The following is a 50,815-nucleotide window of genomic DNA, read 5'->3' as shown; positions in this document are numbered from 1 at the left end:
TGAGAATTTATACATAACTTCCAAGCACCAGACCCTAAGAGAAATGGTACTGGATAGAAAATTTGGAAAAATTAGCAAGAAATTTATATACACACACACACAAACATATATGTATTTTTGTATATATTATGGGGCGGTTAGTTTTTTATTTTTATATACACACTGCTTTATCTCTTTATTTATTTATGGCTGCACTGGGTCTTCCTTGCTGCACACAGGCTTTCTCTGGTTGCAGAGAACAGGGGCTACTCTATAGTTGTGGTGTGCGGGCTTCTCATTGCTATGGCTTCTCTAGTTGTAGAGCACAAGCTCTAGGCTGCAGGCTTTGAACTTGTGGCTATCATGCTCTAGAGGGTGTGAGATTCAGTTGCTCCTTGGCATATGGAATGTTCCCTGACCAGGGATTGAACCTGTGTCCCCTGCCTTGGCAGATGGTTCCTATCCACTGCACCACCAGGGAAGTCTCCAAGAAATCGATACATTTATCTGAAAGGGGATATGGGTGGTTAGGGACAGGGTAAAGAAACTTCACATTTGTAACCTTTGCATTTTCCTTTTTAATTTTGAACCATGTATTACTGCATTGCTATTCAAAGAAGAAATAGACTTTAAGCTTTATAAAAATATTATATAGAAATATAGCATTTCTATATGTTATTAACATAGAATAACCGCAGTACTTTTCACCGCCTTTTTTTCAATTACTAAATTATGAAAATGAAGCCACTTCATTTTCAACACGATTATATCTTTTTAACAGAATTTGTGGCCCCAGGGCAAGTTTGTTGTTGTTGAGAATTAAACAGTCTTACCATTATTTTGAAGTGCTTCCCTGATGGTTCAGAGGTAAAGAATCTGCTTGCATGGCAGAAGATGGGGGGGGGGTGCGGGGAGGGGGAGATTCTGGTTTTATCCCTGGGAGGTAAGATTCCATGGAGAAGGGAAAGGCAACTAGTTCCAGTATTCTTGCTGGGACAATCCCAGGGACAGAGGACCCTGGCGGGCTATATAGTCCATAGGGTCGCAAAGTGGGAGACGCGACTGAGAAGGCACGCACCATTATTTTGAAAGACTAATTTCCTCGATGGTAGATTAAATTGAGTGGAATGAGTTATTTTCTAAGAATAAGACTAAATGCAGGTAGGACAGCCGTTTTATTCATGAATTCATAGAGAAATGGAGAGAAAAGTGAACGAGGAGTTAGCGGTTAACTCTGACCTTGCTATGGGGTACCAATAGTAGTGCACCGCTATGGCTCCTGTGAGCTTTGGTGGTCTTCCAAAGTGCGTGTACTAGATAGGGTCCTGAATTTTTCCTGATCTGCTGCCATGAGCAGTCCAGGGTAGAATTAGGACCTTCCTAGGTCCCCAAACACTGGAACGATGACAGTGTCCTTCTCCCTTCATGCAGTTAAAAACAGAAATTCACTTAAGAAATTAAAAGTTAAATTAGGGTGAATGCAAGGCCTTCCTTCTAGACTTTCTGAAATGAAAGTGCAGAATAAATTCATCAAAGCTGAACTTCTTTCCTGCATTTTTCTTCCTTTCTAACATGTTAACCTTAATCAGAAGTCTGTTCCACCATCCAGAACTCGCAGGCTCTAAAGGCGGAACCACGCGGCTCCCCTAAGTGGCCAGCTCTAACCCACCAGCAATCTCCTTCGCCCCACCCATCTGGCCCTTAGACCCGCCCACTTCACGTGTCGCCGTGACGTCAGCACGCCGTCGCAGAAGCCTGGCATCAAATAAGCGCAGGTGGCTGCGGTCCTTCGTCGGGCTCTCGAATGCGCAGGCGCTGTCGTTCCGGGAGCTCTGAAGACCTGGCGGAGCCCGGCGCGGATGGAGGCCTCAGGGCGGCGGGGGCGGAGCGCGCCGCGAGCGGGGGGCATGTCCGTGGCGGGCGCCGTCTAGAGGAAGGCCGGGCAGCCACCACCACGCTTTCAGTCGCGGCGAGACGCAAGCGAACCAGGCTGAGGGCCGCGGCGGCGATGCAGCGACGGCGGCGCCCACCGCCGCCCGCCTCTCAGCTGCCGGAGGGCTGCGGGGGAGGCGGCGGCGGCGGCCGCGGGGGAGGCGGCGGGAGCGAGGAGGTGGAAGTGCAGTTCTCCGCCGGGCGTTTGGGCTCCGCCGCGGCAGTTTCGGCGGCGGCGGCCGCGCGCAGCACGGAGGAAGAGGAGGAGAGGCTCGAGCGCGAGCACTTCTGGAAGATCATAAATGCCTTCCGCTACTACGGGTAAGGAGCCCGTGGCGGACCCCGGCTCAGCCCGTCGGGGCGCCAGCGGCTTGCGGCGGACCCGCCGGACGCCACGCCTCCGGGGCGTCGGAACCGGGCCGCCTGAGCTGACCTCCAGGCCCCCGAGTCATCTCGCACCACCTTAGCCCCTCCCGGCCCAGCACACCCGCGTGTCTGCCGCGCCGTCTGCTGCTCAGCCTCTTGTCTTCTGACCTCAGGATCAGATTAGCCCTCTTGCCTTCCATCCCTCGTTAAAGGTTTGGCTTTGAGGCCAGTGGGGATGATCGGAAAAGTGCTGTAAGAATTTCAGATAGAAGATGTTGATGGTAAAATCGTCCAGTGTTGGGCATGATTTGTTTGTGTTGTCGATGTCCTCCAAACTGAACAGACGGAGAGCCCAAGTTCACCTACACGTGGGATGCTGTAGGACATTTTTTCCCAAACTGTTGCCAGTTCTTGTTGAGGGCAGCATTAAGATCCCCTAGCCCCCCCGCCCGCCGCCCCCCGGCGCTGTGAAAGCACAGGCACTTTTGTGGTCCCCTACCCCCACCCCCCATTTGGCGCGGTGAACGCACAGGCACTTTTGTGGTGAGCGACTGAATGATGCCACTCAGTGTCTTTAACTGGTGTGTGAAATTAAGGTCGCAGATAGTCCGGATGTTCTAAAATTTGCCAATTTTTAGGGAGGGAAATGAGAGAAAACACGGTAGGAGCCGCCTTTATGATCTCTTCTGCAAGTATGTATCGAATTCTCACTGGACTGGGCATCGTGGTAGGACTTTTCAACTTCCTAACTTGCACTTTCTTATAAATAAATCTTAAAGTAGCTTAGTCACAAACTTGCAATTACAAGATCTGAAAGGGACTTAAAACAACTGGGTTTTCAGGTAAAGAAAGCACTTTTATTCGTGTGAGGGATGAGTCCACCGACTACTGTGTTCTGAGTCTGCATTTGGAATCCGATAGATGTGACCTCCTACTCAAGTAAAACTGTTCCCTTAGATGGGCTCCTGCTGTGCTTTATGCAAATTTTTTAATATTGCTTGACTGACCTCCTCAAGGGCAGGGACTGAGCCTTATTTATTTTTATGTCACCAGTGCCTGGCGTTTTGTTGGAACTATTTTTAACAGGACGAGTAGTAGCAAAGAAGTACATTTGTCATTCCCAGATAGTTGGTCAGTTTGTAACTGATGCTTAGTTTGTTACTATTCTGAATTTCAAAACTTGCTTAATAAAAGCTTATTTAGACTCCGATTACATTTGTGACATGAATTTTTGAGGTTGAAATATCTTGATGAAATAATTTACTAATTAAACCCAGACATATGAACCATGGACCACATTACTTATGGAACTCTGAATAGAATTAGTAGTATGGGGATTTTATTAGTATCAACAGAGGGAGAAAGGCAGACAACCAGAGAATTGAATTTGTTGCAGGTATTATGTCTGGAAGAACCATACAGGGAGAGGAAGGAGCTGACATTAGATATCTCAAAGTGGTAGGTTCAGAAAAGTCTGGTATATATTTTACCGTTGAAAAATGTAGAAAGAATATTGGGAAATCTCCTGGGACTGTAGTAGACACAGTTAATATGTGTGTTTGTATATTAGGCGTAGTATGTATTAGGACTACTTTAGAATTGATATTTTTGATTAAGTATCAGCTGGGCCTTTTTGTGGGCGAGGGCAAGGGATTTTGACCTGAAACTGGACCCAAGTGTGGTAATATAGAAAGGGGCACTGTGTGTGTGTTCAGGTGGTTGTGATACTGTTTCCTATACTCTTCTCCCTCTTCCGTAGCAGTTCAGTGTGAGATCGAGGAAAATTTCATTTTTTACAACAATCCTTTTTGTTTGTATGTACTCAAAGAAAAAATTGAAATTCCTTATACTAAAAATGTTTAGAACTACGGAAAGGATTGTGTAGCAGAAAACACTGGATTATTACCTTCCAACATTTTATAATCTTATAGAGCTATACTGCCCAATAGAATAGCCACTAATCACATCTGGCTGAATTTAAGCTTAAATTAACTAAAATGTAGTAAGATTTACAGTTCATCTTTTCAATCTCAGTAGCCACATTTCAGGTGCTCAGTAGCCACATGTGGCTATTGTCTGCTGTCTTGGATGTAAGCTTTTCCATCATCGTAGTAAGTTCTTATGGACAGTCCTATTCTAGACCGTTAGCAGGTACATCCAAATATTGGAAAACTGGGTTTTACTGCTCACTTTCTTTTCGTCAGGATATAGGAGATTTAGATAAAGGTCGTGAGGCAAGAAATGTTTCTGATTAATATTTTCTCTTTCCAGTGGCTTTCAATTTTGTACTTCCTACACATTTTGCTTAGATGACATAGTCTCACTAAGGTAAAATGATTATAGCATTGTACTGAATAGCAAAAAATGTTAGCCTTAAATTATCACTTTTGGTATAAATGGAGATACCTACTCATATAAGTTATGCTACATTTGAAATATCAAAGGTCTTGTCAGAAATGTCCTACTTTTAGAAATAGCAGTTAGGTGGGATCTTAAAAACTGAGATGTAGAGCTCATTTTTACAGGTGAGGGGATAGGCATGTAAAGAAGTAAGCAACTTGTCCAACCAAGTTGTGGTAGAGTCTGGCCTGAAATCTAAAAGCATTAACTAAAAATTTACCCTGTATTAGTAAGCATTGATGCTAGTAAGACAATTTCAACTTTGGGTATTTAATAAATATTTAAAATGGGTTGAGACACTCTGCGGAATAGATATGTTTCCCTGTTTGGTACTCTAGAATAGTTCAACAGGAGCAGAGCAATGGGTCTGTGACTCTTGGCTAGATCTATCATTGGACCCACTCTTATAAAAGGTGACTGAGTCAGAGTTGGGGTCACTGCCTTGTAGAGGGAGCTTGAGGTAGGGATACACTTGAGGAAATACAGCCACTGACCCTACTTTCTCCTCTTAGGTACCCAAGGATGTGGCCTCTTAATGCTGACTCAGTTCAGAACCAAGGAGAGTCTGAAGGTTGTAAAATATTCCTTTAAAACAGAGTTGGCAAACTTTTCATGAATATTTTAAACTCTGAGAGCTAGGTGGTCTTTGTTAAAACTGTAGGCCTGTGCGCTTGTGTGAAAGCAACCACAGGCAGAATGTGAAGGAATGAGCATAGCTGTGTTCCAGTAGAACTCCTTACGAAAACAGGCAAGTAGCCAGGAGGTCATAACTTGTCCGTCGCTGTCTTAAGCACATTGGTGATGTAAGCATTTATAGAAGAGTGAAATTAGCCCCAGTTAAAAAATCCCACAGACAGAGGAGCCTGGCAGGCTACAGTCTATGGGGTCACAAAAAGTCAGGCACGACTAAGTGACTGAACATGCTCACACGCACAAAAGGATTCTGGTCTTCTTGTTCGTGTGAGCTATGAGAAGAGGCATTTTAGGATGAGTCATTAATTTCTGACTTGGTGGATGTATGGTGTACCATTGATCAACAGCAGCCATTTAGGAAGAAGTACAAATTTATTTGGTGGGACATGTGCTAAGTTCAGGTTGGAAATGTTGAGTTTTTAGGTGTGCTCAGAGGGAGGTTGTAGGGCATCCAGTGCCGAGGAATTCAAGGAAAGAATTACTATGAGACTGTTTAACCTGTTGACAGTAAATTATAAACTGTTGCAGCTCTGCTGTTTGCTGACTTTAAGTAGTTCCTCAGTGTCATACTCTACTGATAGGAATGTCAATTGATACAGTTTTTCTGAAAATCAGTTTGTGTCAAGAACTTTACAAATTCTTACCTTTTCTGATGTGGTAGTCCTTTTGGGAATTTGTGGTAATTTTTTTTCCTCTAAAATCTAGATAGATTTTGAACACAGAAAGTACATTGTGTAGACAGGTGAAAGTATCTAGATGCCCAATGTTTGGGAAATAGCTAAGTAAATTTTGGTTGTGTAAGATGGGATGATGAGCAGTCTGTTATTTTGATCAGGATGAAGAATTTCAAGTGTTTCTAAAACTTTAATATTCATGTGAGTTTTTTGATGATCTTGTTAAAAGGCAGATTACATTTCAGTAGGTCTCGCATGAGACCTGTGATTCTCCACTTCTAACCACTTTCAAGTGACCTGCTGCATTTTTGACTAGAAAGGTATGAGATTACTTTGTCTTAAACAACAGCAATAAAGCAGAAATATGCCAAAAAGTTAGAAGTGCTTACCTCTAGAAGAGGAATTATTAGGAGCTTACCCCCCCCTGAGTACTTTACTGCTCTGTATTTTTCATATTTTTACTATGTATACATTAGTTTCATAAATTAGATACACCTCCTATATTTGAGCTCTAATTATGTTTTAGGCACTGGGCTAAGTGTGTAGTGTGCATTATTTTGTTACAGTTTCAGTGAAATGTATTAGGTAGGCAGAGGGGTATACTGGTCTTTACCTCATGGAGTTTTATGTGTATTTTTCAGAATAATTCATTTTAAGTGACTTGGTTTAGTGCCTGACACTTACTAAATCTCAATAAATCATAGCTTCTATCATTATCATCATTGTTATATATTCCTTGTTTATGTATATGAGGCAGTTGAGGCACAGAGAAAGGAAGTAACTTGCCAAGAGTCATGTAGCAAATAACCTGGATTTCAGTCCAGATCTGTTGGACTCCAGAGGTCACTATTAGACTGTCTCCAGGGGTTAAAAAAAAAAAAAGCAACAATTTGTGCAGCCACTGCCAACTCTAGTTTACATTATCCCTAACCACCCTCAGAATACCAACCACCACATACAATCTTCTAAAAATGTGACCAGGTTTTTGCGTAAGTTTTGTCAAGGGTTTCTTCAGAATCTCCTTAGATGTGACTGTTCAGAAATTAGACACTGATTTGACATAAGAAGATAAAAATGAGAGAGTTATCTGGATGACTAGAGGGATTCATGCAACCAAATGAAAAAGAATATTTTTCATTTCCATTTAGTACTGAGTAAATGCCAAAGAACATTTAAAAGAAACACATCATGCATTTATGTATTTGTTTATTTGTATATGTAAAATGTAAAGACTGATGTAGTGAACATCTACCACCCAGTTTAAAAAAGAACATTATCTTATCCTTTTCCCCTCAAAGGACATCATTTTTCTGAATTTTCATTTCCTTGCTTTCCTTGTAGTTTTTCTACATATGTTCAGTCCCTACAATATATTGCTTATTTTTATATAAGATGAAATTTGTACATTATGTATTTTTCTGCAACTTGCTTTTTTCCAACAAATATTTTGTTTCTGAGTTTTATCCATTTTATTGTGTGTAGCTGTATTTATTGATTGTATTCCATTGTACAACTATACTGTATTTTCTTTGTTCAGTCTATTGGAGATGGACTTTCTGGGTTGTTTCCAGATTTTTTGCTTGTTACTTCTTACAGTGCTGTGATGAGACTTATTCATGTGTCATGTGCCCATTTGCAAGAGTTTATTGATTTTGTGTCTAAGGTGTATGATTGTTAGGTCATAGGGAGTGTGCATATTAAGTTTTTACTAGGTAATGCTAAATTTTCTGAAGTGGTTGTACTAATTTATGCACCCACCATCAATCAGAATATAAATATTCTAAATCTTCCACATTTTTACCAATATTTCGTATAGTCAGGTGTTTAAATTTTTCCCATCTATCTGACTGATGTAAAATGATATTTCATTGTGAGTGTAATATTTAACTTCTAAAAATGATGTTCTTTTTAGGTTTTATAAATTGGTTGTCCTCAAAGTGACCTTTAGAGTTATCTGGAAACTGTTGTGAATGTTGTTGTGTAAAAAGCTATAGAATTTCAGTTTTTCATTTGTTTACTACTTTTGTGGCATGTAAGATCATTTACAATATTTAAAAAAAATTCAACTTGGTTGACTCAATAATTTAAAAACACATTTTGTGTATATTCTGATTTTAGAGCAGCATTCTGCTACTTGATGGATAAATCTAAAGCATTCAGCTGTTTTGCTGAAAACCTTTATTGGAAATTGAAATCATAAAAATAAACTTATTGTGCATTAATCTCTTTATGTTTGCTTTTTTTCCTCCCTTCTAATTGATGCAGATGTTTTAAACTATTGGTCTTTTGTTTAGTTGCTTAGAGAGTTTGTAATACAATGAAAATATAGAAAACTTCGTAAGTCAATATCCTTTAAAAAACTGAAAGGTTGTAAATGGCTGGACAGTATACATTTTAAGAAAATAATTTGTACAGGAAGACAACCTTAAAATATTTTAAGATTGGCCTCTGGTGAGAATTCTTTTGCCAATTAAAAAAACACCTTTTATGTTTTAGCACCAGTATGCATGAGCGAGTACACCGAACAGAAAGACAGTTTCGATCACTCCCAGCTAATCAACAGAAACTACTTCCTCAGTTTCTTCTTCACTTGGACAAGATCCGGAAATGTGTTGATCATAATCAAGAAATACTACTGACCATTGTGAATGATTGCATACATATGTTTGAAAATAAAGAATATGGAGAAGATGTATGTGAAATTTTGTTCTCTTTGTTTTTATTTTAGGATTTAATCTCTATATTTTGAGATCTTTCTGGATTTCATTTCTGTAATTTTGCACGGCTCATTTGCTCTATTTGGAGAATATTTTCACTTGTTATGTTCAATCCCTTTTATTAGGCTTGATAGCACAGTATACTGGAAACTGGATTTTTGGCAGAATTTTTTTTTCCCCCCTAAACATACTAAGATAATTGTTGGCATTTTGATACACCTTTCACATAGTGTTCTGACTATTACAGCATCTGGAGTTAGTGACTTATATTTTTTATAAACAATTTTACTAGCTATGTAAAATTAATTTACCTTGATATTTTCAGAATATTATATCTATTGATATTCATCTTTTACTTTAAAAAAAATTATTTTTACTTATAAGTCTCAAGGGAATGGCAGAAATAGGAGCTCAAGTCCTTTTTGTAGCCACAGGGTAGATAGAGTTGGGCCGCTTGAGCCTGTCCATGCTGTCCCATGAGTGACCGGAAGGAACTTTCTTCCCTCTCTTAGAGTTTGGTCTCCGTAGCAGTCCAGTTCCAATCCTCTCCTGAGTACAGATTGCTTAGTTAGATGGTGGCTTTGTGATTAATGGGCCATAATTTATTGAGGGTAGAAGTGAGACCACCAAACTCTTTTTCATTTAGGATCTCAAGCTGTACTTGAACCCAGATTGAGGTGAGAGGCTAATGATTTACCCTCTAAACCATCTATAAAGCCTCTTTATAGCGTGATTATTTAACTATAACCATATGCAAGAGTGATTACTTTCTGAAAAACTAATTGATTTCTGTTTTTTAAACAGGGGAATGGAAAGATTATGCCAGCATCTACGTTTGACATGGATAAGTTAAAATCCACATTGAAACAGTTTGTGAGAGACTGGAGTGAAACTGGGAAAGCAGAAAGGGATGCCTGCTACCAACCAATCATTAAAGAAATTTTAAAAAATTTTCCAAAAGAGAAATGGTAAATAGTATCTTGTTTTTAACCAATTTCTTTAAGCTATGTAAGCACTGAGTTTCTCTTAAGAGAAACTTCATAGTCTTGATTCATTTTTACAGTTGTGTGCCTGTATTTTTTCATGTGTTGGTGTGTGCTGTTATATGTGCTGTTCTTGGGTGCTTCATCTGTGTGAGATTGCAGTTAATGTTTTGAATAATTATTGCTCTAGCACTATGGGAAATTATCTAGAAATTAAATAATGGTTAGATTGAATGTCCGTTATCAATGATGTCTATCCTTTTATAATTTGCTTTATGGCAGAGCAAAAAGCTCTAAACTATTTTAATTTTCCTCTTTATGGCATATTTGTATGCAAATGAACAGGGAGGCCTGGCATGCTGTGATTCATGGGGTCACAAAGAGTCGGACACTACTGAGCGACTGAACTGAACTGAACTGAGCAATCTATAGCTCAGAGAAGAGATTCTTAACTTGTTTATGCCATGAAAACTTTGAACAGTCTGAAGCCCATATTTTCTTTTTCAGTAAAACATTTCTAAATGAATAAAGTGACATACATAGGATTGCAAAGAAACCAGTTATTTTGAAATATGGTTATCAAAATGCTTAAGCAAGCTTGTGATATAATCTGCTTTTTTATCCTGTATCACATTAAATAAAAGTCTTAAAAGGAGGTTTTAACAGATTTTGAAAATACCTGAATACTATATATTATTTTGAGAATCTGAGCAGCTAAAATGAAGTGAAAATATATATAATTTCTGTTGGTGATAAAGTCATGGGTACTTTTAAAGCTACTGTTGTTTGTTGGCTGCATTCACAGTTGATAGAAACGTATCAGTTAAAGCTAATGAAATTAAAATGTAATTTTTTTTTCACCCCGTTGTAGATACAGTGAATTCTTTCCATAGACCTCTTTGGTCCATGGATCCCAGGTTAGGAACCTGACTCAGAGGTTATCTGTTTAAAGAGAACCAATGGATGGAGTTCAGTCTATTGTTTAAAGGATCTTTGAGGAAAGAAAGCCTCCTTTTCCTCATCTTCCCCTCTTCATTGATTGACATCTTTAAGTTTAGATGTATCTACCCAGAAATTTCAATACATATGTGTATGTCCCTTCTCTTTTTTGAAAACATTTTATTTTGAAATAAGTTCAAAGTTACCCAAGAAGTTGTATGAATTGTGTAGAGAGCTCCCGTGTATTTTTCACCTAAATTCACCAATTCTTAGCATTTTACATTTGCTTTTTTGTTTCCTTTTCCTAGTTCCCTTCTTTCTTCCCGCCTTTATGTGTTTATCCACGGCAGTACGTATACACAATTATTTAAACTATTTGAGAGATCAGTTTGTATTATATCATGTTTTTTACTGCTTATTATTTGAGTTTTTTTCTTAAGAGCAATGATCTTCTCTTACATAAACCCAGTGCAGTTACCAGATTGAGGAAATTTAAACTTGAATACTGTCTTCTTATCTATGGTCTATGTTTAAATTTCACAAATTATCCTGATAATGTCCTTTGTAACACTTATTTTTCTGTTCAGTCTAGATCCAGTCCAGGATGTTATGTTTAATTCTGATGTCTTAATCTTTAATCTGAAAGAGTTCCTTGGCCTTGATTTTTTTTAACTTTCATGACATTGACATTTTTGCAGAAAATGAGGAAGTAATTTTATAGAATATTCTTCGGTTTGACATTGTCTTAGGCTTCTTCATGGTTAGGTCTAGATTATGTGTCCTCTCTCAAAATAATACAGAGTTGATGTTGTATCCTTTTCAGGATATCACCTTCAGAGATATGCAATGTCTGTTAGCCCCTCATTGATTTTAATCAAGATGTTATTTGGTTCTTCCCACTATTTAGTTACTGTTTCTCTTCTTGTGACTAATAAGCAGTTGTTGAGATACTTTGAGACCATGCAGTTAGTATCCTGCTCCTTTGCAAATCCTCTCCCCCCTAAAATTGTCATCCATTGAATCTTGCATGAACTAACCTTGTTATGATGTTTGTGGAATGGTGATTTTCTAACTCTACAGTTACCAGCATTCTGTTAATATTCTTATCTATCTATTACAGGGATGACTCATGGTTCCTATTTATTCAGTAGGTTATAATCCATTACCATTGTTTTTTAAATTTTCTTCTCTAAATTTCCTCAGATTTGGCCAGTAGGATTCCAGTTGGTTGGTGCCTATGTCCTTTTGCTTCAGTTAGTTTGTGGAGCACTTCCTTACTTTCTGGAATAATAAAGACATTTCAGTTCAATCTTGTATCTTCCCCACTTAAGTTCTGGAGTGGGTATTTTCCCAAGGACCTGGTTCCTTTTAATGTAGAATGGAGGGTAGCGACCAAGATCTGGCACCAGGCATGTTTGTTGTTCCTAAGATGTCATTGCTTATGGGTCTTTCAGCAGACAGAACTTAAACACAACACCCCAATCACAAGAGATAATGAGTTCATATTGGTACTTTCAATTCTAATCCAACCCTGTTGGATTCCTCCCTTAGCTTCTCCCATTCTCTCTGTCTGTCTGCCTTTTCCACAGTGAAAAACCTGGCTTCTGACATCAGTATATTTGCTTACTTACTCAGTCCTACATTACTCGGGCTTCCCTGGTAACTCAGATGGTAAAGAATCTGCCTGTACTGTGGAAGACCTGGGTTCGATCCCTGGGTTGGGAAGATCCCTTGGAGAAAGGACTGGCTACTCACTCCAGTATTCTTGCCTGGAGAACTCCATGGACGGAGGAGCCTGGTGAGCTACAATCCATGGGGTCGCAAAGAGTTGGACACTACTGAGCAACTAACACTTTCTTTTTCTACAATACACACAAAAGTTTCAGAATTGTTAACCTCCATATTATAGGAAAAACAAAACTACCAAAAGGAGTTCAGGATTTTCCAGGAAGTATTTTCCCCCCAAACTAAGGGTTTTTAATAGGAAAATTCTTCACTGTTTACTCAAATTAGCTCCCTTTCAGCCTCACCCTAGGTGTGGTTATATTTTTTATGTGAAATCCAGTATATTTAGGTTTATTTATTTTTGTTTGCTTTTAGTTTTAGGGTTGCATGTCCCTGCCTCCTCCCCCATTCCTGTGGGTTTTTAAATTTTTTTGATTTGTGGACTATCATCTTGACAAAACTATATAAAAAAAAGTGATATTCAGAAAAAATGTCATTCATTCCTCTGTCTTTTCTTTACCCTACTCTACCACGTAGGTAATCAGTATTATTGATTTTTCATTTATCCTTCTTGTTTTTGTTTTTGTCTTTTTTATGGAAGTAAGTAGGTAAGTATTTTTTTCCCCCCTCTCTAGGTATCCCCTTTTGTCATACACAAACTGCAGCATAATATATATTTTATTCTGCACTTTGATTTTTTTTCACTTAATGATACATCCTAAATTAGCTGTATATCAGTTCATGGAGATCCTAATCAATCCTTTTTTTTTTTTTTTAACAGTTTCAGACTACTTCTATCTCCTATACTTGGTTATTTAAGTAAAGCAGTTGGCAGTATCTTGCAATTATAATGCTGTAATAACCTTGTGCATGTTTATTTTTGGATTGCTGGAGATGTATCTTTAGTGTAAATTCTTAGATGTGAGATTGCTGCATCTGAAAGGTAGATGTATATTGGTGCAACAAACTGCCATAAATTTAACTGCTTAAAACAGCACACATTTATACTTCATAGTTTCTGTGTGGTAGGGATCTGGGCATGGTTTCACTCTGTAGGATCTACAAGGCTATAAACAAGATACCTGCTGGACTTTGTTCTCATCTAGAGACTTGACTGTAGAAGCATAGACTTCCAAGCTCATGCAGATTGTTGGCAGAATTTGTTTCATTGTGGTTGTAGGCCCTGGCTTCTTGCTGACAGAGGGCTAGAAGCCTATCTCAGCTCCTGAAGGCCCCTCATGCTCCCTTGTGGGCTTTCACAAGTGGCTACTTAGACTTTGTCAAGCTAGCAAAGAAAGTCTCTAGAGTAAGCAGGCTCTGTTACATTATAAGACTTCATTGAGTGTTTTATAATGTAACACAATCACAGGAGTGATATGTATTGGCATTGCTCAGTCGGTAAAGAATCTGCCTGCAGTGCAGGAGACCCAGGTTCAATTCCTGGTTTGGGAAGATCCCCTAGAGAAGAAAATGGCAACCCACTCCAGTATTCTTGCCTGGAGAATTCCATGGACAGAGGAACCTGGCAGGCCACCATCTCTAGGGTTGCAGAGAGTCACAAAGAGTCAAGACAGGACTGAGCAACAACACTTTCACTTTTTTCATATGTAAGTATTTATTTCTGGACTCTGTTCTAATCCCTTGGTCTCTATGTCTTTGCTTATGCCAGTACCATACTTATTTTAATTTCTATAACTGCAAGTTTTGAAGTCAGGAAGTGTGATTTGTACATTTTATTCTTTTTCAAGATTATTTTAGTTCTTTGGGGGTCTTTGCAATTTTATATGAATTTCAGAATCAGTTTCTCCCTTTCTCTGAAAGAGGTTGTTGGAATATTGCTAGGGATTGTGTTGAATATTGGAGAAGGCAATGGCACCCCACTCCAGTACTCTTGCCTGGAAAATCACATGGACGGAGGAGCGGGGGAGGCTGCAGTTCATGGGGTCGCTACGAGTCAGACACGACTGAGCGACTTCACTTTCACTTTTCACTTTTGTGCATTGGAGAAGGAAATGTCAACCCACTCCAGTGTTCTTGCCTGGAGAATCCCAGGGACGGTGGAGCCTGGTGGGCTGCCGTCTATGGGGTCGCACGACTGAAGTGACTTAGCAGCAGCAGCAGTGTTGAATATGTAGATTGTTTCTGGTGGTATTGTTATCTAAATAATGAATAATGTTTCCCAGGTGGTGCTAGTGGTAAAGAACCCACCTGCCAATGCAGGAGACGTAAAAGGTGTAGGTTTGATCCCTGGGTGGGAAGACCCCCGGAGAAGGGCATGGCAACCCACTCCATGGACAGAGGAGCCTGGTGGGTTATAGTCCATAGGGTTGCAAAGAGTTGGACACACCTGAAGCAATTTAGCGCTAGCACTAATTCATGAATATAGGATGTCTTTCCATTTATTTAGGTATTCTTTAATATCTTTCAGCTTTTTTTTTTTTTTTAATAAATTTATTTATTTTAGTTGGGGGCTAATTACTTTACAATATTGTAATAGTTTTTGCCATACATTGACATGAATCAGCCATGAGTTTACATGTGTTCCCCTTCCTGGACCCCCCACCCACCTCCCTCCCCATCCCATCCCTCTGGGTCATCCCATTGCCCCGGCCCTGAGCCTTTGTCTCATGCATTGAACCTGGAATGGTGTTCTGTTTCACATATGATAATATACATGTTTCAATGCTATTCTCCCAGAACGTCCCACCCTCACCTTCTCCCTCAGAGTCCATAAAATTGTTCTATGCATCTGTGTCTCTTATTCTGTCTCGCATATAGGGTTATCGTTACCATCTTTCAAATTCCATATATATGCATTAGTATACTGTATTGTTGTTTTTCTTTCTGGCTTACTTCACTCTGTATAATGGGCTCCAGTTTCATCCATCTCAGTAGAACCGATTCAAATGTATTTTTTTAATGGCTGAGTAATATTACATTGTGTATATGTACCACAGCTTCCTTATCCATTCGTCTGCTGATGGACATCTAGGTTGCTTCCATGTCCTGGCTATTGTAAACAGTGCTGCGATGAACATTGGGGTACACGCGTCTCTTTCAATTCTGGTTTCTTCGGTGTATATGCCCAGCAGTGGGATTGCTGGATCATATGGCAGTTCTATTCCCAGTTTTTTAAGGAATCTCCACACTGTTCTCCATAGTGGCTGTACTAGTTTGCATTCCCACCAACAGTGTAAGAGGGTTCCCTTTTCTCCACACCCTCTCCAGCATTTATTGCTTGTAGACTTTTGGATAGCAGCCATTCTGACTGGTGTGAAATGATACCTCATTGTGGTTTTGATTTGCATTTCTCTAATAATGAGCGATGTTGAGCATCTTTTCATGTGTTTGTTAGCCATCTGTATGTCTTCTTTGGAGAAATGTCTGTTTAGTTCTTTGGCCCATTTTTTGATTGGGTCGTTTATTTTTCTGGAATTCAGCTGCAGAAGTTGCTTGTATATTTTGAGATTAATTGTTTGTCTGTTGCTTCGTTTGCTATTATTTTCTCCCATTCTGAAGGCTGTCTTTTCACCTTGCTTATAGTTTCCTTTGTTGTGCAAAAGCTTTTAATTTTAATTAGGTCCCATTTGTTTATTTTTGCTTTTATTTCCAATATTCTGGGAGGTGGGTCATGGAAGATCCTGCTGTGATTTATGTCGGAGAGTGTTTTGCCTATGTTTTCCTCTAGGAGTTTTATAGTTTCTGGTCTTACATTTAGATCTTTAATCCATTTTGAGTTTATTTTTGTGTATGGTGTTAGGAAGTGTTCTAGTTTCATTCTTTTACAAGTGGTTGACCAGTTTTCCCAGCACCACTTACTAAAGAGATTGTCTTTTCTCCATTGTATATTCTTGCCTCCTTTGTCGAAGATAAGGTGTCCATAGGTGCGTGGGTTTATCTCTGGGCTTTCTATTTTGTTCCATTGATCTATATTTCTATCTTTGTGCCAGTACCATACTGTCTTGATGACTGTGGCTTTGTAGTAGAGCCTGAAGTCAGGCAGGTTGATTCCTCCAGTTCCATTCTTCTTCCTCAAGATTGCTTTGGCTATTCGAGGTTTCTTATATTTCCATACAAATTGTGAGATGATTTGTTCTAGTTCTGTGAAAAATACCATTGGTAGCTTGATAGGGATTGCATTGAATCTATAGATTGTTTTGGGTAGTATACTCATTTTCACTATATTAATTCTTCCAATCCATGAACACGGTATATTTCTCCATCTGTTTGTGTCCTCTTTGATTTCTTTCATCAGTGTTTTATAGTTTTCTATATATAAGTCTTTTGTTTCTTTAGGTAGATATATTCCTAAGTATTTTATTCTTTTTGTTGCAATGGTGAATGGTATTGTTTCCTTAATTTCTCTTTCTGTTTTCTCATTCTTGGAGTATAGGAATGCAAGGGATTTCTGTGTGTTAATTTTATATCCTGCAACTTGACTATATTCATTGATCAACTCTAGTAATTTTCTAGTAGAGTCTTTAGGGTTTTCTATGTAGAGGATCATGTCATCTGCAAACAGTGAGAGTTTTACTTCTTCTTTTCCTATCTGTATTCCTTTTATTTCTTTTTCAGCTCTGATTGCTGTGGCCAAAACTTCCAAAACTATGTTGAATAGTAGTGGTGAAAGTGGGCATCCTTGCCTTGTTCCTGACTTTAGGGGAAATGCTTTCAATTTTTCACCATTGAGGATAATGTTTGCTGTGGGTTTGTCATATATAGCTTTTATTATGTTGAGGTATGTTCCTTCTATTCCTGCTTTCTGGAGGGTTTTTATCATAAATGGATGCTGAATTTTGTCAAAGGCTTTTTCTGCATCTATTGAGATAGCCATATGGTTTTTTTCTTTCAATTTGTTAATGTGGTGTATTACATTGATTGATTTGCGGATGTTAAAAAAACCTTGCATTCCTGGGATAAAGCCCACTTGGTCATGATGTGTGATCTTTTTAATATGATGTTGAATTCTGTTTGCTAGAATTTTATTAAGGATTTTTGCATCTATGTTCATCAGTGATATTGGCCTGTAGTTTTCCTTTTTTGTGACATCTTTGTCTGGTTTTGGAATTAGGGTAATGGTGGCCTCATAGAATGAGTTTGGGAGTTTACCATCTTCTGCAATTTTCTGGAAGAGTTTGAGTAGGATAGGTGTTAGCTCTTCTCTAAATTTTTGGTAGAATTCCGCTGTGAAGCCGTCTGGTCCTGGGCTTTTGTTTGCTAGAAGATTTCTGATTACAGTTTTGATTTCCGTGCTTGTGATGGGTCTGTTAAGATCTTCTATTTCTTCCTGGTTCAGTTTTGGAAAGTTATACTTTTCTAAGAATTTGTCGATTTCTTCCAAGTTGTCCATTTTATTGGCATATAGCTGTTGGTAGTAGTCTCTTATGATCCTTTGTATTTCTGTGGAGTCTGTTGTGATGTCTCCATTTTCATTTCTAATTTTGTTGATCTGATTCTTCTCCCTTTGTTTCTTGATGAGTCTGGCTAATGGCTTGTCAATTTTGTTTATCTTCTCGAAAAACCAGCTTTTAGTTTTGTTGATTTTTGCTATGGTCTCTTTTGTTTCTTTTGCATTTATTTCTGCCCTAATTTTTAAGATTTCTTTCCTTCTACTGACCCTGGGGTTCTTCATTTCTTTCTTCTCTAGTTGCTTTAGGTGTAGAGTTAGTTGATTTATTTGATTTTTTTCTTGTTTCTTGAGGTACGCCTGTATTGCTATGAACCTTCCCCTTAGTATTGCTTTTACAGTGTCCCATAGGTTTTGGGTTGTCGTGTTTTCATTTTCATTCGTTTCTATGCATAATTTGATTTCTTTTTTGATTTCTTCTGTGATTTGTTGGTTATTCAGAAGCGTGTTGTTTAGCCTCCATATGTTGGAATTTTTAATAGTTTTTTTCCTGTAATTGAGGTCTAATCTTACTGCATTGTGGTCAGAGAAGATGGCTGGGATGATTTCAATTTTTTTGAATTTACCAAGGCTAGATTTATGGCCCAGGATGTGATCTATCCTGGAGAAAGTTCCATGTGCACTTGAGAAAAAGGTAAAATTGATTGTTTTGGGGTGGAAAGTCCTGTAAATATCAATTAAATCTAATTTGTCTATTGTATCATTTAAAGTTTGTGTTTCCTTGTTAATTTTCTGTTTAGTTGATCTATCCATATGCGTGAGTGGAGTATTAAAGTCTCCCACTATTATTGTGTTATTGTTAATTTCCCCTTTCATACTTGTTAGTATTTGCCTTATATATCGTGGTGCTCCTACGTTGGGTGCATATATATTTATGATTGTTACGTCTTCTTCTTGGATTGATCCTTTGATCTTTATGTAGTGTCCTTCTTTGTCCCTTTTCACATCCTTTATTTTAAAGTCTATTTTATCTGAAATGAGTATTGCAACTCCTGCTTTCTTTTGGTCTCCGTTTGCATGAAATATGTTTTTCCATCCCTTCACTTTCAGCCTGTGTGTGTCCCTAGTTTTGAGGTGGGTCTCTTGTAGACAGCATATATAGGGGTCTTGTTTTTGTATCCATTCAGCCAGCCTTTGTCTTTTGGTTGGGGCATTCAACCCATTTACATTTAAGGTAATTATTGATAAGTATGATCCCGTTGCCATTTACTTTGTTGTTTTGAGTTCGTGTTGAAACATCCTTTCTGTGTTTCCTGTTTAGAGAAGATCCTTTAGCATTTGTTGGAGAGCTTGTTTGGTGGTGCTGAATTCCCTCAGCTCTTGCTTGTCTGTAAAGCTTTTGAATTCTCCTTCATATCTGAATGAGATCCTTGCTGGGTACAGTAATCTGGGTTGTAGATTATTCTCTTTCATTACTTTAAGTATGTCCTGCCATTCCCTTCTAGCCTGAAGGGTTTCTATTGAAAGATCAGCTGTTATCCTTATGGGGATCCCCTTGTGTGTTATTTGTTGTTTTTCCCTTGCTGCTTTTAATATTTGTTCTTTGTGTTTGATCTTTGTTAATTTGATTAATATGTGTCTTGGGGTGTTTCGCCTTGGGTTTATCCTGTTTGGAACTCTCTGGGTTTCTTGGACTTCTGTGACTATTTCTTTCCTCATTTTAGGGAAATTTTCAACTATTATCTCCTCGAGTATTTTTTCATGGCCTTTCCTTTTATCTTCTTCTTCTGGGACTCCTATGATTCGAATGTTGGGGCGTTTCATATTGTCCCAGAGGTCCCTGAGGTTTTCCTCATTTCTTTTGATTCTTTTTTCTTTTTTCCTCTCTGCTTCGTTTATTTCCATCATTCTATCTTCTACCTCACTTATCCTATCTTCTGCCTCCGTTATTCTACTGTTGGTTCCCTCCAGAGTGTCTTTTATCTCCTTTATTTCATTATTCATTCTATATTGACTCCTTTTTATTTCTTCTAAGTCCTTGATAAACATTTCTTGCATCTTCTCAATCCTTGTCTCCAGGCTATTTATCTGTAACTCCATTTTGCTTTCAAGATTTTGGATCATTTTTATTATCATTATTCTAAATTCTTTTTCAGATATATTCCCTATCTCCTCCTCTTTTGTTTGGTTTTGTGGGCATTTCTCATTTTCCTTTACTTGCTGAGTATTTCTCTGCCTTTTCATCTTGTTTAGATTGCTGTGTTAGGCGTGGCCCTTCTGTATCCTGGTAGTATGAAGTTCCTCTTTATTGTGGAGGTTCCTCACTGTGGGTGGGGTTGAACAGGTGGCTTGTCAAGGCTTCCTGGTTGGGGGAGCTTGTGTCGGTGTTCTGGTGGGTGGAGCTGGATTTCTGCTCTCTGGAGTGCAATGGAGTGACCAGTATTAATTTTTGAGATGTCTATGGATTTGGTGTGCCTCTGGGCAGCCTGTATATTGATGCTCAGGGCTATGTTCCTGCGTTGCTGAAGAATTTGCGTGGTATGTCTTGCTCTGGAAGTTATTGGCTCTTGGGTGGAGCTTGGTTTCAGTGTATATGTGGAGGCTATTGGATGGTCTCTTATTATTTAATGTTTCCCCTGGCTTTCAGTCTTATTCTTGCAGTAGCCTCAAGACTTCTCCATCCATACAGCATCAATAATAAAACTTTTAGGTTAATGGTGAAAAGATTCTCCACAGTGAGGGATACCCAGAAAGTTTCGCTGAGTTACATGGAGAGATGAGGTGAGGGGCGGGGTTGAGGTGACCAGGAGGGGAAGAGGGAAATTCAAATGAGGAGAGAGCTATCTAGCCAGTAAGCACTTCCCTCTGTGCTTTCCACAGTCTGGAACCCTCAGAGTGGTTCACAGAGATACATAGAGAGGAGGGAGGAAGGTAATAGAGGTGAGCATGAGTAGAAAGGGAGGAATCAAGAGGGGAGAGAGAGATCTGGGCAGTATCCTCTTCCTGAAGTGTTCTCCGGTACCCAGAACACCCTCAGAGATTCACAGAATTGGGTTGAGAAGAGAAGGAGGAGGGTGGGAGATAGAGGTTCCCTGAGGGAGAAGAAAGAGCATCAATAGGGGGGAGAGAGTAATCAGGCCAGTGATCACACTCCTGAGTAAAAATGGGTCCTAAAGATTGGGTTCTTAAATGTACAAAACTGATATCAAATATGTAAAACAAAGATTAAAAATCAAGGGTAGAGGTTAGACTCTTATAAAACTTACAATATATAAAAAAGAAGAAAAAAGGAAACAGTGTAAAAAGAAAAAAAACAGTAAAACAGTAGAAAAAGAAACAGTAAAAAAAGTAAAACAGGAAAAAAACAGTAAAAAAAGAAAACACAAAAGGTATAAGATATATGTATGCAGTTTGCTTCAAAAATAGGGGTTTTTTTTTTTTGCAAGTTAATAGTGGGTTATGAAAATGAAAGTTAAAGGTGTAATAGAGGACTTGAAGAAAAAGGAAAGAAGAGAAAAATAAATTTTTTTTTAATTAAAAAAAAATTAAAAAAAAAATGTAGTAAAAAAATATATATCCCAGACTTTCTCTGGCGCTATTGTGAGCAGTGTGGGGACTGCTCAGTTTCAGATAGATCCTTGTTCTTGCTTATACTTTTCAAGATCTATAGGTCCCTTTCAATGCAGTCGGTATTAACTACAGGGATTTTAATCTGTTGGCCTGTCACTTCCAAGACGCTTCCCTCTATTTGGCTTCTGTTTGGAGGTCTCTTCAGTATCTCATTTCCGCCCTGCAACAAAGGGGTGGAGGTGGTCTCTTTAGGTTCGCTTGTTCAATCGTGCTGTGCGGAGGGAGGAACACTGCAAACCTGGCGTGTGTGTGGTGAGCTCGCAGTGTCTCAGCCGCACTGGGTTCGCCCCCGCTCACGGCGTGTGTGCTTTCCCCGTCTACCCTGCTCAGGCTTCAGGTTACTCGGCCGGGGAGCGCGCCCTGAGCTGCGTGCACTTCCCAGGTCTAAGCCGCTCAGGTTCAGGCTCCCGGTTACTCCACAAAGGCGCAGACTCGGTTTCGCCCGCGGCTTGTGCCGTTCCCGGTCGGAGCTGCTCGGGTGGCCAGGAGTTTGGCGAACGCGCTCTCCCCTGTTGGGCGGTGCGGCTTATCACCTCCCTGGACCCCGCCTTGGTTTACGGGCGCGCCCGGCTCCGGTGTGCTTTGTGTCGGTTCTGGGGAGCTGATCTCTGGCTGCGACCCTCCTGGCGGCTGTCGACCCTCCGGGATCTCAGGCAGTCTTTGCTTAGAAACTGGGAGCCTGTTTGCAGATTGGTAGGCGGTGCCCTCTCTGGGGCCGAGTTTGCCCCTTTCCGGCTCTGGCGGGCCCTGCCTGCCTCCTGTGTCCGGCGAGGGATGGGGCGGTCCGCAGCCGGCTAACTCTCCTCTGGTATCGCTCAGTCCTTTGTTCTGTGAGCAGGCCGGCAGTGCCTTAGAGTTGGGCTTTTCGAGGGATAGTTCTCTCTCTCTGGCTGTCCCACAGTTTAGGTTACTATCTCACGTTAGCTCCCTCAGATTGCCCTCGGGGCACTCGGGCCCGGTCTTTACCCTAGGCAGTGCCGCCCGCTCCTCTCCGTTCAGCCCCCACTTGCTGGTGGCAGATGATGCGAACGTCTGGGGTTCTTTGCTGGGAGTTGCTTTAGGCACGTAATCTGTGGGTTTTATTTATTTTTTCTCCCAGTTACGTTGCCCTCCGAGATAAGAAATCTTCCCCCACACCCGCCGATGAGAGGGTTTCCTGGTGCTTGGAAATTTCTCCTCTTTTACGACTCCCTCCCCGGGACGGGTCTCCGTCCCTAACTCTTTTGTCTCTTTATCTTTTATAATTTCTCCTACCTCTTTTGAAGATAATGCGCTCTTTGTGGATGCCTGACGTCCTCTGCCAGCCTTCAGAAGTAGTTTTGTGAAGTTTGCTCAGCATTCAGATGTTCTTTCGCTAAATTTGTGGAGGAGAGAGTGGTCTCCCCGACCTATTCCTCCGCCATCTTAGCCCCGCCTCCTCTCAGCCTTGTTTTTTAAGTTTCAGTATTAAAGTTTTCAGGTAGCATCTCCTTGGTTAGATTTATTCCTAAGTTTTTCATTCATTTTCATGTTATTATAAATGGAATTGTTTTCTTAATTTCCTCTTCTGATTGTTCTTTGCTGTTGAATAGAAACAGAACTGATTTTTTTATGTGTTGATTTTTTTATGTATTTATGTTTATTTTCATGTGTTGCAACTTTGCTTAATTTGTTTACTGGCTCTAATAGCTTTCTTGTTGATTCTTTGGGATTTCTACATAAAAGATCATCTTGTTTGTGAATAAAGGTAGTTTTTGCCTCTTCCTTTCCCATTTAAATAGCTCTGAAAGTACATCCTTATCTAGTTTCTGGTTGTAGAGGAAAAGCTTTCAGTCTTTCACCTCTGAGTGTAATTTTAGCTCTAGGTTTTTTATAAATGCTCTTTTTTGATATTGAGAAATTTTCCCTCTCGTCCTATTTCCTGAGAGTTTTCGTCATGAAAGGATGTTGCATTTGTCAAATGCCTTTTCTATGTCAAATGAAATGATCATTTTTTTTTTCCTATTATTAATAATTTTCTTTTATTCTTTAAGGCTACCTTTGTTTACTTTAATAAGTGCTGCAAGTTATTTTGTTAATTTTTATCAGTGGCCCTACATTAAATATTCTACAACTGTTAGAATCATAATCTAGTCTCATATTTCCTTATTTTTCATACTTTTTATAAATAAATGTTTTCAGTTTAGGGAACTTTTATAAATATTGCTGCTTTCAAAAATCTTAAAGATTCTAGTTGGTATACTCAATGTATGTACTATCTATAAAATAATAGATCATATATTTTACTAGCTTTTGTAAACATAAAGTCCAAGTACTTCTCAATATTCAAAATATCTTTGTTTCTGAAAAGTAGGTTGTGAGATAAGACTCTACAGTTGGAATATACCAAAGTTTGGGTATTTTTGGAAGGCTGAATGCCAAATGCATATGTCAGCATAATTTCTAGCACTTTAAATATGATTTCATTCATACTTAGTGATCACTGAATCATGTATATTACCATAGTATCCTGTCAGCATAACAATGTTAGCCATAGTAAAAGGGGATCTCATGGTTAAAGGCACTTAATGAACTAGCACAAGTATTATTTTACTGTTATTTACCTGTTATTATTAGTAGTAGTATTTTTATTACTGTTGACAGATAAAATGTAGACTGGTGAGAAAAAGATGAATTAACTTTAATGTTTCTAACAGGTTATTTTAATATAAAAGAATAATTAAAAAATATTTTAAATAGGTATTTTACAGGATTCAAAATTTTAAAGGTTTTAAAGGATGTAACATCTCCTCCCCAGTTACTCATTTCCCTTCTCTGATAGTAATCAATGTTATAAAAGTAGGCAGGGATGTATGAATTTTAAATCAAGTACATCAAAATATCAAACTTTCTTTTTTGTTATTCTGGTACCCAGTGGAAAATTTACATATTTCTTCCTCTGTCATTTGTTTTGCTTGTTTAATTTAGATTGGTTTCCTTAGAGCAGATAAGTTTTTCAAAAAACCTTTAAAAATAAGCCTAACAAAACATAGCAAAGTCTTTATCCACATTAAAGTCATAACTTTGCCACAAAAGGTAAACTCTAAGTCCTGAAAAAGGGACATGATTGTAGCGTTTCAGAATTCAGGTAAATTCTGTTCAAGTTTGGGTCTCAGATAAAATTTTTAGGATTCTGTTTGTGCCACAGCAAACACCTGTGAATTTGATATTGTTATACTCAGGCTGAATTTCGGTAATGTTTATGTCAGCTAGACTTTTGATTGTGTTCTTTTCTTTTTGAAATTTCAATAAAGGCCTTTTCTAATAGATCTGTTTGCAAAACATAATATGCTTAAATATACATAAATTAACTATTCTTGTGGTCATTAAAATACTTTTTTCCTATGTAAACATATTTGTCTTACCAGTTTGTCCAATTTGTTCCTGTTGAAAATTTTTAAATGTCTAAGTTTACAAGTATAAGCAGCTTTGAAGCTGACAGATGACATGTGTATTGGGGCCTGTTTGTAAATTAATGAAATGCTGTTGTGTGCTGAACGCCAGATACCTCAGTTATTATTAGCTCAGAAATTTAGTGCTATGAGTTTATAGTTGCTAAGGAAAGAGAGATTCTTAGGTTCAAGTCCTATTTGAAATGGAAAATCACAACCATGTAGAATCATATTCTTTTATGAATCCTGAAAACTACTGGATTGTAGTTTTTTAGATCTTAGCTTCATTAACCCAGTCTATTTTAGAAGAATTTAAAGTGTTATTTTGTTTGTAGGTGGTAAATCTATTATGTCTTTGCCTCTCAGAATATGTCTAACCCTTCAAGAAGACTTTTAAAATCCTTTAAAGATGGCTTTCTCTACTTAGATTAAACTAACAAATGTAAGTTATAAAAGAATTATTTTCAGCTAAAAGAAATCATTTTGTAAGAGCAAATGAAGATTGCCAAATAGTGCAAAGGTAGTTGAGAGGCTGAAAATAGTCTCTCTAATATTTTAAGAGATGTTAAGATAAAATAAATAAGATATTTAATAATATATCTTTAATCCAGAAAGCTCTCTTAAACCAGAGAGACAAATAAATAGTTAAGATTTCTTTCTCATCAAGATCCCAAGTGCTTACATTCCAGGATTTCAACTACTTAAAAATCTTGACAAATTTTTTTCAAGTATTAAAAAAAAAAGTGGAAAAACAATTTAAGACGATAACCTAGTAGAAAAATAGTGTAAGTAGTAAACAGAAAAAGAAAATGCAAATATAAAAACCATACTAAGATGCCATTTTAATCTACTGCAAGAATTTGAAAGTTATACAACTTACTGAAGGTATGAGGAAACGTGTTGCTGGTGGAAGAATAAATTAGTAAAATTTAATGGAGGGAAACTTGGTGACATTGAACAAAATTCAGTTTTGATCCTTGCAATTCAGTTTGGGAAAGCTTTCTACAGATAAACTCCAGCATATGGAAACTATGTATGCCAAAGATATTACCTTTAATGTTGTATAACAAGACATTGGAAGCAATCTAAATGTCCTTAATTAGCATTATTATTTTGATCCATTATTTTATAGTATTAAGTGGATTCAGTTCAGTTCAGTCGCTCAGTTGTGTCTGACTCTTTGCGACCCCGTGAATCGCAGCATGCCAGGCCTCCCTGTCCATCACCAACTCCCAGAGTTTACCCAAACCCATGTCCATCGAGTCGGTGATGCCATCCAACCATCTCATCCTCTGTCGTCCCCTTCTCCTCCTGCCCCCAATCGTTCCCAGCATTAGGGTCTTTTCCAATGAGTCGACCCTTCGCATGAGGTGGCCAAAGTATTGGAGTTTCAGCTTCAACATCAGTCCTTCCAACGAACACCCAGGACTGATCTCCTTTAGGATGGACTGGTTGGATCTCCTTGCAGTCCAAGGGACTCTCAAGAGTCTTCTCCAATACCACAGTTCAAAAGCATCAATTCTTCTGCGCTCAGCTTTCTTCACCGTCCAACTCTCACATCCATACATGACCACTGGAAAAACCATAGCCTTGACTAGACGGACCTTTGTTGGCAAAGTAATGTCTCTGCTTTTCAATATGCTATCTAGGTTGGTCATAACCTTCCTTCCAAGGAGTAAGCGTCTTTTAATTTCATGGCTGCAATCACCATCAGCAGTGATTTTGGAGCCCAAAAAAATAAAGTCTGACACTGTTTGCACTGTTTCCCCATCTATTTCCCATGACGTGATGGGACCAGATGCCATGATCTTAGTTTTCTGAACATTGAACTTTAAGCCAACTTTTTCACTCTCCTCTTTCACTTTCATCAAGAGGCTCTTGGTTCTTCTTCACTTTTTGCCATAAGGGTGGTGTCATCTGCATATCTGAGGTTATTAATATTTCTCCCGGCAACCTTGATTCCAGCTTGTCTTTCTTCCAGCCCAGCATTTCTCATGATGTACACTGCATGTAAGTTAAATAAGCAGGGTGACAATATACAGCCTTGACGGACTCCTTTTCCTATTTGGAACCAGTCTGTTGTTCCATGTCCAGTTCTAACTGTTGCTTCCTGACCTGCATACAGGTTTCTCAAGAGACAGGTCAGATGGTCTGGTATTCCCATCTCTTTCAGAATTTTCCACAGTTTATTGTGATCCACACAGTCAAAGGCTTTGGCATAGTCAATAAAGCAGAAATAGATGTTTTTCTGGAACTCTCTTGCTTTTTTGATGATCCAGCGGATGTTGGCAATTTGATCTCTGGTTCCTGTGCCTTTTCTAAAACCAGCTTGAACATCTGAAAGTTCACGGTTCACTTATTGCTGAAGCCTGGCTTGGAGAATTTTGAGCATTACTTTACTAGCGTGTGAGATGAGTGCAATTGTGCGGTAGTTTGAGCCTTCTTTGGCATTGCCTTTCTTTGGGATTGGAATGAAAACTGACCTTTTCCAATCCTGTGGCCACTGTTGAGTTTTCCAGATTTGCTGGCATATTGAGTGCAGCACTTTCACAGCATCATCTTTGAGGATTTGAAATAGCTCAACTGGAATTCCATCACCTCCACTGGCTTTGTTCATAGTGATGCTTTCTAAGGCCCACTTGACTTCACATTCCAGGATGTCTAGCTCTAGGTGTGTGATCACACCACCGTGATTATCTGGGTCCTGAAGATCTTTTTTGTACAGTTCTTCTGTGTATTCTTGCCACCTCTTCTTAATATCTTCTGCTTCTGTTAGGTCCATACCATTTCTGTCCTTTATCGAGCCCATCTTTGCATGAAATGTTCCCTTGGTATCTCTAATTTTCTTGAAGAGATCTCGAGTCTTTCCCATTCTGTTGTTTTCCTCTATTTCTTTGCATTGATCACTGAGGAAGGTTTAAATGGATTACTTAGTCATAAAACAGATTAAGAAAGCTCTGCGTACTGATTGGGAAAGAAATTCAAGCTTTGCCTGGGATATTTGGGAAAAGAAGGACTTGATAAGGTGATAATTTAAACTAAGTTTCTGCTGGTATGTCGGAGCTCTCAAGATGAAGGTGAGAAAGTGTTTTCTGGAATTGATTAGAAGTTGTCTTGGTGATGTACGAAGTTCTTTGTTGGAAGTAGATAAATAAGTTGAGACCATACTTTTGAATGGACTAGACACTAATTCTGATTTCTAACCCATTTTCTAGTTTGAATAAAGTGTCTCAACATCCAACTGTATTAAACCTTGACATTTTGCCATATTTATTTTAGGCCTCTTTGTTGTTGTTTAACATTTGAAACTGCTCTGCAAACCATACAAAGTACATTCTTCTCTCTTTCTGGAGATAACAACTAGCATAAATTTGTTACTCTAATCTTAGCTTTCTACATTAGCTACATGTTTATATATACATATATGAATAACACATTGTGTTCTGTATGTTTTAAAAGATCATATAATGGTTTGTGATGTCATTTCACAATTGTTTTTTGCCCAAAATTGTGTGTTTATGAGTTCTCTGTATGGACTAGCAGTATTCAATAGAAATACAATGCAAGTCGCCTATGTTATTTTAAATTTTCTAGTAGTCACATGAAAAGTGAAACAGGTGAGATTAATAATATACTTTAATAACCCAGTTATCTAAAACATATTAACATATAAGTATGTTACAGTATATAAGATTTTAATGAGATATTTTACATTCCTTTGTACTGTCTTTGAATATTGGCATTTATTTTATACTTGCAGCACATTTCAATGGAACTAACCACATTTTTAGTATTTAGTAGCCACATGTGGGTAGTGGCTTCTACCATGTGAATTGTGATTGTAATAGAACCAAACCCTTCTGATGCTTGAAAGTTGTACATACACTTACCACCAGGGGTCAGCTAAGTGTCATCATGCTGACACACCAAGAAAAAGTATTTTGTGTATTGGAATTTGCTTATTTGCTGGTGCTATGCAAAAATTATTCTGTGTACAATAAAGGAAACTTCTCCCAAGAACAGCATTTACTGATGGTAAAATAGCTGGAGAACAAAGATTGGTATAAACATGGCCAACCACAGTGCAACCATGGCCTCTTCAAACCCACAAGGGCTCTCTGTACTCTTTATTCTTGCTTGTCTGGAAAAGCATTGGAAATTTCTCACTATTATCAGGGGTGTTACATTTGTAGTAAATATATTGCTTATCCATCAATTCAGTCGCTCAGTTGTGTCCGACTCTTTGTGACCCCATGGACTGCAGCACACCAGGCTTCCTGTCCACCACCAACTCCCGGATGCTACTCAAATTCATGTCCATTGAGTCGGTGATGCCATCCAAACATCTCATCCTCTGTTGTCCCCTTCTCCTCCCACCTTCAATCTTTCCTAGCATCACTGGAGAAGGGAGTGGCACTGGAGAAGGTAATGACAAACCACTTCAGTATTCTTGCCTTGATAACCCATGAACAGTATGAAAAGGCAAAAAAGATTGCTCATTCATAGTCCAGCCTAATAACTAAATACACTTGTTTACTTGCCTGTTTTTTGCTAAGAATCTCAAGTAGGCAACACTTGATTACTGAGGCACATATTAATTATATGGCTCTTGGTTTTCTAAGTTTAAAGTCAGCTCACCAAAAAGGTCTAAACTTAGATTTATATTTCTCTTATTTTCATAGAAAATGCCCTAGACTTCATAAAGACTCAGTATAAAATGCCTTTTAGAATGCCTTTTTTTATATACATTGTGATTAGAGACATTTTCTTGTATACTGTTAATATCCCGTATATGAAGATGCAATAGAAAAAAAAATTCTAAGAGCAAAGGTTTGGGAAAAAATTCTCCCATTCATTGCTTGATTCTTGATCAGTTTTTCAATTCTTAATTTGTTTTATAATGTGTTTCCTTTAGTATGTCTACTGAAATCTTTTTTTTCTTAATACAAATAATTGGTAGATCTATAGTAATCTCTATTAACTCTTAAGGTAAGGCTCGCTGTATTCTTTATTCTGTGGCTTTAGGACAGCCTTTTAATAGCAGTTCTATATAGAAACTTTCTGCCACAAGGTAGGAATAGAGTTCTATAAGCTTGATTAGTTCAGGAGTATTTAATAATAGCTGTCAAAAAGCTAATTTTAAGTGAACAAAATAAATATTAGTACTGTTATTAATACAACTTTCCCTTAAGGTTGGCATGATTTCTAATTTCTGCATGGTAGTCTTTTACTTTCTTAGAAATTGATTATTATTGATTATATGGATAAAGATTTGAGTACTCTATGAATTTACTTCCAGATCCTTTATATTTTCTGTTGCATTACCTTGATTTTTAAAAAAATTGCTGAACAGAGCCATTTGGGAAAATGCATGTTTTTGATTGGACAAATGGAAACTGAGAAAAGAAAAGAGGTAGTTCTAGAGAGTAAATGTTTTGGTGGGTCTAGAAGGGAGTAGAAAATGATGGTGGGTCCTTTATACAAGAGCCAGCATAGTGTCCTACAGATAGGAGTTTTTCAAAATCTACTGTTAAAAATATGTGTGTTCATGTTAGATAACCAATATAGGTAGGCATGAACCAAATGAGATGTTCCCATTTTCTTTATTAAAAATCAAAGTGTTCATACACATAGACATATTGTATATAATCTGGAATGAAAAGGCAACATTCTATTTTATCTTAGTGAAAACTTTTATAAGGCACCTTGGTTTTAGTTTGCCCATGTCAAGTATTAAAGAATATCTTACTAATCACAATAAGCCTATTTGTCAGAAATCATTTTTTAACAAATTTCAGTGTATGCCTTATTGTATATATAAAATTCAGCAGTGAAACAGGCTAAATAGACTTCATTAAGCTTTTTATACAAATATATGTTCCATATATATCTAAGATTGAAGGACCCTGGAGAAATCCTCTTGTTACTATATTTGTAGACTGAATTTTCAAAAGCCCCATAGTTCTGTTTGTTTGTTTTCAAAGTGGGGAATGCTAAAGGTTATCATGAGCTACTAGTAAAAAGTCCTATTGCTGTTGGGAGCACATCAAACTTAAAGACCATACAGTTTAAAGATAAAGAAGTGTTCATGGGAGTAGATTTGGAAATTGGATTTGTTTTATGAGCTAAATTTGAGGAACAGACAATAGTGAAATTCCTTTTTAGTTGACGTGATAACAGCTGATTATATACTTTTTTGTTTGGTTTTCCACAAGAATACCATTTTAGTTTCCTTAAGATTATATTGAGCCAAAAGTCCTGAAAGGTCTTTGCTTTGCTAATGCTTTTTAGTGATCTGAAAGTAGAATGGCAGATGTAATAGCAAAGGAAATTTATGATGGTAAGGTAATGGTAATAAGTGGAGAACAGTTTGGTTGCAAACCTATGGCATGGTGTGATATGTTTGCCATTATATATGCTCAGTTAGTGAAGAAGGAAATGGCAACCCACTCCAGTATTCTTGCCTGGGAAATCTCATGGACAGAGGAGCCTGGTGGGCTGCAGTCCAGGGTGTTGCAGAGAGTTGGACACAACTGAGCAACTTAACCACAACACTAACAATGCTCAATCAATTAGAAAGCAGTTCCCTATCTTCCTTGTAAAAATATCCCAGCTCCAAATTCTTTTGCCAACTGAAATATATCATATTTTAAAGAGAGACCTGACACATTAAAATCTGCTTGTACTTGATTTGGCTATATAAACCATTGTATTAGAAACAGAATTTAGAAATAAAGTTTTGTTTTTACTGTTTCATATGCTGAAATAATTTGTGTTCAGTTTCTTTGTATGTACAGAGATTCCTTTGGAATGATTTGTCTTTCCAAGACAGGTGATAGCTAGGTGTATCTTCCTAAGTCTTAGATAGAAGTCAGCTTTTCTTCTGAAAAATAATACTTTGGGGATAAAACCCTAGTCTGCTAACATTTGGTAATTCCTTATATGCTTATTTCTAAGTGTTCCTCAAATTTAGAAGTCAGAGCAGTGAGTGAGCTTATTCTTATTAAATATCCTAAGTTTTTAATTGTTAATATGGATTTTGTCTTTTTTTTTCTCCCCTTTCCTTTGAGGAGTTTGGACATAATTGCTTTATTTCATTTCAGGGATCCTTCTAAAGTAAATATTCTGGTACCTGGTGCTGGACTAGGAAGACTGGCCTGGGAAATAGCTATGCTAGGTTATGCTTGTCAAGGAAATGAATGGAGTTTTTTTATGCTTTTTTCTTCCAACTTTGTACTCAACAGGTATTTAATTTACTTTTTGCTAGAAACAGTAATTTCTCAGAATCTGATTGACTTACCCTATTTTTTAAAAATTCTGCATTTGAAGAGAAGTACATAGTGTTTAATTATGGTATAGATCATAAGTGTTTCTTGTATTAGAATTAAATTGCTTATACAGTTACTACTTTAATTAGTTGCCTAGTTAACAGAATGTTGAACAGGATGGTAAAGGATGTTTTAAAAAGTGATTGGTGGAGAAGGAAATGGCAACCCACTCCAGTATTCTTGCCTGGGAAATCCCATGGACAGAGGAGCCTGGCGGGCTACAGTCCATGGGGTCACAAAGAAGTCGGACACAACTGAGCAACTGAACAGTTGTGTAGATGTAGTTTTGATGTAGTTACAGTTTTGATGTAGAGTTAGTTGTAAAAATAAAGGTTAACTTGTAAAAAAAAAAAAAGTGACTGGGTATTCATGAAACTGAAATGATTTCTTTGCATTGTCCAGGAAGGAGTATTTTCTTATTGTTCCTTAAACTTCTTCACCCCTTTGTTTCTTTAGTGGAATAAGATTTTAATGTAGTAATCACATTTTTTTTACTTAATCAAATTCTCATAAAATGACTCCACATAACTGAGTTGAAAGATTTCTCAGAACTTCTGTGGCCTCATTTATAAAGTAGTGGAAAAGAGTCTTTAAATCCAGAAGAGGTGTGTTAGAGAAAAAATAAATAGCTGTCTTGTTTAAACAATATGTTGTCTTGGTAGCAGTGTGAGTTAGGAGATAGTGAAAAGGTAAAAAGGAGAGTGTTTCAAAAAAAAAATTAAAATAATTAGGTAACAAAACTCATACCAATTTTTGAAAAAAAATACTTAGACTGTTTTTCACTTGTGCTCAAGTTTTGGCAGTATATGTTTAAAATTTTGAATGAACAGCACATTTATATATCTGAATTTACTTTCTGTCTTTTAACCCATGATTGGTTACTCATCTACATGTATATGTGGAGTTTCAGATAATTGGGTAGAGTATAGTGGTAACACTTTTAAGTATTTAGTTATATAAGTAAATCTTCAATCAGATTATAAATTTTGGTATTTAAAGTAGATATTCTTGGTGAAATATTTAGTTAACACTGAATTTTATGCTCATATTTTACAGATGTTCTGAAATTAATAAATATAAGCTTTATCCCTGGATTCATCAGTTTAGCAATAACCGGAGGTCAGCTGATCAGATTCGACCCATCTTTTTCCCTGATGTTGACCCCCACAGTCTTCCTCCTGGTTCTAACTTTTCTATGACAGCAGGAGATTTTCAGGAGATATACTCAGAGTGCAGTAAGTCCAAAGCAAGCATTTTAAAAATCACATCCTTTATTCTAAATTTAATGAGCTAATTTTGTACTGAGCCAAAGTTGTCATTCATTTTGATGGTAGAATTTAAGGTATACTTCAATGACAGTTTATCAATAGAATATTTTCAGAGTTATGTATAAGACAGTCACGGGAACTATAAAGAAATATGAGATCTGCAGTTGAGAAATTTAGAATCTGTTAGGTCTATTAATATAAGACAACATGTAAACAAAGGTTGAAGTTGAGTAATAAATATAGTAAAAATGAGAGTAGGTTAGTATGACAAGTGAGCTGTTTGTGGAGACAGTGACTTGAAGAATAGGGAGGAATGGCATTCAGAGGTACAAAGATATGAATGAGTAAGGTAATCAGGGATGGTAGAACAGCCTGGCTGCAAGGAAAAAGAACTTTGGAGGATTTAATGGGCGATGAGGCTAGAGAAGTAGGTTGGTTCCAGATTGTGGAGGCCCTTTATAATCAGACTATGAAGTTTGAACTTCAGCCTGGCAAAACGTAGAAGAAATTTGAGCTAGTCATTAGAGAAAGGGAGATATGATGATGGAGAAAGAGGAGAGAGACTTGGCAATAAAAAGAAAAAAAGAAGGCTGAGGGGTCAGCAAGTTTGTTTGTTTAACAGGTATTTGTTGAGCACCTGCTAAGTAGGAGGTATATTCCAGGTCCTGCAGAGATAGCAATGAGTGAAACATAGCTCCTATTCACAGGGAACCCATATTCTAGTTTGAAGAGAGGCAATAACAAATTAATATTGTGAGAAAGAAAAATAAGGCAGGTAAAGGGGGTAATGATTGACTGGGGAGGGTCTGCTGTTTTATATGGAATTACCAGGAAGGTCTTTCTAAGGGGAGAACTTAAAAATTGGGCAGAGAACTTCATAAGACTGAAGAGGCAGGTCATTCAGATATATGGGGGGCAAGTGTTGCAGACAGAGGAAATGGCAAAGGAAGGAAGATTCTGGGAGTGTGAAGGACAGTTATTCTGCTCAAGAATAGCTAGAGGATCAGTTTGCCTGGGATGTGGTGAGCAGTGGGTGGGTGATGGGAGATGAGGTTAGAGAGGGTTTGGTGAGATGGACTTGTAGGCCGTAGCTAAGACTTCAAATTGTACTCGAAGAGGAACGGGAGGCCTTGGAGAGATTAGAGCAGGAGAGTAACAAGGTAGTGAAGTTCTTGTTTTTCCCTGAATGCTGACACTGGGAGATCCTGCACTGAAGGTATAAGGAGAGAGATGGTGTTAGGACAAGTTAGGGAACAGGGCCTCAAAATAGAAGTGAAATAATGCAAAACATTGTTTCGGCAAGTAAAAATGACTTTCTTCTGGAGCACAGTTTGAAAGAGGAGATGGGGAAGGTGTTCATGGTTGGGTGAAGTGCCTTATCTGTACAGACAGCCACTTTCAGTGCAGTCTCTTCTGTCTCTGTGCCAAGCCACGGACTCCAGAAGGCAAACTGTTCTCTGTTGGCTTTTCACCCTCTGCTGCTGACTGTCCCATCCCCCTTTTTAACTGGCCGTTCCCCCAAGTACTGGTGGATGCTTATGTATTTTGATACCATTCATTTCTCAGTTGGCAGCAGATGCATTCAGTCTTTTTTGAAACCTTCCAGAATTGGTAGTTAACACTGGTTTAAATCACAACTTAAAATTAAAATGACTGTTAATTTCATTGCAACTGATTTCATTTTTAAATTAAAAAAAAATTTTAATACTTAAAATTTTTATTAGAGTCATCATAACTGATTTAAATAAAGCTAGCAATTGAAAAGATTATAAACAAAACTCATAAATATTACTTGGTGAAGATAGAGTGATACAGGTTATCAAAAATGATTTCCAAATTGGTTACATTATCAAATTAGCAATGAAAGCTTTTATGAATGACAGCATATTTTGTAAATGATTATTTGGTTGCCTAGATTATAGTATTTGATTGGAAGAGTTTAGCTTCTATACCTCTGCAGTTAAATATTCGTTTCTGTAAAGAGGTAACTGGTTCATTTATAGAATTCATGAAAAGAAAGGCAAAATAGCATAACTTGTAGTAATTTGATTTTCCTTAAATAGATACCTGGGACTGTATTGCTACCTGTTTCTTCATAGACACAGCTCACAATGTAATTGATTATATTGATACAATATGGAAAATACTCAAGCCAGGTGGAATTTGGATAAATCTAGGTAAGTTCCTCAGTATTTATTAGAACTTATACATTAATCTGAGTACTTACAGCTGTTCTGCATTTGGTAACTTCACACACAGTACTAAATATTTACGAAAGTTGTCATTATGTTGTACTTTTGGTTTTTTTAGTAATATATTTTTTTATCGGAGGATAATTGCTGTATTAATATCGTGTTGGTTTCTGCCATACATCAACATGAATCAGCCATATGTCACATATATTCCCTTCCTCCTGAACCTCTCTTCCATCTCCCACCCCATTCCACCCCTCTATGTTGTCACAGAGCACCAGGTTTGAGCTCCCTTCATCATACAGAAAATTGTCACTGGCTATCCATTTTACATGTGGCAATGTATATTTTTCCATGCTATTCTTAATTCGTCCCACGCTCTCCCTCCTCCACTGTGTCCACAATTCTGCTCACTATGTCTATGTCTCCACTGCGGCCCTGCAGATAGGTTCATCAGTACTATCTTTCCAGATTCCATATACATGCATTAATATACAATATTTGTTTTCCTCTTTCTGACTGACTTCACGCTGTATAACAGGCTCTAGGTTTATTTACTTCATCAGAATTTGCTCAATGCATTTTTTTATGACTGAGTAATATTTCATTATATATGTACCACAACTTCTTTATCCATTCATCTGTCAATGGACATCTAGGTTGCCTCCATGTCCTAGCTCTTATAAATAGTGCTGCAGTGAACACTGGGGTACATGGGTCTTTTCCAATTATGGTTTTGGAACCACAGTGGGATTGTTGCACTGTATGATATTTTTATTCTTTGCTTTTCTAAGGAATCTCCATACGGTTCTCTATAATAGCCATATCAATTTACATTCCCACCAACAGTGCAGACATTTCTCTAAAGAAGACATACAGATGGCTAATAAACACATTAAAAGATGCTCAACATCACTCATTATTAGAAATGCAAATCAAAACTACAATGAAGTATCACTTCACATTGGTCAGAATGGCCATCACCAAAATAACTACAAACAATAAATGCTGGAAAGGGTGTGGAGAAAAGGGAACTCTCTTGCAATGTTGTACATGTTTTAAAACCTCCATAGTTTCCTTTAGACTGCATTCTAGTTAGTGGTGCAGTTCCTCCAATCATAGCTAGTCCCTCCAAAAGCAGTGGAACCCCTAAACGTTGTATATTCATACTAGGTCAGTCTCATAGCAGCCATAATTTCAAAGAGGTGGTGGTGGTTAGTTACCGAGTTGTGTCCAACTCTTGCAACCCTGTGGACTGTAGCCCACCAGGCTCCTCTGTCCATGGGATTCTCCAGGCAAAAATACTAGAGTGCGTTGCCATTTCCTTCTCCAGGGGATCTTCCTGAATCAGGAATCAAACCCAGGTCTCCTGCATTGCAGGCAGATTCTTTACTGACTGAGCTACAAGGGAAGCCCAAAGAGGTACTAATTATTAATTCAATGATAATCATCCCCTCATCTTCCCAATTCTCCACTCCATGGAGAAACAGCACTTCTGTTCAGGAGAGAGTGGTCTTTTAAAATTTCTGTAATGAAACATTTGAGGGGAAGCACTTAATCTCTCCCATGAAATCCTCCTCCCCAGTATATATATGTATGGGGCAAGAGTAGGTGTGATAACTTATGAATCTCCTTTAAATTTAAGAAAGAGTAGAAATATAATTTCATTTATTCAAAAACCTTTTTACTGCATCCTATTGCTAGTTGCTAGAAATGAAATGATGAGTATGACATGGTCCTTTCCATCCGGAGCCTAAGGGAAATTGCCCATTTTATCCTGTTCCTTTAAAATAAATAATGATAATCAAGGTAAACATACTTTTCCTTTTTAGTAAGATAGATAATCCTTATTAAGAAAGACTATATACATAAAAGTCAAGGAAATATTGAGTCCTCGGTCTTCAGTATTGGTGTAGTTCTGTTGGTAGGTTCTGTTACTTGCTCTCTTTAATGATTTAGTTTACCAGAGATGTAGTCAGTAGGTCATAGGTCATACTATGACCTCCAGGTCATAGTAGGTCTTTTCCAAACTTCTTTTTAGAAGTCCATAGGACAGATGAGAGCACCGTAATATATAGCCATGACATGAAGCAAGTATCTTAAACTTTGAGTCTTCCTTAAAAGAAAAGTATTCCTTTTCTGAAGGAATGACTAAAAGATAGCATTAGCAACTGGGTATTTGCTTCCTTGTGGTTAGGCATAATATTGGCCACTTAAAAAATACCTGTATAGTCTCAGAACAACCATTGTTGAAATGGGGTTTACTATATAGTTGAAGAAACTGAATCTTGGGTTAAGTAACTAGCAGAAAAGTTGTAGAGCTTATATATGGCAGATGGGCTGACAGCCCAGATCCAACCACTTGACTGCCTAATCAGCTACCTCTGCAGGCTTGCACTGGGTCAGTCTATAACTTACCTTTATTCTGACTGTGTGTTTATGTGTCTAAAATTTTTCATACCAGTTATTGAGTTATGTAAGGTTTTGTGTACTTCAGAGCATTTGACTTAACTCATAGAAACAACTTTTCTTTTTGAACATTTATTGGTTTCTATTAATATTTTATTAAGTTATATAATATTTTATTTTATTAAGTTATATAATAACAACAGTTACAAGTGCCTGGAGCAAATACATGTGGCCCTTGGTAAGTATACTGTTTGATAAGAGTAGATGTGCTGAGGTGTGGCCTGTGGTCTATCATTAGCATCACAGTTAATGCAGCATGTTTGTTAACAGGAGATCAGTTAAGAAGAGGGCTTCCACTCTTCTTACCATGGAGTTTCTCTTATGCTCCAAGCCAGTGTGTCCAACTTGGATGTACCACAGATGCTTCCTAATGCATGTGTCTGGAGGAAATGATGCCCATGCTTCCCCCTTGCCTTTTCTGTTCCATCATCTACTCAGATTTCCCCAACCAGAAAACTGGTATAGGCCTTTAACCTCTCTTCTTCTCCATCTGCATCTAGTCAGTCTATAAGTTTTACCTCCTAAAAGTCCTTAATAGCTCTTGTATCTCTTTTTAACCCAGGGTTTCTCAAGCACTGTACTTGTAAGTTATCTTCAATGCTTTACACTCCTTTCAGTTCTCCATTTACCACCAGAGTGATCTTCTCAACGTGCAAATCTATTCTTATCAGATCTCTCCTGCATAAAAGTCTAGCTTTGGTGGTAACCTACACCCTTCTGGATGTGTACAGTGCCTTTTGTGATCTCTCTCCTGTCTTGTGTCTCAGCTTCATTTTTTTGTTTTGTTTTGTTTTTACTGCCCTTCCTTGTCCTGACCTCAGGTACTAGTCTGCTGACCTGGAAAGCCCTTTCTCTTTCCTCTCGATTTTCATTTGGCTCTTCCCTATGTGCTCTTTAACACTCTGCTCAGGAGATCCTGCAGTCTGTCAGCACTTAATGCATTGTGGTGTAGTCACTCATCATTTTGCTTCCTCTACTAGTTTCCAAGTTTCACAAGGGCAGGAATCTCATGCTTCTTCCTCACTTGGAGTTAACTGTTATATGTATGAATGGATGTATTGTTTTAGAATTTGAAATAAGGATCAAAGTAATTTTAAGATGCCACAGAAGATTGACTGGCTGCTAAGAGACATGATAAAATGGCATTTACATTGGTAAATTCATAACATTCAGGTGGTTTGGGCTTTAGTCATGTGTACTTGGAAAATTAGTTTCATCTGTAAACTGAGAATGTGTCCCCAGCCCCTCGGGGACAATTTCACTCTAACTTATGCAGATGACACCACCTTTACAGCAGAAAGTGAAGAAGAACTAAAGAGCCTCTTGATGAAAGTGAAAGAGGAGAGTGAAAAAGTTGGCTTAAAGCTCAACATTCAGAAAACTAAGATCATGGCATCTGGTCCCATCGCTTCATGGCAAATAGATGGGGAAACAGTGGAAACAGTGACAGACTTTATTTTTTTGGGCTCCAAAATCACTGCAGATGGTGACTGCAGCCATGAAATAAAAAGACGCTTACTCCTTGGAAGAAAAGTTATGACCGACTTAGACAGCATATTAAAAAGCAAAGACATCACTTTGCCAACAAAGGTCCATCTAGTCAAGACTATGATTTTTCCAGTGGTCATGTATGGACGTGAGAGTTGGACTATAAAGAAAGCTGAGCGCCGAAGAATTTATGCTTTTGAACTGTGTTGTTGGAGAAGACTCTTGGGAGTCCCTTGGACTACAAGGAGATCCAACCAGTCCATCCTAAAGGAAATCGGTCATGAATATTCATTGGAAGGGCTGATGCTGAAGCTGAAACTCCAATACTTTGGCCACCTGGTGCGAAGAACTGACTCATTTGAAAGACCCTGATGCTGAGAAAGATTGAAGGCATGAGGAGAAGGGGATGACAGAGGATGAGATGGTTGGATGGCATCACTGACTCAATGGACATGAATTTGTGTAAACTGCAGGAGTTGGTGATGGACAGGGAGGCCTGGCATGCTGCAGTTCATGGGGTCACAAAGAGTTGGACACGATTGAGCGACTGAACTGAACTGATGCTTATATAGACCAGAATGTCAGTATATTCATATGTAATGAGAAATGTGCCCACTAGCCATTCTGAAATACTGAAAAGTTATGTTGTAAGTTAAATTATAATGAAAAATTTGCCACAGTGTTTGAAATTAGAGTTGGGAAAATTATTAACTTATAAAATGCTCTGAGGGGTATTTAAGGTACTCACTTGAATGTTTTCCAGGTTTGGGAAAACTAGTGAGCTTTTCAAGGGAACTGTTATGTATGCATATATCCTTTGGGACAGGCTCTGATTTGGCAAAATGCAGAAAAATGCCTATGCATCCTGTTTTTTGTTTTTTCATGGTGACTAGTACCCCTTAAATGCATCTATATGTAATTTAGTTTTAAAAGTGGGGGTGCAGGAGTGTGTGTGTGTGTGTCTGTCTGTGTGTACACTCATGCCCTGATACATAGTTGGATAGTGGAAGGCAGGCAGTTATCAAAGTGAATCTACCTTCATCTGGAAGAATTAACAAGTTAAAGTACCAAAGGAGATCTTCGTAATGTGTAATGAGAAATGGAGCCTATCAGAGTTTAAAGCACTGTAAAGCTACAGAATTTTTAAAAACATGAGAGATTGCTTATAAAAGGTAGATGAGTGGACACATTGGACACATACATTAGTTCTTCATTGAGATCATGTTAACAGTTTATAAAAAGTTATAAACATGGATATAGAATGGCAGGATGTCATCAGGGGACAAAAGAATGTAACAATATTTCAGAAGATGGAGTAGGTGGACAAGTTTTGCAAAGAAACCAATGTGAATACAGCCAGTTGACCTGGAATAACCATAGAAAATGAAGCACCAAATGAAACAAACATAAATTGAAAGTCTATATGTAAGGAATAGCTGACCTCTTATGTAACCAAGACACCCACCTTATGACCATTTCCAGACCATGCGCAGCCAGGAGACCAGAAGTTTAATTCACTGGAAAAAGTGAATGGAAAAGGAGCAGAATTTATGAAAGCATGGCCTAATGAAGAGTGAGGATGAAATGTAGGACAGAAAAGAAGAGGATTAATTAAAAGTCTGCATTGGAAAATGATTGGACAGTGACCACCGGTCATCCTGCTTCTACCTGCAACATCTCCCTACCCTGCCTATAAAGCTTTTTGCTGGGGTTTGGGTGCCGGCTGTCTGTTTTGCATGGATGCAAGTCGTGTTTCTTTAAGTGGGCATATTAATATAGTTACTGAGCTTTTAATAATTGTATGGTGGATCTTTTTTTCTTAAATCCTTTCTGTATCTTTATGTTTTAGATGTATCTCTTATATACAGCATATAGTTAAATTTTGCTTTCCTGGTGGCTCAGCTGGTAAAGAATCCACCTGCAATGAGGGAGACCTGGGTTCAATCCCTGGGTTGGAAAGATCCCCTGGAGAAGGGAACGGCTACCCACTCCAGTATTCTGACCTGGAAAATTCCATGGACTTTATAGTCCATGGGGTCGCAAAGAGTTTTACACATCTGAGCGACTTCCACTTCACTTCATCTAGTCTAATAATCACTGTCTCTTAACTGGAACTTTTGGAACCTTAAGGATATAAATGATTTAAATCAACTTATCCCAGATTCAATAAAATGGGATCTCCTTCAAGCTGGCTCCTGTGTCCTTTTGACATATCCCTGCCATTGTCTGAGCATCTCCTTTCTGGCATAACTAGGTATTCTGAGCTCATCTTCCACTTTTTCAGCCAGTTTTTCCAAGGATTCCTGGTTCCTTTTAATGGGGAAGGGTATGTAGAAAGGGAATTCTGGATTCTCCCACTGTCATGGTGTTGCTTCTAGGCTTTTTATAAGTAAATGTATGTATCCTTCTATGACTAAAAACATGAGTTCATGTTTATAGATCATGAGTTTATGCTGATACTTCTAGTTCCATAGCAACTCTAGGTATAGAGTACAAAGTTGGCATATAGCTTTCAGCACCATTAAGATATCATTCCAGCAGCTTCTATTTTTGCTGTTTAGAATTCAGCTATTTTAATTGTTGCTTCTTTGAGTAATAACAGTTATTATTTCTTTGTATACCTCCTCTCCCACATTCTTTTTCTCTTCTTCTGGAAATGCAGTCAAATGTACTCTCGACCTTCTCACTCACAAAGCTCACTTTGCTTTACTTGCTTTTTTTTTTTTTTTCTTGTTTTGGTCTCTCTGGCCTGCATTCTAGGTAATTTATTCTGACCTGTCTTCCCATTCACAATTTTTTTCTTTCACCGTGTCTAACATCTATTTCATTTCTATTTGGTGGGGACTGTGTGTGGGGGGTGGGGGGGGTTATTTTTGTTATTTTGTTTGTTTGTTTTTCGTCAGCTGTGTCATTTAAGAATGTTCTGTTCTCTGCATATGTTTTCTTGATAGTTTTTTACTTCTCTGAAAATAGTGTATTTTGTACGATAATTGTAATATCTGAACTCTCTGCAGGTCAGCCTCTGCTTTCTCTTGTTCCTGCTGGTTCTTGCTTATAGTTGTTTGTTTCCCTAGCCTATAAGATGCAAAACTGTACATGTAATATCTCATTCTAATGCATCAAGGAAGGACTGCAAGGAGATACATTAAGTTTTCAAGTGGTTATCTGTGTTTATTAGGATTAGACTTGGGTTTGATTTTATTTTATGTTATTAATGTTATTTTAGCTTTCTGTTATTGAGCTTACATTATACTTAGAGTCAAGGAAAAAATGTTTCTTTGCTTCTGTTATTTACATTAAAAAATGTGAAGACAAAATGGATTAAAGACCTAAATGTAAGACCAGAAACTATAAAACTCTTAGAGGAAAACAGAGGCAGAACACTCGGTGACATTAATCAAAGCGAGATCCTCTATGACCCACCTCCTAGGGTAATGGAAATAAAAACAAAAGTAAACAAGGGGGACCTGATTAAACTTAAAAGCTTTTGCACAGGAAAGGAAACTATAAGCAAGGTGAAAAGACAACCCTAGGAATGGAAGAAAATAATAGCAAATGAAACAACTGACAAAGGATTAATTTCTAAAATATACAAGCAGCTCATACAACTCAATACCAGGAAAACAAACAACCCAGTGAAAAAGTGGGGGAAAGACCTAAACAGACATTTCTCCAAAGAAGACATACGATGGCTAACAAACACATGAAAAGATGCTCAACATCGCTCATTATTAGAGAAATGCAAATCAAAACCACAATGAGATGTCACCTCACACCGGTCAGAACGGCCATCATCAAAAAGTCCACAAATAATAAATGCTGGAGAGGGTGTGGAGAAAAGGGAACACTCTTGCACTGTTGGTGGGGATGTAAATTGATACAGCCACTATGGAAGACAGTATGGCGATTCCTTAAAAAACTAGGAATAAAACCACCATATGACCCAGCAATCCCACTCCTAGGCATATACCCTGAGGAAACCAGGCTTGAAAAAGACACATGTATCCCATTGTTCATTGCAGCACTATTTACAATAGCTAGAACATAGAACCAACCTAGATGCCCATTGACAGATGAATGGATAAAGAAGTTGTGGTACATATACATAATGGAATATTACTCAGCCATAAAAAAGAACGCATTTGAGTCAGTTCTGATGAGGTGGATGAACCTAGAACCTATTATACAGAGTGAAGTGAGTCATAAAGAGAAAGATAAATATCGTATTCTAATGCACATATACAGAATCTAGAAAAATGGTTCTGAAGAATTTATCTACAGGGCAGCAATGGAGAAACAGACATAGAGAATAGACTATGGACATGGGGATAGGGTGAGATGTATGGAAAGAGCAACATGGAAACATATTAGCATACATAAAATAGAGAGCCAACGGGAATTTGCTGTATGACTCAGGAAACTCAAACAGGAGCTCTGTATCAACCTAGAGGGGTGAGATGGGGAGGGAGATGAGAGGGAGGTTCAAAAGGGAGAGGATATATGTATACCCATGGCTGATTCATGTTGAGGTTTGACAGAAAATAGCAAAATTCTAAAAAGCAATTATCCTTTAATAAACAATTAAATTAAAAAAATGTGAAGAGACATGAGAATTGAGAAAATAAAGAACTCCTTCAGGAGTGTAACAGTGTTTTATTCATCTTTATATATTCAGTGCCAGGTATCTACTTGGTGCTTGATAAACATTCCTTTAAAGAATGAGCTGGGGACTTCCTTGGTGGTCCAGTGGTTAAGACTTGGTTCTTCCACTGCAGGGGGCACAGGTTCAGTCCCTGGTTGGTGAACTCACATCTTGCATGATTTGTGGCATGGCCATAAAGTAAATTTAGAAAATAAAAATTTAAAAATAGTAAAGAATGAGCATAATAAATGTGAAAAACTGCTCAGCCCCAAGGAAATGCAGATGAAATTGTGCATGGCCTATCATTTTCCTCTTGCCAAATTAGCAAATACTTAGTTTAATAAAAATACTTAGTGTGTTTTCTCTTTTTAATTTAGTTTTTTGAGGAGGGCTATAGTTGACATATAATAAATTCACTTTTTTAAAATGTATAACTTGAAGTATTTTGAAAGCTGGATAGTCATGCAGCCATTACATCTATCAAGATAGGGAACATTTCTATCACTTCCCCGAAAAGGGTCTCTTCTGACCCTTTGTAGTCAGTTCTCTCATCTTCAGTATCTGGCAGGTAGTGCTCTTTTTTATGTTATTATAGTTCTCCCTTTGCCAGAAAACCATATAAATAGAATCATACAGTATGTTGCTTTTTGTGTCTGGCATTCTTCACTTAGCATAATGCTTTTGAAATTCATCGATTTTGTTTCATGTACCAGTGGCTTTTTTCTTTTTATTGCTGAGTAGTATTTCATTGTATGGATATAGTACATTCTATTTATTGTTTGACTGGTTGATGGACATTTGGGTTGTGCCCAAATTATTACGATTATGAATAAAGTTGCTATAAACCTTCATGTACAAATCTTTGTGTAGCCACAAGCTGTCATTCCTACTGGTGGAATTGCTGGGTCACATGCATGTATAACTTTACAACAAACCACCAACCAGTTTTCCAGAGTGACTGTACCATTGCATTCCCACCCCTTGTTAAGTAAGGTGTTAAAACAAGTACTTAATTGCAATTGTGAGTGAAAAGTACTGTGTCTTTATTGGAAAGCATTTTGGCAGTCTGAATCAAGTTAGTAAAAATATTTACTCTCTTTGACCTAGAAACTCCACTTTAAGGCATGTCTTTGTAATATATCTCTGAAATATATGCAGATATGTTTGTTGAAGTACCATTTGTAATAGGAGACTGAAAAATACAAAGCAACTGTAATGGTTGTCTTCAGGTGGTAAAATTACAGATGATTAACTACATTCAGTGCTATGCTGGGCATTATAGTGGATTAAAAAGAAACATAAGACATGTTCCTTTGTTCATGTAGCTTGTAATGAAACACAACATGAGTAGAAGTAAATATGGTCTGAGTCTGTAAGAAGTATAGGAATGTGTTTATGTAAATGTAATAAAACAGTATTGTTGGAGGTTCTTCAAATAGTAGAGGAGGAACAGCATATGCTTTAGTACTGGAGATACTTGGCTATCAGGCTCTGCATTCTTTAATAAAAGAAAGTTTCAAAAGCTTTGGGATGATCTTGGATACAACAGGTGCTCAGTAAATGGTAGCACCTTCCATTTTTACTAGTACTAATAAAACTTAACAGGAACTTAAGTTTGATAGAGTAGTTTGGTGGGGAATCACTACTATCTTTTGAAAAGAACACTAATATATAAATTATAGTTATTTTATTCTATTGATTTATGTACAGTAAAAAAAAAAAAAAATCTTTTAACCCTAAGTAAGTGTGTTCCACTGAGAGGTGAACAGTTTGGGAACAGCAATTTTGTCTTGTTTGTTGCTTTTATCTCTTGTGCTTATTAACACATGGTAAGAGGAGTGGGGTAGGGTGGGGGTGGTGAGTTGGTCTCAGGATTTATAATTAACCCAATGAAAGTAAAGAGAAGATTGTCTAGTCCCTTAGTATAACTATGGAATGATAACGTTACCTGGATGAAGTGGATAGATTGGGCAAAATGTGAGATTTAAAAGAATGGAATATCTGGTTTGAGTCAGATAACAGTTCCTTGGATATCTAGAGTGAGAGAATAGTAAAGGGGGAATGTCATTTTAAAAAGTTCTAATAGCTGTGGTTAACCTAGCACCTTATGTATGCATGGTGTGTTATATCACATTAAAGTCATGTTACAGATGGGGAAGAATTAGTTGGTGTTAGAGCTGGAATATTAACTTTTAAAAAGCCAGCTCTAGGTGGTCCAGTGATTAGGACTTGGAACATTTGTACTGTGGTGGCCTGGGTTCGATCCCTGGTTGAGGAACTAAGGTCCCACAAGCCGTGCAGTGCAACGCCCCCCCCCAAAAAAAAGCCAGCTCTAGTATCACCTTTTCCTTCTAGGAAGTCATGCCTGTAACTCTCCAACCCCCCTTACCCCCACACTTTTTCCTGCCCAGTCTGGCTTGAAGACCCTTCTCTGTTTCCACAAAATAGTTTTTAACTGCAGTTTTGCATATACTTATGGAATTATAGTTACAGTATACCCTTGCATTTTGGGGACTTGGTATTCTCTGATTCAGCCACTCCTTCAGGAACTTACAGAGTTATAGAGTTATAAAGCCCGTGACGTGGAGAATCACAGTGCAAGGCTGTTAACACCAGAGGGACTCACTCCCTGTGAATGTAGGCCCAGCACTCAAATGGCAAAGTTTCAGGGATACTTGTCTTTGGCAAATGTAACAGTTCTTTACTTCTCCTTTTTATGTTTCATCCTCTGCCCAACTTACTTGGAGTTCAGTTTAAACAGCTAGTAGTGCATGTTTATATTTAAGTAGTGTCATAATGTCTTTAAATTATAGGTCCTCTGCTGTACCACTTTGAAAATTTGGCAAATGAACTTTCCATAGAATTGAGCTATGAGGATATAAAAAATGTTGTTCTGCAGTATGGATTCCAGTTAGAGGTAAGGATGGAATGAATATCGTCAAAGTTTAACTTTCAGAGCACTCAAACAGGAATGGTGATATCTTGGCAGTTACTGGCTTTACTTCTTAACTTCTTTTGTTTTCTAACCCATGAAGTGAAAATAATACTTCTTAGCTTTTAGAATTATAAGGATTTGGGATAATGTGTATGTAAGTGGAAAACTGTCATACCTAGTGTAATCACCTTTCAATAAGTAGTAGCTGACCATTATCATAATACTAGCCTTTGTAGACAGATCACAGGTAGATGGGATGGGAGGTCAGGTGTAAGAGGGATATTGTTTACTATATGTACTTTTGTACTGTGTGGTCTTCCCTTATGTGATTATAAGGTTTCATGACACTTCGACTATTGCTTTAGTTTATTTAGAAGCATTTGATTCATTTAGAAAATAAACAACAGGTTTGTTCTTAAAGACAAAAAGAAGCAATATGTTATAGTAGTTTAGAGTTCAGGCTCTGGAATTAAGACTTCTTGAGCATGAATTCCAGTTTCACCACTTACTGTAGGTGTGACCTGTTGTTTGTAAACTGAGATTATTTATAGTGCCAATCTTAGAGGGTACTTATGTGTAATAAATGAATACACAGAATATGTTTAAAATAGCACTGCCGTTGTCATTTTCATCATCATTATGATTACTGTTTGCATTTCAGGTGGAAAAAGAATCTGTCTTGTCAACGTATACTGTGAATGATCTATCCATGATGAAATACTACTATGAATGTGTTTTGTTTGTGGTCCGTAAACCACAATAACAGTCTCAAATGATTATCATCAAGAAAAAAGTTTAATAGCAAATGCTGAAATAAACAACTCAAAATCAACTATCATAATGACAGGACACAACCTCAAATCAGTGGTGCCTTCTTATTCCTAACAAAATTTAGAAATAGTGTCTATTTTCTTAATATGTCTATCGCTTTTTCAGAAATATACTATGCCATGCATATTTGTACTACACAAGTAAAAATGGAGGAAACGTCTTCAAGTATACTTTTTCCTTGAAGCTCAGAATTATCTTTCAGTAGAAAAAACTTTATTTCCAGTGTCTTCATGAAGCTGTCCGTTAGGTCTGCCATACGAATAACTTATAGTATTGCAATCCATAAAAATCTCCCTTTTTGTTGTTTTGTATGCGTCGTACATGTTATTTTAAGAGTCTAAGGATCCTGTCACTTTCAACATCTGGAATTGGGATTTTGTTTACTTTGAACCTAAGCAATCTATACAGAAAATATATGTCCTTGTGTCATTCAAATTATTTTATTTTCTAGCTCAGCTGGACTTAGAGTTAGCATCAAACATTTCATCATTACAAAATGCTGAGTTTATAGGATCAAATTAGTCTTTTGGTCACACTAAGTTGAACACTTTGAAAGCATACTCATCATGGATCATTCTGAAATCTATGAGATCTCAGCATTCTAAGTGAGGCACAAAAGTATTTATTAAAGGTACTGCTAGGAAACTGGGAAAATAAGAATAAAATCTGCCCATTTGAAATGTATGATTTCAAACTATAAATGAATACAGTTTGTCAGTTAGATGTTTACAATAATGTCTTTCCTTTAGATTACCTGAATTACAAAAGCAAGCACTTTTGTTTTTTTTCCATTAAAACAATTATATACTAGTAAAAACTGTCATGGTAGTATTAATGTGGAGAAGTTTTCATTATGAAGTTTAGGGATAAATTACTGCCCATGGTCTGTGTATTTAATATTGTAAGCAGCAGCCATTAGTATAATTTCAGATTAGTATCCATTTTGTTCCCTGAGAGCTATAGCTAAAACAGTATATGCTGCTTTAAATTTCTACCTCTAGCAGATCTTTTTTGGAGGGAGTTTTCCTTTGTATTTTTTAATGTTTATTACCCTGTTTTCCAGTAGCTTGATAAATAGATGACTAATTTAATGTGTTTTAACCTTTTCTTGGAGAAAAGGAAGTAATATTGAATATTTTCATAGATGGTTGTAATGACATTAAGTGACCTCTGTGGCAATTTTAATTAAATAGACTTAATCTCAGTAATGTGCTGGTAACATAAATGTCATGTTTTCATAGGAAAACTTATTTATAAATCTTTACACCTTTATTGTCAGTTAGGTGAGGGGAGTCCTGGCATGATTTGGCATCTTACCAGTAGGATCTTTTCTGCATACACTACAGGAGTGCCTGTGGCCTTTATGCCCATGATGCAATAAAGGATTCCATTAAGTTGATTTGTCAAGTTATGGACATCTGTATGTAACCTACTGAATGTTTCTGAAAAACTATTTCTCTTTTTTTGTGTTCCTGAGTACTTGGCAGATGTTCATTTAGTGGGAATTCTTACCTACCACATGGATGAACTTGAAATTAATTGCAAGGGATAAAAAAATGAACTTATTTTCTTTTAAAGAAAGAAACTTAAAAGGAGCATAAGTATTTCTAAAAAGCCATTGAAAGGAATGCATGCTGTTTGTAATTTCGAAATGCTTTTTATTCACTGATGAATATTCACTTTTTTACAGCTTGTATCAAAACAAATGATTTTGGTTTTCTCATAAAGGGAAAAACAGGTTGACACCAATGGGTTGGCATTATTCCTTAAAATTTTTGCTATCAGGTTTTATCCTTTAATAATGTTATTTGTACTTCTAAATTACAGCTTTTAGTTAATTATGAAATCAGTTATTTCATTTGTTTCTTGATTTCTCCTCCATATTATGAATGCTGTTTTTAAAATATACTACATAAATTTGCATCCCTTTTTTTCTCTTATAGCTTTTGTAGTTAATATATTCTAAACTTGAAAATTGTGGTATCAATCAATAATAGAGGTGTCACTGGAGGATTTAATTTTGTATTATGTGTAGAAATAGCTACTAAAGTGTGTAAGCCTTAAAGTTTAAAACATTTTTCTTAAATAACTATACGCAGATTTTTCATTTATTTTCATAAAGTGGGAGGAGATAGGTCATTGTGCTTGCTTTTGTTTTTTTTTATTTCCATAATCTGAAGCAGTACAGGCTAGGGTATGTTAATCAAGTGAGCAAGATGAGATATGTAAAATATAAAGAGAAGCTGTAAAAATCACAGTATAAAATTATTAAGTTTGGGGACTGTAAAATGTACTGTATTTATATGTAACTCATTCTGAAAGTTGCCACAAAGGCTGAATTGGAAGCTTCATGTCTGCATGAAATTTCCTATATTTTTAATGTGTATGATGGACTTAATTTTTCTTGAATATTAAAATCTGACAATTGCTATGAAACTGTATTTGCTTGCTTGTTTCCATCTAACATGGGATAACCACAGATATGGGAATTTTAATTAATTGAGAACAATACATTTGGGCCCTGGGATTAGCCTTTTATATGCTTCTAGAAAGTCAGTATGATTAGTTGAACTCTGAGTATGCTAGGCCTTGTACTAATTAAACTTGGTCTTTGGTTTCATCATATAATCAAACAAGAATTGATTATAAAGGAGCCAGTAGAAGAAAATTCCAGCACAAGCCATTAGTATGACGAGCACTAAACTGGCACTTAGATACTTTTCCTGAATTATTATTTGTGATCTTGGGCAAAGAACTCGGAGTTTGTTTCCTCATCTATGAAAGAGGATTGATACCACCTAGTTCAGTGGTTTTTATGAGGTCCTCTGTACTATATGTGAAATATTATACCAGCATACCTCCTTTTA

General features: G+C 37.5%; 1 protein-coding gene across 4 annotated transcripts; it reads left to right on the top strand.

Moving 5' to 3' along the window:
* Nucleotides 1-1,813: 1,813 nt before the first annotated feature.
* Nucleotides 1,814-50,384, top strand: CARNMT1 (carnosine N-methyltransferase 1). Of its 4 annotated transcripts, none has more exons than XM_081505522.1 (10): nucleotides 2,196-2,489; nucleotides 4,549-4,605; nucleotides 5,190-5,425; nucleotides 8,541-8,736; nucleotides 9,566-9,729; nucleotides 31,899-32,039; nucleotides 33,180-33,358; nucleotides 35,455-35,568; nucleotides 46,996-47,099; nucleotides 47,779-50,384. In XM_081505522.1, exons 4-10 carry the CDS (start codon nucleotides 8,548-8,550, stop codon nucleotides 47,878-47,880), a joined length of 993 nt encoding a protein of 330 aa, XP_081361648.1. In that variant the 5' UTR covers nucleotides 2,196-2,489; nucleotides 4,549-4,605; nucleotides 5,190-5,425; nucleotides 8,541-8,547; the 3' UTR covers nucleotides 47,881-50,384. The 4 variants fall into 4 exon arrangements, with proteins under 4 accessions (XP_081361639.1, XP_081361631.1, XP_081361648.1 ...); XM_081505527.1 differs by having other exon boundaries at nucleotides 2,196-2,558; XM_081505513.1 differs by lacking the exons at nucleotides 4,549-4,605; nucleotides 5,190-5,425 and adding an exon at nucleotides 1,814-2,036 and having other exon boundaries at nucleotides 2,073-2,232.
* Nucleotides 50,385-50,815: the final 431 nt, after the last annotated feature.

This window comes from Giraffa tippelskirchi, chromosome 1 (assembly GCF_054371585.1).
Source record: "Giraffa tippelskirchi isolate mGirTip1 chromosome 1, T2T-mGirTip1v1.2.pri, whole genome shotgun sequence".
Lineage (NCBI taxonomy): Eukaryota > Metazoa > Chordata > Mammalia > Artiodactyla > Giraffidae > Giraffa > Giraffa tippelskirchi.
The sequence above is the reverse complement of the archived record's forward strand: the minus strand, read 5'-3'. Positions and strand labels throughout refer to the sequence as shown.

Excerpts from the sequence above, each read along its gene's own strand:
- CARNMT1 (XM_081505505.1), top strand. The coding sequence starts at position 1,988 with ATGCAGCGACGGCGGCGCCCACCGCCGCCCGCCTCTCAGCTGCCGGAG. Across the intron at positions 8,737-9,565 it reads ATAAAGAATATGGAGAAGAT|GGGAATGGAAAGATTATGCC; the intron begins GTATGTGAAATT and ends TTTTTTAAACAG. Across the intron at positions 9,730-31,898 it reads AATTTTCCAAAAGAGAAATG|GGATCCTTCTAAAGTAAATA; the intron begins GTAAATAGTATC and ends ATTTCATTTCAG.